General features: G+C 29.7%; 6 protein-coding genes and 1 long non-coding RNA gene across 18 annotated transcripts; 3 read left to right on the forward strand and 4 right to left on the reverse strand.

The window, feature by feature from the left end:
• Positions 1–323: 323 nt before the first annotated feature.
• On the reverse strand, positions 324–3,035 carry LOC143264341 (uncharacterized). Its single transcript, XR_013038052.1, has 2 exons — positions 2,814–3,035; positions 324–2,705 (listed from the first exon to the last, which is right to left on the reverse strand). It is a non-coding gene; the product is annotated as an uncharacterized LOC143264341 (long non-coding RNA).
• A 9,201-nt stretch (positions 3,036–12,236) lies between these two features.
• Positions 12,237–19,005, reverse strand: Fkbp12 (peptidyl-prolyl cis-trans isomerase Fkbp12). Of its 2 annotated transcripts, none has more exons than XM_076531167.1 (5): positions 18,857–19,005; positions 17,922–17,991; positions 16,922–16,969; positions 15,355–15,541; positions 12,237–12,834 (listed from the first exon to the last, which is right to left on the reverse strand). In XM_076531167.1, the coding sequence occupies exons 2-5, from the start codon at positions 17,956–17,958 to the stop codon at positions 12,777–12,779; spliced, it is 330 nt and encodes a 109-aa protein (XP_076387282.1). In that variant the 5' UTR covers positions 17,959–17,991; positions 18,857–19,005; the 3' UTR covers positions 12,237–12,776. The 2 variants fall into 2 exon arrangements, with proteins under 2 accessions (XP_076387282.1, XP_076387281.1); XM_076531166.1 differs by lacking the exon at positions 18,857–19,005 and adding an exon at positions 18,106–18,124.
• A 1,311-nt stretch (positions 19,006–20,316) lies between these two features.
• On the reverse strand, positions 20,317–22,854 carry LOC100874788 (DGAT1/2-independent enzyme synthesizing storage lipids). Of its 4 annotated transcripts, none has more exons than XM_076531162.1 (7): positions 22,590–22,854; positions 22,464–22,502; positions 22,037–22,175; positions 21,871–21,965; positions 20,968–21,329; positions 20,695–20,898; positions 20,317–20,627 (listed from the first exon to the last, which is right to left on the reverse strand). In XM_076531162.1, the coding sequence occupies exons 3-7, from the start codon at positions 22,126–22,128 to the stop codon at positions 20,520–20,522; spliced, it is 861 nt and encodes a 286-aa protein (XP_076387277.1). In that variant the 5' UTR covers positions 22,129–22,175; positions 22,464–22,502; positions 22,590–22,854; the 3' UTR covers positions 20,317–20,519. The 4 variants fall into 4 exon arrangements, with proteins under 4 accessions (XP_076387277.1, XP_076387276.1, XP_076387278.1 ...); XM_076531161.1 differs by having other exon boundaries at positions 22,656–22,677; XM_076531163.1 differs by lacking the exon at positions 22,037–22,175 and having other exon boundaries at positions 22,656–22,854.
• Positions 22,855–29,504: 6,650 nt separating this feature from the next.
• LOC100883745 (2-aminoethanethiol dioxygenase) lies at positions 29,505–32,324 on the forward strand. Of its 4 annotated transcripts, none has more exons than XM_012292311.2 (3): positions 29,505–29,650; positions 30,070–30,411; positions 31,229–32,324. In XM_012292311.2, exons 2-3 carry the CDS (start codon positions 30,112–30,114, stop codon positions 31,622–31,624), a joined length of 696 nt encoding a protein of 231 aa, XP_012147701.1. In that variant the 5' UTR covers positions 29,505–29,650; positions 30,070–30,111; the 3' UTR covers positions 31,625–32,324. The 4 variants fall into 4 exon arrangements, with proteins under 4 accessions (XP_012147701.1, XP_012147702.1, XP_012147700.1 ...); XM_012292312.2 differs by having other exon boundaries at positions 29,519–29,713; XM_012292310.2 differs by having other exon boundaries at positions 29,520–29,663.
• A 6,942-nt stretch (positions 32,325–39,266) lies between these two features.
• LOC100882126 (E3 ubiquitin-protein ligase MARCHF5) lies at positions 39,267–43,202 on the reverse strand. Of its 4 annotated transcripts, none has more exons than XM_012295168.2 (7): positions 42,981–43,202; positions 42,094–42,316; positions 41,420–41,582; positions 41,133–41,341; positions 40,707–41,025; positions 40,465–40,621; positions 39,267–40,390 (listed from the first exon to the last, which is right to left on the reverse strand). In XM_012295168.2, exons 2-7 carry the CDS (start codon positions 42,266–42,268, stop codon positions 40,235–40,237), a joined length of 1,179 nt encoding a protein of 392 aa, XP_012150558.2. In that variant the 5' UTR covers positions 42,269–42,316; positions 42,981–43,202; the 3' UTR covers positions 39,267–40,234. The 4 variants fall into 4 exon arrangements, with proteins under 4 accessions (XP_012150558.2, XP_012150559.2, XP_003707540.2 ...); XM_012295169.2 differs by having other exon boundaries at positions 40,465–40,630; positions 40,707–40,959; positions 42,981–43,201; XM_003707492.3 differs by having other exon boundaries at positions 40,465–40,630; positions 42,981–43,200.
• Positions 43,203–46,411: 3,209 nt separating this feature from the next.
• Positions 46,412–50,583, forward strand: LOC100882496 (uncharacterized protein C2orf42). 2 transcript variants are annotated; one of them, XM_076531425.1, is made up of 8 exons: positions 46,412–46,699; positions 47,131–47,519; positions 47,610–47,933; positions 48,016–48,235; positions 48,301–48,506; positions 48,606–48,717; positions 48,799–49,506; positions 50,409–50,583. In XM_076531425.1, exons 2-8 carry the CDS (start codon positions 47,133–47,135, stop codon positions 50,576–50,578), a joined length of 2,127 nt encoding a protein of 708 aa, XP_076387540.1. In that variant the 5' UTR covers positions 46,412–46,699; positions 47,131–47,132; the 3' UTR covers positions 50,579–50,583. The 2 variants fall into 2 exon arrangements, with proteins under 2 accessions (XP_076387540.1, XP_076387539.1); XM_076531424.1 differs by having other exon boundaries at positions 46,413–46,699; positions 48,606–49,506.
• A 1,358-nt stretch (positions 50,584–51,941) lies between these two features.
• bic (bicaudal) lies at positions 51,942–60,747 on the forward strand. The gene is made up of 4 exons (XM_003708189.3): positions 51,942–52,169; positions 55,590–55,961; positions 59,871–59,998; positions 60,086–60,747. Exons 1-3 carry the CDS (start codon positions 52,092–52,094, stop codon positions 59,979–59,981), a joined length of 561 nt encoding a protein of 186 aa, XP_003708237.1. The 5' UTR covers positions 51,942–52,091; the 3' UTR covers positions 59,982–59,998; positions 60,086–60,747.
• Positions 60,748–61,635: the final 888 nt, after the last annotated feature.

Genomic DNA, 61,635 nt, shown 5'->3' on the forward strand with positions numbered 1-61,635 from the left:
GTCTCCGACTGAGATAATTAATTATTTTACACTTACAATGTAATCAATATTTAAACTTTTTTAAAATTTAAAAGTTTAAAATTTAAATTGTAAAAATTGTGCACAGGAGTTATTTATAACATACAATATGTACAGAACATACCTACAAACCATGTATAAACAGGAATATAATAATACTATATTGCCTAATAAAATGTATAGACTAATAAGGATAAAAGATAGTCTAATAACGATAAAATATAAAAAGAATCCAGGAATATATATAGAATATATAAAAGAAGGCTTTATAAACATAAGGATCACTGGTCTGTTCACTTCGAATATCGATACAGGAATGTGTCTTTTATTTATAGGGTAGTATCGTCCTTGCTAAACCCTTCTTTACTGTATAGTATAAACAAGAAGTAAGCAATAGTTCGCTTAGAATTTTGTAACAACCACCGCAAGGTGGTGGACGATATATGCTGGTATATTGTTATGGACGCATAATTTTCAACGCTTTTAAAAGTATGTCCACCAAAAACGGATACGATATTTGTATTCAATATCCCAAATGTCGTATATCATGTGCTATAATTTGGGAGGGCAAGAATAAAGTCTTATCACCTCTCGCCATCAAATTTACAAAATATGTATTGCAGGACCAGTATTGCCGGTTATAAATACTAATATTTATACTCGACAAATTGATTTGATATACGAGGTGTGACACAAAAGTAACGAGACTAGTCCAATAAATCATTGTACCTGCAGAATCAGTTCTCCGTGACATTATCACCTTCAAAATAGTCCCCTTCAGCATTCACACACTTATGCATTCGGCGCTGCTATTGCTGGTAACAATTCTGGAACGAGGTTTTTGGAAGTCCTTTCGGACGATTCTCCGTTTTTGCCTGAACCTCTTCAACTGAGGTGAAATGGGTTCCCTTTAAGCAAAATTTAACTTTAGGAAATAAAAAAAAGTCGCATAAAGCCAAATCAGGCGAATAAGGAGGATTCCCTATCACAATAATAATTTTGCTGGTCAGAAACTGCTTGACAGATAGTGCCGTGTGAGCGGGTGCTTTGTCCCGGAGCAACAGCCATCCATCGCTTCACAACTGTGGCCTTTTTTTCCTAATTTTTTCACGAAGTCTTTTTAGTATTTCAATGTAATAGTGTTAGTTAACAGTCTGACCACTGGGAAACCACTCAATCATTACAATTCCATTAATGTCGAATTTTGATTTTGACATGCGTTCTTTTTTGGATTTTGGGAATCCTGAAGACTTCCATTGCATCGACTGGCGCTTACTTTGTGAGTCATAGGTAAAAATACATGTCTCATCACATGTTACAACAGATTTCAACAAATTTTACAAGAAACTTGATGTTTATTCGCTGTTCGGTTTTTACGATAGACATTTTTCCGGCAGAATGCAGTTGCACGTGTTCACTAAATAACGCAATATTTCCAAATGGTATGACCGATTCAATCGAAATTGGCAACATGGATAGAGGAGGTATGTGGGATGATGCCATAAAAACAATTGCTGCTAATTCCATTGTTTTTTCAAGCTACAGACCTAGTCTCGTTACTTTTGTGTCACACCTCGTACTATGTCCCTTGTTCTACAGTTTCCATATTATTAAGAAGAAATATATTTCATCCATATCATGTAAATTTATATGAATTAAGTCGCAATGATTTTAATCGCTATCTTTAATTTTATCAGTAAGCTCATCGTGCAATGTACGATAATGAGTGAAAATTATTCATAATATAATAACCTCCACAACATATTTCGAATAATTTCAAAATTAATATAAATTGTACGCACGTGTACAAGAAATATTTGATAGAAAAGTGTAGATTTGTTGTCTTTTATTGTCCTTAAATTCATTTGAAGCTTTTTTTTTTAATTTTTTAAATGTTCTTAACATTATTTTCCGCATTTCCGGCACTTTGAAAAACACGAACAATTACTGTATATATAAGCCTATATTCTATAAATTTATAACATAATTAGCTTCTACAGAATCAGCAAAAACGTTTCTAGAGACAAAGGTTTGTTTGTATAGGTATTCATTTATACTATTTTAACCCTGAATTCGACCTGTTAAATTGTATGACTATTTGCGTGGTCGTCTGATATATTCGATCGATATAGTTTGAGCGTAAATTGAATAGTGTTGTTAGTCTTGTTAGCGTTTCAAATAATAAAAGTTCATAAAATATAATGTTAATGACTCATTACCGTGAACCAGGTTGCATTTGATAATTTTTTTTTCTGCTAAGATAGTGACCGATGTAAAAAAGATATCAAATTAATTCAAATGCATGTTTCTCATACATATTTGGTCTAAATTTCCACCTTTTTACGTTGCTGAATTTAAAAATCCAAAATTTTCAAAATCCGAAGTTCCTCTACCCTCGAATCTCTAAATTTAAAAAATTGTAAGTTTCCAAATTTTCAAATGTTTAAAGCTTTTTAGAAAATCAGATTTTTTAGTGCATGTATATCGAATAAAGCTTTAAAGTTTCGAAAACAAGTTTCAACTCAAGAAATTTTACTCTATATTTCTGACTTGTCTTTTTAAATCGGAGAAGCCCTTATCTGGTTGTATCACTAGTTACATAACACACTGTATATAAACTATATTACTTATAGTGTAAATAATTTTTCTGGATCTTGAAGATTTCTGGTCATCCAGTCAGCTGTAATCTAGTTTGAATCAGATAAATAGAGTTTTATTGTATTGTACATACAGGGTTTGTCCAATAAGTATCCGGATTGATGTCCTAAAATGAAGTGCGTTGAAGATATACGTACATTGAGTTAATAATCTTCAAAGTATGCCCCTCTTGCATCAATACACCGTTGCCAGCGGGTTTTCCATTGTTTATACGCTTCCTGGAAGTCGGCAAGCGTAAGACTGTTCAGGCACTCCGTCGAAGCCGCTTGAACCGCCTCAATCGTCCCGAAACGATGTCCTTTAAGGCTTCTTTTAATGCGAGGGAACAGAACAAAATCAGAGGGTGCCATATCTGGACTGTAGGGTGGTTGGGGTAGTGTTGTGATGTTATGCTTCGTCAGTATCCGTCTCACAATTAACGACGTGTGACTCGGCGCGTTGTCGTGATGGTGCATTTGCAAATCGTCGCGTCGGTTACGATTGAACAAACAGTGGATTTCGCTAAATTTAATTCCTGTGCAATTAAACGAATGCTTAAACGGCGATCGGAATTCAAAATTTCCCGCACTTTGTCGACATTCGTATCGGATCGGGACGACGACGGTCGTCCAACGCGTTGCTCGTCTTCAACGTCTTCACGGCCATCTTTGAAATTTTTGTGCCACTCAAAAACACTCGTTCTGGACATGGAATCATCCTTGTAGGCCTGACGAATCATATTAAATGTCTCCGTAGCAGATTTATTTAGCTTAACGCAAAATTTAATCGCACAACGCTGCTCGATGTTTCGTTGCATTTTGATTCTCGACGCGAACGTTAAATACGCTTCCACTTCAAGCACGATATAAACGAAACAAATGGTGGAAAACAAATGAACCTAGATTTTTATTATACATAACAACTTTCCGCATCGATCTAGCTAATAGAGATTGCTCCCTGACCTACCAAACTAGCAGAAAAAAATCAGTCCGGATACTTATTGGGCAAACCCTGTACAGTGTCTTCAAAAAATTCAGACTCTTGTTACAATTAAAATTCGCGCGCGCCTGTCGCGCAAATTCGGAAACCGAGAGGCCCGGCGGGAGCCTTCCGCGAACAGTCGTGACGCAGCCACCGACAAATCGAGACGCGTGTTATCCGTACATCTATACCTGATTAATTATAATTACTATTGTATTATTCTCAATAAACTATATATATATATATATATAAAGAAAAGTGTAACAGAATCAGAAGTGGGATTACTAGAAACTCCCGTGTTTTAAACTAAAAGGTGAAAAGAGTGATAAAGTCGTTGTTGCAAAAACGTGGTCCCGTGAACGCGATAGTGTCGGCGAAGGAAGGCTGTGTTTGATGGAGATTGCGACTCGTGTGTCGATAGAGCACAAGTGCGGCAATTAGTTGCGAGAGGAGTGACTAATTGCAAAAGTGAATAGAAATTGTCGGTTACATTTCGCCATTGTACGTATGAATACCAGGAGCAAAGCAACGGAAGATACGGTTTTCGAACAGCTAGAAGAAAAGCGAAACAGAAAGGAAAGACAAAGAGAGAAGGAACCAGAAGGTCAGGACGGTGAAGAAAATAAACAAGCGTCTGAGAGCGAGGGTACGAGCGGTTTCAGCGAGAGAGACAGCACGTTTGAGGACGAAACAATAAATACAAGTAACGAAAGTCACATTACCGCTGTGAGTATTATACATAGAACTATCAATATGAATATTGACGATGAAGCGCGTAAATTGAAAGGTATACACGAACTTTTACCTACCTTTGATCCCGTAAATTCCACGATAGATATAGACGCATGGATTGACAAAATTGAAGAGTATGCGTCGCTGTATGAGTGGAATGATGTAGCGAAACGTCATTATACATTATCAAAATTAACCGGGGTTGCCCAAAAATGGAGGGATAGCTTACCTGTGCGAAGCGGTACGACGCGCACATGGGATCAACGGAAGGAATTATTAAGAGAAGCGTTTCCGCGAGACGAAAGTTGTGTAAAGAAACGATTAGACGCGCAAAATTATACTAGAAAACCAAATCAGAATATTACTGAATATTATTATGAAAAGCTTGCAAAGTGCAACCAAGCGGGGATGACTGACGCTGAGTCGATTGAATGGATAGTCCATGGATTAAATAATCTTCGTTTTCGTGATTATTTGGGACCGTTGCACCAATATGACAAACCGAGTAAATTGTTACCAACCTTAAAGGGTGCCACACATTTGTTGCAGGATCACGTGACACACCTTAAGGGTGAAAGGAGGCGACCTAACAATACCGACACACCGGTGAAGACAACGTGTTTCAATTGTAAAAGAGAAGGGCATACTGCGAAACAGTGCGACAAACCGAAGGGAAATCGCTGTTTCCGATGTGATGAAGTTGGACATTATGCCAAATATTGCAAGTCGGCTGCAGTTTCTGCTAAGCAGCATGTAAGCAAAGAACAAACGCCGGTAGCGAAAGGTAGCGTTTTGCATATACAACCAGGTCAGAATCACGCTAAATATTTTAAAGATGCATATATTAATGGTAATCACATGAGGTGTTATGTCGATTTGGGTAGCTCCTGTGTCGCTCTACGCGAAGATGTTGCCCAAGAGGCTGGTTTAACTTATCTAGAAGGCAGCTTTGGTCAGCTTACAGGCTATGGTGACGGAACGGTTACCCCAGTCGGGATGATGACGGCAAGAATTACAATCGATGGCGTAGAAGCGAGAGCCCAAATCCACGTGGTACCGAAGAAATGCCAAGTAATTCCACTGATCGTAGGTCACCCGTTTACAGAACAAGAGGACATAGAAATAATTAGTAGGCCAAATGAACTGATTATTAAAAAGGTTAATCGTCCGATCGAAGGTGTCGAGTCGGAGAGAAGTAAAACTCCATTGTGGAGTACCGAAGAGATGATTATTCCAAATAATTATTTGGGATGTATTGCGGCGCATACGGAGATCAACAATCAAGACATTTGCATTGAAGGAGGCGTGAGAAATGATGGACAGCTAATACTGAGGTGCATAATATCAACAGATTCGGAGGGAAGGTCTCTGATTCCCGTATTAAATATTTCGGGAGCCGATCTACACATAAAGGAAGGGACGGCATTTTCACGTGGAGAAGTGGTAGAAGAAGGCCACGAACCAGCGGACAGAGAGGTGAACGTGGAACCCATAAAATTGGATGAAGTCAACACGGATTTACCCAAAGAAGAAGCCGAGCACGTCGTGAGTATATTGAATGATTTCAAAGATCTAATTGCAAGAAATATCCGGCAGGTCGGTCATACAAATATGGCGGAGATGAAGATTTCACTGATGGACGCAACTCCTATAGCCCACCGTCCATATAGGGTGTCGCAGTACGAGCGACGGCAAATAAACGACATCGTTGCGGAACTGAAACAAGCGGACATCATAGAGGACAGTGATTCCCCGTTCTCAAGTCCTGTACTGTTGGTGCGAAAGAAGACTGGCGATGTGAGGATGTGTGTTGACTACCGGGCATTGAATCGTCAGACAATTAAACAATTACATCCGATTCCCCATATTGATGATAATTTGGATGGTTTGCAAGGTATGAGTTATTTTACAACTCTGGATCTTAGTAGCGGATATTATCAAGTACCGATGGTGGAGGACTCCAAAAAGTATACCGCGTTCAGTACCGTGGACGGGCATTATCAATTCAAACGAATGCCATTTGGATTGTGCAATGCACCGGCGGTATTCCAGCGTTTAATAAACACCCTAATTAATAAGTTAGATTATGCGACTGCAATGGCATATTTGGACGATATTATTATATCATCGCGAACTATCCAGGAAGGTATAAGAAAGTTGATAGTAATGCTGAGGGCTCTACGTCAAGCCAATTTAACCTTGCGCTTAGATAAATGTTACTTCTTAATGAATAAAATTGAATATTTGGGTTTTGAAATTAGCAAAGAGGGTATCTCACCAGGAAAAAGAAAGTTACAAGCGGTATTACAGTATCCGATTCCTTGTGATGTTAGGGGTGTCAGAAGTTTTATTGGACTGGCAAGCTATTTTAGAAGGTTTGTGAGACATTTTGCTATGATCGCCAAGCCTCTTACTGAACTATTGAAAAAGGATGCTAAGTTTAGCTGGGGAAAACCGCAAGAAAATGCAATACGCGAACTAAAGGCACGATTATGTAATTCTCCAATTCTTAAAATGTATAATCCAGAGGCTCGCACTGAAGTGCATACGGATGCGTGCGCTGATGGCGTAGGGGGCGTGTTATTGCAGGAAGATGGAGAGAAATGTTTACATCCGGTATCATATTTTAGTAGGAAAACAACAAGGGAAGAGTCTAATTACCACTCCTATGAATTAGAAGCGTTGGCGATTGTGACCACGCTTGAACGGTTTCGCGTATACCTTTTAGGCATTCATTTTACTATTAGGACGGATTGTAACAGCCTGAAACTGTTAGCATCAAAAAAATACATGTCTCCAAGAGTAGGTAGATGGTTTATAAGGTTAAGCGAATATAATTATACAATTGAGTATCACCGCGGCGAAAATAATCAGATAGCAGATGCGCTTAGTCGAAATCCGGTCGAAAATCCAAAGGAAACTGATTTAATAGGTTTACCAGTTTTGGGTATACATATCTCAACAGACTGGGTGGCAGCAATGCAGCGGGCGGATAAGGAAATAATGGGAATTCGTGATAAATTGGAACAAGGAGATCAAAATACCTTCGAAAAGTTTTCAATGCGAGACGCGCGAGTATACCGAGTTAAGAAGGGTTATTGGCGCTTATACGTACCAGAAAAGTTGCGATACGAGATTGTAGCGGAAACACACAAAAACTTAAATCACGTAGGAATAGACAAAACGTTAGGAGCGATAAAAGAAGCGTACTACTTTCCTCGAATGCGAGAATTTGTTACGGAATATATAAATAGATGCATAAACTGTTTGTATTATAAAAACCAAGGAGGAAAGCAACCGGGATTTTTGTACCCATTAGAGAAAGGAGATTCTTCGTTTTCGGTTATCCACATTGACCATATAGGCCCATTCGTAAAAACGGCGCACGGCAATATGTATATAATCGCGGCAATTTGCGGATTTAGTAAATATTGTATGTTAAAAGCAGTAGCGAACACTAGTAGTGAAGAAGCAATTATTTTCGTTCATGAATTCATATCTCACTACGGAAAACCGAAACGCATTATCACAGATAGGGGAACGGCGTTTACAGCGAATGATTTCGAAACACTGTGTGCAAAATACCATATCGAACATGTTAAAACCGCCACCGCAACGCCGCGAGCCAATGGGCAAATTGAAAGATTAAATAGGCTAATTTTAAGTTGTATGTCTACTGTATGTAACGAAGAAGGCAGTGATTGGAATAGTTATGTTGCACAAACACAATGGTCGATAAATAACACTATACATCACGTTACCAAGCGTACTCCATATGAGATTGTATTTCATAAAAAGGGGATAGGTGTTCGTTCAAATCCATTAGAACGCGAAATTATTGAATTGAATGAGAGCTTAGATGCGCCTGATGAAAGAGAACCAGTTTCTAATTTGTTAGCGAAAAATCGCGAGAAACAAAAACAATATTATGATGCACGGCGTAAGAAACCTATATTGTATAAAATTGGAGATTTAGTTATGATTCGACACGATGCACCGAGCACAGGTCAAAGTAGAAAACTAGAAATCAAATATAAGGGACCATATGAGATTGTTAAATCGATAGGTAATGACAGGTATCTCGTACAAGACATCGAAGGGGAACAGCAGAGCAGTAGGCTATATAAAGCTATAGTGGCAGTCGATAGAATTAAGCCAATTGGTAATAGAATGTAAGAAAAGGTATATATCTATATGTTAATGTTAGGTTCAAGACGTGTAAATTAGATTATGAGCCAACTGCTAAACGATAATTGTACTATCGGCGAGGGCGCCTCAAATGTCAGGAAGGGCCGAGTTGTTACAATTAAAATTCGCGCGCGCCTGTCGCGCAAATTCGGAAACCGAGAGGCCCGGCGGGAGCCTTCCGCGAACAGTCGTGACGCAGCCACCGACAAATCGAGACGCGTGTTATCCGTACATCTATACCTGATTAATTATAATTACTATTGTATTATTTTCAATAAACTATATATATATATATATAAAGAAAAGTGTAACACTCTTAAATATTTCAAATATGATACTTAATAATGATAAAAATTGAACTTTGTATAAAGTACAAAAAGTTGAATTATGACTTTAATAGTATTCCACGTTTCTCATTGTATATGTATACTTGTACATTACTTTAAGATCTTTCTAAACAATTATAATAATGCATTTTTTCTTTAAGCATATTTTAAATTACGAAAGTTGAAATATGGATTGAACAGAGACATATGGTTTGTCAATATTTTATGAATCCAAACCTTTTTTATTGTGAATATGTATTAGGGTGTCCCATAAGTTTCCTTCTCTTCGCGCTATAAGTGGTTTCATCTGGCTCTCCTTGTGTAAACATGCAGGCTCATCTATTAAACGTTTATATCATTGGTTTCAGTCATCCCAGAGCTCTTTTTCAGTACGTTTCGTTTATGCCACAGTATCTTTTAAAACCTTCAACCACGTTTTTAAACATGGGCAGCGGAAGGCGACATTTACGGTATGTCATGCTGCATTGTTTTAAAAAAGGTGATAGTGTAAAAAATATTGTTAACGAAATTTGTACTGTGTACGGGGATGGTGCTATTACTGTTACAACCGTTCGCAATTGGTTTAAGCGATTTAAAGAGGGAAATTTTAATCTCGAAGATGAGGACCGCAGCGGTCGCCCAAAAACGACGGATGCCGAACTTATCAAGGCCATGCTTGATGAAAATCCCAGATATAGTATACAGGTGATACTGAATGTCACTAGGATAACCAAAACAACTACACATAATCAACTAACCAAGATGGTTTATGTTAATCGCTGCGATGTTTGGGTGCTGCACCTACTGACCGAGACGACATATTGCATTACCGGTAAAAGAAAAGGTCTTAAAATTTAATTGGGATGTTTTACCGCATCCGGCATATTCTTCAGGTATTGCACCATCAGACTACTACCTATTGTTATCCTTAAAAAATTTTCTTCATGATAAGCGCTTTAAATCCATCAGCGAAATAAAAGTGCGTCTCAAGAATTGTTTCTCATCCAAAACACAACAATCTTGAATAGAGAGCATAATGAGGCTTCCTCAGAGATGGAGAAAGGTAACAGAGTAAAAGGGTTCTTATATAACAAAATAAATAATATCTTAAACAGGAAATATTGCGTATTCAATTCATATTAGAAAAAAGAAAGAAACTTATAGGACACCCTAATATACATATATTTTACGGTACTATTTTCCACTTTTCAATTAATTAAAAAGTGGACATAGATTCTTTTTGCTTTTTTTCAATTTCTAAAGTTTTCCATATGATCTAACAGGTCACTCGGTGAAACTTCTTTGTATCTTTCAAGCCTCGTAATTCGTGATGTATTTAACAAAAAATTCAATGTTATAGTAGTATAACAAACTTTTGAAATACATATACTACAAAAATATACAATGAAATATATTCCATTGCAAATATTCAAATTGACCTTCTTATGACTTCTTGTATCCCATTCAAAGTTAAATTCTTATTACAATTATGTATTTGTTACTATAGTTAATTTTCGAGATATTTAAGCATTTCCAAAATTGTTGAAAACCTCGTATAAACGCGTGTTTGTACAGTTGAATTCAATGTTAGACTGTCGCGCTTTTCGAATATTAATATCTCAATTGTACTGGTTCGTACAATTGAATCTGGGAATTTAGTTTATTTAAATAAATGGAATGCCGATAAACAGATTTTTACTGTAACCTGGGATCACTACTGTCATTTTCTTTTATTTAAATAATCTTTTTCCATCCTTTTTCCAATTTTGATCAGGGTACTGACGACTAATTAAAAACGCAAGTACGGCTTCTGATCACTTCTTCAGGTTCACTATAGGAGCAAAATCTTTCGAATATATTGTGTTAGCAATTATTTCTTTGTGATAGTATACGCACTTCTTCAACAGTTAATCTCATAACATTCGAACAGTAAATAATTATTAAGGGTTTAGTACTTATATAAGAAGCAATGACTCTTCACCTCTTTCGAAGAGTGAAGAGTGGTAATCAACATTGCAGTCCTTCCTGTGGTCATTACTGGGAACACCGAACAAAACACCGTTTTGACACACTGCGCGAGCGTTGTATTACACATGAATACAGTTTACATTTTTTTTGAACCTCTATATAAATTATTCCTTCTATCATTGTTACATTTACCACATTAGTACTTAGGCCCGCAATTTAACTTTTCAACAGTCTAGATGACCATATTCTCTGCAGGCGCAGGATTCTCTCCACAAGTGAGAAAAAGATCTTTACCGTAAAAGTAAAAATTTTCTCTCCGCTAATAGAGGGATCCATTTGCATACTTATGCAAACAAAGAAAAGATTGCAATTTTCTTATTTCTTATTATTTTTTCATTAAACCTTTACCATCGTATTCGTCTCGTTTTTCTGACTAAAATGGCACCAAACACAATACAATTACGATCATAATTACTTCTGTAACAAACCATAAAAGTTTCGGACGTAACATTTGCAGTAGAGATACAAATTCCTCCCAATGTGTTGCTACACAAGTAATTGTAATTATAATTATATCATGTTTGGTGTCATTTTAATAAGAAAAGGGAGACAAATACGATGGTAAAAGTTCATTGGCGAGAAACTAAAAATAAAGAATTCTGATTTTTTAAATTAAAAGGCTACATTCGCATATGACCTTTCATGTTTGCCGGAAGTTTCGAACCTCAGTCTCTCTTTGCTTTTGTGTTGCTATCCTTTTTTATGTTCAGTACGCTACAAAGAATGTAGTATTTATTTTATAAATGTGAAACTCCAGATTGAAAGTTTTCACACTTATGGAGAAAATACTGTATAACAAATAGAGGACCTCTGCCAACGGAACTAAGAAACAACGGCGCCTCTTGTTTCTTGTGGAAAAAGATAAGAATAGGAACAATTTCGCTAATATAAAATTTTTAAGCGACTGAGCGATATTTTCTCATACATTCTTTCTCAAAATATCTGTTGCATAATTATGCAAATTGGTAGAGTCTAATCCTGCAACTCAGCCCTTAAAATTTTATAAAAGTTTTAACTTTATCAAATTATATAAAAGTTATTTTTTAAAACGATGTGAAAGACAAGTTACTCGACAGAGCTCTGCACCGATCTACATAATTATACAAAGAATATCTTGAAAAAAGGAGTATAAAAAAATATTGCTTTTTTGTTTTAACATTTTATATTAGCGAAATTGATGTTGTCCTTGCTTTTCCTCGATAGAACCATATACCAGAAGCAAGGATCGGCCTCTTTGTCAGTTCTATGACATGATACTCTCAAAATCAATTCTAGAATTATCCGTCGTTTCAACAGTTCCCTTACATGGAAATAAATATATCTATATTTGGAGACAAGACAATATTTTTTATTGAATTTTTCCATGTAAAGATTCATACAATTACAGTATTAGTACAATTGTTCTGTTTTGCATTATCGAAAGATTTTTTACAAAATATCCAGGTAATTGTATACAAAGTACAGATTAAGTAATTGGAATGAACACAGATATCAGATTATATGTTAAATATTTTAAGATTTACTTTTTAATTCAATTACTCATAATAGGAATGCGATAGATCAGCCTCACAATGAGCAGTGTAAAGGTTAATCTAATTATGACGCAAAAGTGTGTAAAATGTGTCCTGACGTTTTACGTTAACTAGTCATTGGACATTTCTGTACAATTGTAATTTATAATATTGTATACTTGTGCAATAGTGGAACACGGAATTAATGTCTTAAATTTTTTGTTCTTATGAGCAATCAAATTAAGTATGTGACATACCACTCATGCAATAACTACTTAACATAATGTAATTTGAAGCGTTTAGTTATCAGTGATTCTGATGTGTGTAGTCAATTTGGTATACCCTGGAAAACTCTTCAAGGCTCCACCTTCAATAATTCCACATCGAAGATAAGAACTGCATTTGGAGGAATAGTGTGTCTTTGTCAAGGATAATATGGTAGAATATTAATAAATTCTACTTATATTATTAGATATAATATAATATAAGTTGCATTGCATTGTACGTAAATTTAGAATTTTTAAACATATCCATATATAAATATGTTCTTAAAATATGTGGTCAATCCAAAATATATACTTCTCTTAAGAATTCAATAAAAGTTATATAAATAATTATATCATGTCACAATATTCTTTCATTGTTAAAAACATTTTATACTACTTAAACAGGCAAACAGGTTACAGTAAGGTATGGCCCAACCATCATACTGATGCGAAATTTTATAGGAATGAGAAGAAGAGACTTTAAATATAAAATTTTAACTCGGATATTAATTAATTTCTAAAATATGAGTAAAACGCTTTCAGTATAATACATTCAATTGTCTATACAGACGTTACTAATCAATCGTTTTCGCTGTTGCAATCGTCAACTATTGAATAGTCGATGATGTAACAGCGACATCGACCTCAGTATCTATGTATAGAATAACAATAACGGAGTAGTCTTCACTATTCCCAGACGATGTATATGGACAAATGCATTCCCAATAACTCATTCAATTGTTTGCCATACAGCTTCATCCGTATTGGGACAAGTATAAGTTAACCACTTTAATCCGGCTGTCGTGAGGCGGTTACCAAACAATTACCTGTGAAATGTCAGTCAAATTTCGTTGATGTCGGATTATACGTGGGATATTCAATAAATACTGATGTCAAAATTATTATTACACCACCAGCTATTCGACAGAATTTAATATTTCCAACTAATACAGCCAGGACGGTTTTATTAACAATGTCTGTATAGGCAGAATGTAATGTGCTATAGTAAAAGTTCCTCATTAACATTATAGAAACTTATAAATACCAAAGACTAAAATTTTATATAGTAAAAACTATGGAGATACCGTTGCCCTCCAAACTTTTAGCATATATTATGCACCATTCTAGTCATTTTTATGTGTTGAATATGAGTGTCGTACTAAAAAGTTTAGAAAGATAATTTCGTATCAAGACTTAAACATTTCGATATGGCACACTATAGGAAAAAAAAATCAAAACTACTTTTTCGGCATATTTTGGCCAAAAGCATGTCTTAATAATTGCAAGCTATCCACTTTCTTTTTAAAATGCATATGTTTTATGATTTTTTATATTTTTGGTTTAGGTAGGATAAGATATAAACGATAAAAATTAAATTAATTACGAGAATTTATATTTATATTTCTTAATTTATGAAGTATTAACGATTCATTGATGATTTATTCAACGTAGTCAAGTAAAAAAATCTGTAAAAGTTAGAGGATAATAGTCATGGTAATATTCTTTCAATGTAAAAGGAAGAAAGTGGTTGCATTTAAGTTTCGGTACGAAATCTGTATCTTTGACGATTTATTTACAGTTTTACATTTTTTGCATCTGGAATTTGCAACAAAACTCTCAAAAAATTCTCTAATATACCTTGCCATATCTATGTGTATTTGAATTTTTTTTTAATTTTTGTATGTCTCTAAATACGGAAAATAGGGCGAAACCCCATAATCACAATTTCATTTGTAATTACCCTTCTGATTGAAATACAGAGTTTAAACTTGGTGTACGATATTGATTTATGATAAGTTATCGAACGATACAATATAAAATAAAATCTATTCAAAAGATGCTTTTTGTCACATTATCTTGCTAGATCCTTTTTAACAATGTCCATTTCATCAATTACGATGATTTCTAAATATATTATTCGGGATAACATTATAAATAACTTTTTTTCTATATATATAACCTCTGTTCAGCCTAAGTTTTAAAGATATTTTAAAAATGTTCGATTTCTGCCGTTTGCTGGTGACATGACAATACGGCTCAACCGATATCATACATTTTTCTAAGTACATATTGAAAAAACAGATAAAGTAAATATACTGCTCATAAATGTCGATTATGCTTATGACTGTGTTTCAAATACACATATGACAGGATTAAATGAGACAATAATGACAGTTTTTATATTTTAAAAGCTCAGAAAATCTGATTGTTACATGTGTAGGAATAAGTTGTTAAAAATGTTGACTTTTACAACATTTATTATTGAATCATTGAAACTAAAAACTTGCTTTTACAATAAATAGCATGTATCGCTTTCGCAATTTTTTGCATTGTTAGTATATGTTCGTTACTTTTACTAAAAACAGGTGCAATATAAATATTCAGCACACTAATATCAGTGAAGCAGTGTGCATAATGTACAAAATGTTTGGAAGGGCAATACTAAAATTTAATCTTTTACAACTCAGGATACTTCTCTTCTCCACCAACCCTAAAAATTTTGTTAAATTGTAATAGTTAAGTCATACTGAACTACATACAGAAAAGATTTATACATTCTATCTGAACTCTTAAAATAATGGAAAAACTTGGTCATTTATTTTAAAAATACTCTGTATATGATGTAATAAGTAAAGCTATAAATAATCATTTTGTATTAAAGGATATACTCCAGGATGTCCTCGACTACCATAGGCAAAATCTGGAGAACAAGTTAGCCTAGCACGCTCTCCAACACACATTTGAGCAACTCCTAGGTCCCAACCTTTAATAACTTCTCCTTTACCTATTTTGAATTTAAATGGCACTCCACGGTCCCTGCTAGAGTCAAATTTTTTCCCGTTTTCAAGAATACCTGTTGGAAATTTTCAAGGTTTGTAATACAATTTCAAAATATCAAAACTGAATGCATAAACCCATAATAATAATAATGAACGATTTTATTCGTAATTTACTCAAACAATGATGCATAAAATATCTTGAGTATACATATTTTAAACAATAACATTACTTTCTGATTGACAGAAGTTTATAATAAAATGAAATGAATAAAAATAAAATTTTAGATGAAAGTAAATAAGTCAGTAAAAATTGTTATTGATACATATCATCAATCTTTATATTTTCAAGACACTTTAAAATTGTTTAGAAAAAACATACCTCAATATTTAAGGGGTAAGTGGATAATAATAAAACAATCTTAATTCATGTATGCATGTTCTTAGCAAAATTACTTGTAATTTATTTACTTTACAGTAACTTTATAAATTAAAATATTTTTAATTTAGTTTTAAAATATTTTTCTATTGAGAGATAAAGAAAAACATGTTTTTAACTATTTAATCAACTGATTATTACTTTAACCATAATTTTATTTTTAAGATTAATCGATTGTTTTACTGTTACTTGCCAATCAAAATAAAAAGGAAACTTTTATCTGCTGATTCAATTTATTCTTACAATTTTAAAAGAAAACTTAAGATAAATTCAAAAAGGAAACTTAATAACATGCAAGTTTTTTTTAAAAAAAAGAATATTAAGTTTAATTATATATGGACTGTGGATATTTATGCATTTATGTTATATCAATGTATAAATAAATCAATTAATCTATGAGAACCAGTATATAGATTTATGATTTATGTTTACTTTGTAGATTGTAATATATCATAAACATATAAATATCTGTCCTTTAGTCGTAAAAAAAATCATATTACAACATAATAAACAGATCAAAAACCCAGGTTCGGAAACATTTAATGTTGTAACAATATTTGTCTTTTGACCTAAGAAAATTTTATATATAGAAGTGTTTCTATTTAACATTTTAGTAGTATTGTAATATACAATTGAAAGTTCACATATTATATTGAAAAGATTATTATTTATTTATTTTGAAAGAAATAATGCACAGTGAAATTAGGTTAACTGTCTACATCCTGGAACTATATTAGAATTATTATCTAAAGAAGCAGACAAAATCAAAAAATTAAATGAACAAGAAAGAAAGAAGGTATATGAATGAGGTATCAACATTTGGCATCAGAGCCCATCTTGAATTAGCAGGTTGTAAAAATAAATATACTAAGTCTTGTAATCTCTTTAATGAAATAACATATTCCACCAAATTGGTTGCAACAAGTGAGGAAGATGGTGATAGTTAATTAATCTGACCAAAATCCAGGATACAAAACCCAACTCCACTGTAATTGAAAATGGTTATAAAAGTATTTACCTGTATAATGAACAACTACAGTTTGTCCAGTTTTTGGGTACGTTTGACCTGCATACATATAGCAAACACTATTAAAGAAAATATATTACAAATTAAAAGTAGACGAAACAAGAGCAAAGTAAAATTTTTATTTGTTTCATTATCTGTAGTATTGCATAATATTAATTATAGTATATTTATCAGAAAATTAAACTATTAACACTTTCAAGATTGTTTAATTATAGGGCAAATTGCCTAAAAAATTTACATAGAAATTAAATTGTTTATACATAACTGTAATTTTTGGAGTCATATAAGTAATGTCAAGTTTTAATCCTTTGTACTTAACTGTCTTTTCAGAAGACATATTTTAAATGCTCAACCAAAATCTAAGGGCTCGAAAAGTTAATTTTCACATAGTAAAAACTAATTTAACTAACACAACATCAAAAATATATTTGGTGGTAAAATAAAAATGGCAAAGTGAAATTGAAATGAATTACTTGTACTCATAACAGAAAGAATATGATTTGCTTACAATATGACATCAAAAACATACAAATAAAAAGGACCACAATTATTACATAATATATTTATATTATTTTACATATTTTTAGATTATTGACAATGCTTGTTTTCTGGTAGTATTTTAAACTAATGGAAACATACTTTTTAAAATAAAAAAATGCGCTCGTTTCTATTATTAAATCTTAAATGTCTCACTTTGCTTTGGTTTCACCTACTAAATAATAAAATTTCAGATATTAATCGAATGTATTAACTAATAATCAAAATCGTCTTTTTGAGGAGAAAGTATCGACCAAGCATGCTTCTCATTGATTTAAAGGTTGTAAATAAATTTTGTCAATGAATCTTTTTGAAATATTTCTAATGAAATATAGCTCACGATTTCTAATCAAAATCTAATAAAAATAAAATAAGTCAGACACAACATAAGAAAAAAGCGGCAAACGAAAACCAAAGGTGAAAGATCATAAAATATTGTGTACAGAATAATTACCATCTCCAAGAGAAAGAACTTTCACATCCACGCCCATGATTACGTATTTTCGGTTGCACAAAACTAGATTCTTGACAAAGAAATAATTAAATCTTATGATATGAAATTTAACGATCTGTATCGGTAAGCAGAATTCACATAAACGTGACCGTTGTAGCTACAAAAAACGATAGCAGTCCAATACCATTCGCTGAATATAATAAGGTATCTGAAGATACCCTTGGGGAAAGAAGTTTTAACTGGAAAAGCCGCCGTTAGGTTCGCTGCTATTTCAAATCTTCCGGTTAACATTCGACGATCAATGTCAACATTTCCGAGCGCGGTAAATTTAAAGCATAAATTATTTATTTCATTATATGAATTCGTTTCATAGAAAATTTAAAACGTAAGTGTTACAAAATGACACTACCTTGTTAAGTACCTTTTATTTAAAATAACAAGTCATAACTAATGTAAATAAGTACTTACAAAATATTATCAATAAATCACAATAGTACCATAAAAATACTAAAATATTTACAAATTATTTATGTTAATAACTTTTCATAGTAAAAATTTGTAATGATTATAAGTTAAATTAAAGTCTCGTTTATACAAAATTATAAATATCGAAATATGTATATCTCTACCCATGGATCAAACTAACCTAGTTCCATTTATTTCTTTTTCTCATTTAATCGAAATTTGTTTAAAAAGATATAATTTGTTTTTTCTGCTTTTTTTTAAATAATCAAAGTCGACTTAGGTTAGTCTGGTTATCAGGTACAGACGTTACAGTGATATACGTATAAAAAATTGTATTAAAATTGAAATAGATTTAAAATAAAATTTGTAAAAAAAACAGCGCAACAACTTAATTTAGTAAATAGATAAGTCGTAGCTTTAAAAATTAAATAATAACTTTTTTAACGCAATATTAATGTTTTTTGACTTACCAGTATACGTTTTAATTTAACAGTACCTTATTACAATATTAACACATTCACTACCAATGTTACATTTGTGATACTTTATATTTCTCATATAAATTTTAATCCTTTTGTTTTATATGGTTCACAGCAGATGAAAATCAAAGTCTATCATGTAATCTACAACTGTAATGTATAACTGTGATTTTAGAGACACGGTACACGGACGACGGACATGCGAATAACGTATTCTTGTAGGTATTTGTAAATACAATAAATTCTAGTTATACTGCCTCACTGTAATAGTAGTAGGGGAAAATCTTGGAATTGGCAATGTAAGAAAGAAATCCTTCATGTAATATTTGGAAATCTACAAATTTCTAAGCCCATAAATTTTAAGGATTCTGAAAACTTTAAAAATTTCTAAATTTGGAAATATGATAATTTCAAAGTTAGTAAATTTGAAAAATTAAAAATTTGGAACCTTCACATATCTTCGTGTGTTATATAGATGGAATGCGATTTGTCTATATAAAAGTTCATGTGAAAAACAATATGTTTAACCAACAATATAAGAAGAGTCTATAACAGCCTGTCGGTGCTGTATTTGTTTAACTGTAAGAGGTGGAAAAATAGAAATTGTATCAATCTCTGTATTTTATACACTTTATCGCTGCATGCGCCGTTTACGTTGTTAATGACTGTTAATTCTTTGGCAGGTATTCGATCTGCTCATCACTGATCTAAAAGATAGTGTAATATATGTATACAGGGTGTTCAGAGATTTACTAGCGAGCGTTTTTCTCGTAAACGACTGGTACGAGAAAAAAATTAAAGAGGAAAAAGTGTTTTTTACAATCAACATAACGAAGTATATAAATTTTTTATGTTTATACTATTTTTTGAGAAGTGAAGGTAACCAGTTTTTTAAGTGGAATGGTATATATTTTTTTACGATACATATCATGACCTTGAGACCCATTCAGAGTCACAAACAAACGAAATATTTCAAATATTTCGTATTACTGTATTTACCGGTATTTCTTACTGATATGTTTACATTTCGTATTCAATGCGGTTTCCATTATCATAACACCATTATCATGACCTAATCATAACATAATCATAACATAAAACCACCAAAAGTGCTTTCTAGCTAATGCAAACCACATTGAACACGAAATGTAAACATATCAGTAAGAAATACCGGTAAATACAGTAATACGAAATATTTGAAATATTTCGTTTGTTTTTGATTCTGAATGGGTCTCAAGAATTCGTTTCGATACGCCCTTTCATATGATATAAAAAAATATATATTATTCCACTTGAAAAACTGAATGCTACCTTCACTTTTCAAAAAATTGTATAAACACGAAAAATTTATATACTTCGTTATGTTGATTGTAAAAAACACTATCATTTTTTCCTCTTTCATTTTTTTCTCGTATCAGTCGTTTACGAGAAAAACGCTGGCTAGTAAATCTCTAAACACCCTGTATATGGATGTTCTATTTTCTAATTATATTTAATTTTTTCATATTATTAAAGACAGAAGCAATATCTAATTGATAATGAACGTGTTAATATAAACTAATGAGAAGAATACATATATTGGAAGTATAAATTTCGGAAATGTTGTAATACTTAATTTCAGAAATTTTTATAATACTCAAGCACATGCTAAAAGTTATGGTTTCTTTTTTTCTATATTATATATTCTTTCTAATAAAGCCAATGATATACTTCCAGGTATTCTTTGATGTTCATTTATTAAATTTTTTAGTGCACCTGCAACCTAAAAGCAAAAATAATGTGTTAAATGTTATTAAAAATTGTAAAAGTTATGTTTGCATTATTATTACCTTTAATTGCAACTCTTCTGGTGTAAGACTTCCATCATATGGAATTGGTTTACCAACATATGTTGTTAACTTTACTGGAAAACCTCCATAAATTGGTACAAAAGGAAATCTAGTTGCAGCATATATTCTTAACCATATTCTTCTACCCCAACTTACTGTTCTAAATGCTTCTCTAACATTTTTTGTAAAGAAAGGTATTATGCACTGTTACAAAAACATTAGTGTTTCAAAATAATCTAAATATAAAAAAATGCTCACAATAAAATAACATACCACTTTGGCATCCAGTGCAGCTTTTGCAAAACCAACTCTTTTTTTCCACAGTAGATGATAATAAGAATCTCCAAATTGAGCTTCGTACACACCTCCAGGTGAAATAGCAAGCATGTTTCCTTCTTTTAAAATAGCAGAACATGTTTGTACAGTACCAGGTATGACTTTCAATACATCAGAAATTATAGACCATCCAGGACATTTAAAAAGAAATCTATCTGCTACTGTATGAATTAGTTTTGAATTCAGAAGTAATACTTTGGATATAAAATAATAAAGATCTATAGGAATAGCTCCATGATAATATACAAAAAGCACTGGTTCATTTTCCGGTATATTTTCTAATCCAACTACTTCGTATCCTGTAAAAAACAAAAGTATTTAGTCAAATTATCGATGATGGATGTCCTTTTCAATTTCAATGATAATAAAATATGTTTTCTAGGTCAATGTACTCAATAACTATGCTTCTATATATATTATTACCACTTTTCCTAGTTACTATAGCATATATGAAATACCTCAGTTAATTTGTTTAGAATACAGGTACTTGTGACAACATCAATAACATACTGTAGCATCACACATCCAAGCATATGTGATATATGATATATGTGATATATAGCATATGTGATATATGTATTACCAAAATACATTATATTTTATTTCAAATAGGTGTATTATAATAATAGGAATATTCATTAAAAAATAAGAATAAGTCAATCATATACAGAACATGTAATCATAATATAAACATTATTGAAGATTTTTGTAAATATCTTTTAAACTAATGATAACTACCTATTTTATGTACATATATATCTTATGTCGATAACTTCACTAAATAAATATTTGGTTCACATCAAAGAATGTTTGAAATAAAATTAATATCATTTGACGTACCATACCAAATCCAACCATGTGCATCCCAAACAGCAGCTACTACATTTCTAGCTGCATTCCTCCAATCAGTTCCATATGCATTTCTTAGCCTAACTCTATTAAAGTAAAATAATATGACAGTTACAAATTTTATTTACTATTTACATTTAAATTAATAAAAACATACCTGTGTAACTTATATACATATAATATTAATGCAGTTAAATATAACAATACCACAATTAGAAGGGGAAGTAAAAATGTTATTAACAATGGCATTAAAAGCCATGACAACCAAAGTGTAAAATCCACATCGATGTATTCAACTTAAAAGAAGATTTCATTAATTAGCTATTATTATATAAGTTTTATACTATAAATTAAGTAAATGACAAATACATAAAAAATGATAAATAATTTAAGAAAGATACACACAAATTTTCTTTAAATCGTAAAAAAACAAAACTTAGTACACAAACAGCAAATACTAACTTCTATATTTAAACATATTTATAACATTGTAGTATTTTATTTGTAAGTAACCAATGCCAACATTTTTTACGTTTAAAGATAATATTGTACATATAATATATAAAATAAAATAATATTTTTACCTGTAACATCTTTTAAAACTTTTCGCAAATTTAGTATCACTGAAAACATGTTTAAATTACAAAAAAGGGGACGATATAAGCGTATTATTACAATATTAAAAATATTGATATTTGTTCATAAAACACCTGCATATTCAGCAATACTAATGCAAATAAGAGTTTTTGTGATGTCTAACTCTTTTTATTTTGTACCTATCATTTATGTAGTTAAATAAATGCATCCACTAACTAAATCACACTAATAAAAATTCAATATAATTGTTTATATTTTATTGCACTATACTTTTATTAACAACTCGTTACACTTTATGATACAATTATGTATAGTTTTAACGTAATATTAATAATTTATTTGTTTATTTCACTACAACTTTTTAATTTAAAAAGCAATATATTTAAAAACTGTAATTATTGATTGTATTTATAAAAGACTTCCGTGTAAACAATTATAAGTTCAATAATATAATAGGAAGAATATGTATATAAATACGTGTATACTCTATTTCATGCATAGACTGTACAACATCTAAATCGCGCCACCTGAATATTTCCCATAGTCAGCACTAAGGGCAAAGACTGATTGGAACATAGACATTCCATGGAACGAAAAATGTTCTGACATAAATCAAAATGTCAGCTTGATAGTGATAAATTTCAAGTTTATTGTAAATATATTTGAATTTTTGCCGCCATTTGAGATCACTTTTGCCCTCTTCTTCTAATCAAATAATCTTCCTTTTTCTTTGTTCCAGATTTGATCAGTTTAGCAGAGACCGATGAAAGCCTTCTGGAAAATTAATAAATTATATGTATCGTCAAAGATTCCGGACAGCACTTTTAATGCTTGTCGATGGTCTGTCTCTTTAAATTGGATGTATTGGCAAGCGGGAAATTTAAGTTAACTTGAATTTGATTTCATGCCAATTCCTAATAATTTGGAATCTATTTATGTCATAATGTTTTTGTCTTATTAATAGTGGTTTTCGAAATATTTACATTAATTTTACAAGATTGAAAAGCTGGTATAGAATAAATATACTACAGTGATACCTCTGGATAATAGAAATAACAAACTATTTATTACAAATTACAATTGAATTACCACAACATATATTGGAAACTTATTACAAGCATAAGAATATAGTGTCGCATAAATGTATTAATTATATTAACTCAATAAATGCTAATGATACATAATTTTGTCATTTTAATATCCTACCAGTTTTTAGATGTTAAATCTTAATTACTGGAAGTTTAATAACTTGAAAATTAAAAAAAAAATTGAATTTTACAGAAATGTACTTTGTGTGAAGTCAATAGTAGCAATATTCTTCGTTTCGGCAGTAAAAGAATTCTAGAAGTGAAAGTACTTTCACAAGGTAATAGTGAGTTTTCATATTGTAGTGAATATTTACGAAAACATACAAAATCCAAAAAGAAGTTAAAAGTTGCATATCTTTTTATATGCCACATAATAATGGTAAAGGATTTTGGAAAAACATGTGATTTTTCACCATTTTATTCCCACCATTTTTTAGTATTTTACTTTTGAATGACTTGCAGATAAATAGTCTATTATGAATTAATTATAACTATGTACACGAGTTGTATTTTTTAACGAACAAAGTCAATCCTTCATGCTGAAGAATTTACTTCACGTCTACATAAAAACGAACATTACGACTATCGAATGAAGGTGTGATCAAAATCCTACTAGACGAGCAAAGGATACAAGAACATTATCCATGAAATAACAATTGTAATAATTGTTTAGGCAATAATTTGACTTAACGATAATTTTATATTTTTCTGTAGTTTTATCTCTTTTTTCAAAACTAGAATGTAATCTTATTCTATATCTTTTATTTTGTCACGCGGTTAATTGCTCACAATACAAGATATTTTATATTTTTACTATTCAATGTTATTTTTGTATTATTATTATTTTGTATTGTCAATATGATTTTTACACCCATCAAAGAAAAGAATACTTGACGCTTTTTCATTAAATCAACGGCCAATAAAACAACTATGAATAATGTTCATTCATTCTTTGCAAATAAAAAATAAAATATCAAAAATTTTGCCATTTGTTGCAAAGTCGGGAAACAACAAATTTACATATTTTAAAGGATAAATTACGTTTTTATTCAACAAAAAAGATTTTAAATCTAATAAATAACAAGTGTATTAATTTCTGCCTATGTTAAATTTGAAGAATGTACAAATAATATAACTAAAACGCACTTATTGTTCCATAAATAATCCTTTGACGGATTCCAATCCTGTTTTGACGAAAATGGGTTATTCTTTCTAGGTCGCCAATCCTGACCATCCAAAGGAATAACATACACCGCACAACAGTCAATGGCACAACCGAATCAGTGAACTCATTTCATTTCACTGTTACTTTTCACTGATTGTCTTATATAATAACTGCAAGTAAATAAGCCGAACGAAAACACGTGAACAATTGTCCATAAATAACTTTAATAATTTTGTATTTCCTATTTGATGTTGCATTTGGAACATTTTTTTTGATCTACCGGAGAATTAACTTTTGCAACGCGATATAGAAGTTAACACGTTCTTTAATTTTCTGTGTACGACATTATTTGCGCTGCAATCAGTACTTAAGAATAAAATGTTCGAAGTCCAATTAGAGAGGGAAAAGGAATCATTGAAGTTATTTATGGATAATCATTCGCGAGTTTTTTTGGCTTATGTATTCACTGCCATTATATTAAATAATTAGTGAAAAGTAACAATAATTTTTTATATTTTGTTCCGTATTCTTCCAAATAATGAATACAAGTATTGAACAAATTCAATTTACTTGGTTTGCATAAATAATAAATAGTTAATTTATGTCTTATTTATGAATAATGGACAACTGAATATTACTCTTAATATGCCATTATTTGATTTGACTATGATATAAGGATTTTTTATTACAGAATTACAATGACACGGTGCAAACTCATCATGTTTGAACCCATCGCTTTTGAAGCTAATCAAGCGCTTTAATTCGTCGATGTTAAAAAAAAAATTTACCCAAAATTGTTTCAATAATCGCTCCTTTCCGGATATTACACATTTTATGAAATATATGCATAAGAAAACATATTTACAACGTTGTTGAAAAATCATTAAAATCGATTAAATCGATGCTAATTAAAATTTTGTTTTTACATATTTCATTGCTGCCAAAAATGAACATTCACATTGAGTAAGTCAAAATGATTAAAGTAAGTTGAAATAAATGTATGTAATATATGCTAAAAGCTGTCAACGCTAAAGTTTCATCATTGTTTTCTCCAATGCTATTAATGTATTAGTTAATCTATTCAACGAATTTTTCAGTAGTTCGACATCTTTCCTTAATATTATTAATCGTTTTCGAAGATCCTGTTTGAAATTTTATTATCTTATACGATAAAAGCATATACCTACGCTTTCTTGAAATTTCATGCCTGCCATCGTACTACTTTAAATTTTAAATGATGAAGAAGTTGAGTTGTTTCTTTGCTTCTAGGACTTACCTTCGCGATCTACTCACATCTACGTTAGTAATGAAAATTAGGGGGAAAGCGAATGAAAACATAAGTATTTGGATATTATAACACAATATTATATTTATTGGCATAGATTATATAACAAATAATAGAAACATTTTTATAATAATATTAGATATTTATTTATATTTAACAGAAAAAATAAAAATAAAAAATATTGCTACTTTAATGACACAAAATTGAATATACGCATAACAGATTTTTTAAATTGCGTAGTCTGCATGAATCAAGTAGTTAATGCTACGGGTAAGTAATCCGGGGAAGTACTTTTCTTGAAACATTATTGCTAAGCAACTGAACAAAATTCTTCATAACTAATTATTTAATGTTAATAGCAAAATGGCTATCGAAAGAAGAGAAATAGATATCTGTTAAAAATTTTGTGATAGGCGAACTTTTGAGGCAGATAGTGAAATCACACATTGTTGTGAACTTTTTTTCTTGCTTTAGCTGCACAAAAATCAAGGACTTTTGTTAAATAAATCTTTTTGAATATATTTTGTTTAATAGTCAATATTGTTTTTTAATCATATTGCGGGTTTTATGACGTACAAGGGATACATACCACCGATTGTAATAAAGTCGGTCATTTTAATGTCATTAATTTGAAATTCTTTTAAATTCTTTAAAGCACAGCAAGTTCTCGTGAGAATAAGCAAAAATTGCAAGTTTCAGATACCAGTATTCTTTAAACAAATTTGAAATTGGCAAACTAATAACTTAATACTCCCTCCTTACCAATTTGCCGTATACTATAATCTATTTCGACTAGAATAAAATTTATGACGTTGACGTATAAAAGTGATTGATTTGATGTGAAATCACCCAAATGTATGACTTTAAGTGATCACCGCGTTTTATACATATTATTAAAATTAGTTTGTCATCAGTTTGTCATAAATATTCAACAAAATTCCGCCTTTTTTGACATAGTAGCAAGTATTGATATAGAATATTATAGTGTTTGTTACAAAGCTGTCACGTTCACCCAAGGACATTATCTAATTGTTACAAATACTCACTTTGAGGTGGTGAAAATGACCCTTAAAGTTGGGGTTGAAAAAGCTATTTTCACAAATATCTCAAGAACTGTTAAACCTAGATAAAAAATTAAAAATACAAATTTTTCCGGTTTGGAAGGGCAATAATACGGCGTAAGTGGATTTTTGAAAAATTTGTTTGTCTAAAAAATATTTTAATAATTAACATTATTGTGCAAATTTTTTAAATGAAACGTCGAACTATTTTGGTCAAATGAGATCTTCCGTGCGTCGAATACTGCCACTAGTACGCGCCTATAACGCGGAACAAGTAGGATATCTGCTCGGGCCCCATATTTTTATAGAGGCACCTATGGACCCTTAAGTTTTTTTTTTTTAAATAAACTCGTATAAAAAATGTAATATAATACAATTTCCAGAATACTATGTACAGGAATCAGTCGTGCACCGAACGGAAGGTATAAAATGTACGTACTACATAGTGTGTTCCGAAAGTAATGCGAATGATTTTTTTTTAAGGAATTTATTGAACCAATTCTTACAAATACTCAAAATTCTTCAAAGTACTGCCCTTGGGCTTCTACATATTTTTGCCAGCTACTCTGCCATAAACGGTACGCATCCTGGAAGCATATTTAAATATTTACAATGTAATAACAATTCATATAGTTTTATTCAGGAAAATTCACAGATTCTTCTCGTGTAAAAAGCCACTGAATAGCTGCTACGGTAAAAGCACAAAAAATTTCCAAAGTTGAAAAATTGCAATTTTTTTCAAATTAATTTTCTCAAAAATTGTACGTCTTAGAGAAAAACGGATTTCAGATTCGTATTTAGCTTGCAAAAATCTATAAGAATTTCATAGTAGCCGTTACGAAATCAATTGGCTGTTGTACAGTGTTATTAAATAAAAAAAAAGATTTATTGTTGCAAGTTTCAGAAAGGTCTTGTTTATGTTTCGCCCGGTAGACTTACGACGACTCTCAGGCGTCTTATTCATGTTTGGCTCGATAGACTTAGGACGCCTCTGATGCGTCATTGTAAGCTAAGGGGTTAATTTTTTGCCTAGGCCTAATAGTTCCCGAGATATTTGAGAAAATAGTTTTTTCAACCCCAACTTTAAGGGTTATTTTCACCCCTTCAGAGTGGATGTTTGCCGATAAAAAAAATACGTATCAAATATTTTTTCGAGTTTTATAATGTATAACAATTTCATAAAAATCGGCGTGTAATAATTGGGTGATGTCCCTTATCAGTTTAATTTTTCATCAAAATTAAAAAGACACAATGTATGATTTTTACTAACCAGCACTGTACAAAAAAAAATAATAGGACTGCATTATGCCTCCTTCGAAATTAAGTACGTTTGATTTTATATATTCTTTATTACTATAAACTACACGTAAGTTACTCTTAGTATCCGCGTAATATGTTTCACTTTGTATACACACATGTATACTCGTTTGTATGTAGATACATTTTTCGCATCACTGAAAACGAAGTTATTCTGCGCAACTCGATTGAACTCAGAAGGTTTTCCCACTTGTACTGCTTCAATATGACTTATTTTTTACTTCAACGGTTATATACACGGTAGACAAAGTATATGAATAATGGGAAAAAGTAGAGGTATTGATAAATTGTTGCCAAGGTGTCCTACTTTGTTAGTGACAGAGTTAGGAACTGCTCTAAGTTATATCATAACGCATGGAACTTTAAATTAATTTGTATGTTTATACCAAGTGCACATGATATCAAGCAAAGCTAATCAAGTACAAACAGGATTAAAATATTAAAGAATTGTATTAGTTAAAATTGTCAGTTTGACAACTGCAATGTGGATAATTAATCAATGATAATGATCTCAAACAAAGAATAAACTACTTATTTATTCTCGATTTAAACGGCCTCCACAATTCAGATACCGTATGTTGGTTTTGAGTGTATACGCGTATTTACGGGATCAGAAATGTAAAAAAACTGTTAAATGAAGAATTATATTTATATAATTATATTGTAGAATTATATTTGTTAAATTAGAATTATATTTGTATTACTTTTATCCATTTAACGTAACGATCACTTTGTAAAGTATTGTGGAGGACATACATAAATTTGGAAATGGGATAGCATATTTTCTTTTACAGGGATATATTCTTCGGAGTATTCTGTATAAAAAAAGTACTAAAGTATTATGCAAAAACAAATCAGTATTGTACACAGTTCATGAAATATTGTAATTTAAAAAATGCAATATTTTATTCAAAAGATAAAAATATCTGACGAGTTGTTAACGTTTTTAAGAATATATTTTAATAGTTTTGTACGCATGAAGATTTTGACTATGAAGTATTTTAGAACCAATCAGAGTCGATATGCCCAGAATGAACGAAAATTGGTCGTTCATAATTCCGTTCTCTTGGTATATCAACAATACACAAGTATCTATGTTGATATATATATACACCACATATAAATTCATGCATACGTACATTTCTCCATCATTTACCTTAGCATTGCTTAGCATCAAATCACATATCACAGCCATGTTTAGTAAAGTTCATATCAACAAATGTGAAGTATTTGTGGATATCGAAAACTCGTAAAAAGGGTGACATATATATGTATATATATATATATATACATGTTATTTTTCTATATTGATGTATTAGAAGTAATTGAGAAAATATTATGAAGTACATTTTAACATATAGCAAGATGAAAATAGTTTAATACGCTTAACCTCTAAATATGTGAAACAACTTTTAATTATATTGCGCATTCTTATTTAGTACAATTTATGAAAAAGCTTAGACACAAAATTTGGGTGTAATAATTAAGTGGTATTTATTAAAATATTTATTTACTTTAAATTAATAACATTTAAGTTCTTTTATCTGTAATTAATTATTGCGTGTTATATTTTTTAAGGTTATTTAGATATTTTTTTTATGAAATTTCGTACATATTTTCTTGTATATCAGTGTTTTAAATACTACGTTAATAATGTGTTAACATTATTTGTAAAAGGTGAATTCATGAAGATTTTGTTGTAAATTGTAATAAGTAAACATGACGGCAGCAATAAAAACATTGTGGAAACAAGCATTAAATACATTTGAGGAACGAAGCAATGCTGGGTTTAAACTTTGTCAACAAAATTTTGACAAACTACGATATTTAATGAATAAAATTACAGCTGAAGATGTAAATTTGAATCAGCAGGTTCTTGATTTTATTCAAGTACAACATGCACCAATGTGGGTTATTGACATATTTGAAAATAAGGACTTTGCTATTTCAATTTTTATATTGAAACATGGATTTACAATGCCAATACATGATCACCCTGGAATGTATGGCTTTTTAAAGGTATGAAAAATTTATATTTTCTTCTTAATATATATCAATACTTCATAGATTGTTATTAATCCATAATCACAGATATGAAAGCAGCAATTGACTATATATGTTTTGAATTGTATTTTGTTAATGTACCAATCTTATATTATTTTATAAAAACATTCTTTACCTTGTTTCTAATTTTGCTAATAATATAAATGTATTAATTGCATTTAAATAACAAGTCACTTTATATCCATGTTGGTTATGTTTGCATACTGATAAATCTTTCAAAAAGTTAAAATGATCTGTAACTTTGTGTGATGCTTCGAAATATTTAAAAATAAACAAACCATATAAAAATTACATATTTCGTTAGTTTTATTAATACTAGATTAATGGACATTTGATGGTCACTTATATTCAAATTTGAACTGAAGTAAAAAAATAAATAAATTGAGGATGATATGTAAACTGTCTAAAACAATGATACTTTAGCTTGCCAAAAGTTGACATACATTTTTACAAAAATTCCTGAAAAAATTTTGTCATTTTGTGTATTTATTCTTTTTCACGCTTGAAAAACTATCAATGTGCCTCTGTCCTACTAAATGATGACAATTATTTACAGTTGATGATTCGATTCATTAATTACAGTAATAATGTTTTCAAACTAGTTATAACTATTATTACTTCAGCATATCTTATTATAGGATAGAATAAAAAAATAACTTTGTACCTTTTACATGTTTTACAGATCATTTGTTTGTGATTATGGGTTTACAATATTAAGATATTTATTCATTTTAAAATATAAATAAAATTCTATTTTATTTTTTAAATACAGGTAATTTCTGGGGAAGTTCAAGTGAATAATTATACTTTGAAAACAAATGAAGATTATACAAGTAAAGTGAATAAGGAAGTAATGGCATTTAGACATAAACCAATATCTTTACACAGTAATTCTCCTGCTTGTACTCTTACACCACGGGACAGAAACTTACATGAAATTACCTGTATTGAAGGGCCAGCTGCATTTTTAGATATTCTCAGTCCACCTTATGATGTAGATGATTCAGGAAAAGGACCAAGACCATGTACATTTTTCAAAACTGTTGGTAGTTCTAAGTCGTGTACAGATTTATCAGATATAATTGAAGAAGTTAAGTTATTGGTTATTGAAGGTCCACCAGATTTCTATTCTGGAAGCCTTAAATACACAGGACCACCCTTAATGTGACCTGAATTATTAAAATATATTTATATTCTGTGTTTTATTTGTTAAATAATTTTACATTTTATTGTATTAATTTGCACTTATATTTGTATTATAAACTCTTATGAATGTTGAAATGATAATTTTAATTGATTGTACATTATTTGTTTATTTTTGCTCATGAATATAAGATTTAATAAGATGAACAGTATCCATATACATCAGTAACCAGACATAAGACAATTTACTTTGTAAAACTAAAGTGAAATCGTTGAAAAAGATTTTTCCATTAATAATTTGATTGTTAAAGAAAATTAGTTTGAAAATTGTTCAGGTATGCATGCACTTGTTAAATTTTTTACGAATCGATCATATCAGATACTAGTAACTGTACACATAAGTATAGATTTATGTTAATGCAATCTTATATGTATATTTGTTCGCGGTATACAATACCTTTGGGGCACATAAGTTCTTTGTTAAATTTAAAAATGAAAATCAAGTGTATGCAAATCTGGAAAAATTTTAAATTTAATTTTTTCGAAATGACATGTCACACGAAGGAAGTGTTTTAAGTTTTTTTTTTATTTATTTTTACTCAAAATGCACGGTATTATTATCCACCTGTCACACTAACGTATATATACATTAAGTAAATTTTATACACTACCGAAAAAACATACATTGTAATTTGACTTCTGAAAAAATTATATTTTATAATGATTGCATTAAACTTATTATTCTGTTGGTATATGTATAAAGTAAGAATGTGAAGGATGAATGTATCATAAGACACTTTATACGTAACACATGATAAAAAAGCATATGACAATTATTGAATAAAAACAAAATTTTTATTTACATAAAACATGTGATAATTACTTATATATATATGTATATCTTTATTTTTTACACGTTATGTGATATATATGCATATGTATACATATACATTATGTATATATAGATATCATACATCTAAAAAATAAAGATGATATCTTAATAAAATCATGTAATGTTTCATGGTACATAAATTAAAAGAAATTTTTTCAGTTACTTTATGTAATACTTATAGATTAAGAAAAATTATTGTACTTAAACAAAATAATTTACTTTATATTATGATGATGAATAAATTTATAAAATTTATTTTTAAATATTTCTTTTCTTTTATGTATTTTAATTACATGGAATGAATTGTATAAGAAAAAAATTTAAAACAATTTGTTTTTTTTTATTAATGACACATAAAAATGGCTTATATATTCCAAAGTGGCCCTTATTTACTCTTGATGAAAATTCGCTTAAAATTTTTTTTCGCGTTACACTATTTCTAAGTAATACAAAATCAATTTACCTTAAATGTTTAATGTAACTATATTAATATATTTAAAATAATAATATTAATTATTATAATACTAATTAGGGGGCTCTGCCCCCTGGCCGCTTCGCGGCCCAACCCCCCAATGCACTTCGCGCCTATTTCGTGTGAATGCGATTCCAAAGTGATATGGTGGGTGGACCGTGGACTGTGGAATGCAGAGGGTAGCGTTAGGCGTGACAACATTACGCTATGATTTTATACTATAGAGTATGGTATAAGCGATGTAGCGTTACGCGTGACACAGTTACGATATGATTTTGTACTGTAGAGTGCGGAATAAGCCTCAGAGTGTTACACGTGGCACCATTATGTTATGATTTTATACTATAGAGTATAATATCATTCTTTATCATTCTCTATAGTATATTCTATAGTATAAAATCATAACGTAACGGTGTCACGCGTAACGCTGTCACGGTTATATTATACTCTATCATACTCTCTATAGAATGAAATCATAACGTAACGGTGTCACACATAAAGCTGTCACGGTTAGGTTAGGTTAGGTTAGGTTAGTAAGTATGATAGTGTTACGCGTGACACAGTTACGTTATGATTTTATACTATAGAGTACAGTATGACCGTGACAGATGTAACCTAACCTAACCTTGGCAGCCTCACGCGTGACACCGTTACGTTATGATTTTGTACTATAGTGAGTATGATAGAGAGTAATAGAATACAATATAACCGTGACAGTGTTACGCGTTACGCGTTACGTTACGATTTGATATTATAGAGTATGATTTTTGCGAGCTGAATACGAATCTCAAATCCGTTTTTCTCTAGGACGTACAGTTTTGGAGAAAATTAATTTTAAGAAAAATTGCAAATTTTTTGTGCTTTTACCGTAGCAGCTATTCAGTGACTTTTTACACGAAAAGAATCTGTGAATTATCCTGAATAAAACTATATAAATTGTTATTACATTGTAAATATTTAAATACGTTTAAATGATGATCAAAGTAAGAAAAACACCAAGAACGCACCAATTTTTCGTGATATTTTTCAATTTATTTAAAAAACTATGGGTCTAGGCGAAAATCTAACCATCGCACATGACAGAGCAGACATTTCTGCAGAAGAAGGCATCAAGCGAAGTTACAAAATCACCTTTGCTTTCTTTTTATAAAAAAAATAGTTCAGCATAAAATAATTTTAAGAAAAAAAATACACCGACTTCGAAATGCACTAAAAAGTATAAAATAATTTCTATTTCATTCAATCATACAATTACGTCACAGATATGAATGAAACCTATTTACTCGTTAGGTAGTGTATTAAATACATTTCAACCTTTTCGGAGGCGGCGCAAAATTAAAAGATTTTCTTGAACATGTCAACCTTTGCACAGCCGAACATAGGCAAAGCTTGTATAGCTATTTTTTTTTCTATACATATAACTCGACAGCACGCCGCGAAGTAGGTGTTAATGCGTATAGAATGGAACTATGGTCTATCTAGATTCATAGAGTATGCGACGAAAAGACTCGATCGCCGCATATACTATAAAGATAGAGCCCATCTGCCGCAAATTTGGTAATTCCCGCGTTGTGGGCTCCGTTTATAGGTTCTTAGATCCATGGCTTCCACATGCGAACGAAGTCGATTCAATTTCATTTATATCAGAAACGTTGCGAAATGAAGATGCAGTCGTTACATTTATGTATATTACCAGATATATCTATAATGGTTCGTATTCTTTTTCAGGATTTATTAATTTCCAATACGCCATACCACAGTCAACTGGTTATTGGCAGCAACGTTTACTGAGGTATTTTTAATTTTGCGCCGCCTCCGAAAAGGTTGAAATGTATTTAATACACTACCTAACGAGTAAATAGGTTTCATTCATATCTGTGACGTAATTGTATGATTGAATGAAATAGAAATTATTTTATACTTTTTAGTGCATTTCGAAGTCGGTGTATTTTTTTTCTTAAAATTATTTTATTTCACGCTTTTTAGTGGAATGGGGAGAATTTTATAGGATACTGTGAGATAGTTCTTCCGGGCTTTTTTTTTGTCCGCGTAAATGCCATGAACATAATTAAGTAAAAGACAACATGGATATTCGTTTTTCAATTTTTTTTTTTTATTAATTGTAAAATTGGTAAATATAATCGGCGATTGCATGTTGACTCATACACCACCAGAGGCACGGAGGCATACGTAGAATTCAATATACAGTATTCACTCCATAAATGTTAAAAAGATCTCTACCGTAAATGTTAAAATTGTATCCCCACTACTGGGGGATCCCCCTCGAAATCAGTCAAGAATGAAACAGGATCGGTCGCCGAAACGACGAGGATTGAATATCGGTGAGACACATACTAATGCAAGCAAAGGAAAAGATTGTAACTTTCTTATTTCTTACTATTTTTTTTTTCATGAAACTTTTACTCTTGTATTTGTCTAGATTTCCTGATTAAAATGACACCAAACATGATATAATTACGTTAACAATTGTGTGTGTAACGAGTGATTAAAGTTTTTAACATAAAAGAGGACGGCGAATAGAAAAGAGAGAGAAGCAGAAAGTTGACGCGTTCGGCAAACATGAAACACTCGTGCGTCTTCTGTCTTTTAAATTCAAAAATCAAAATTCTTTATTTTTGGGGTTTATCAATGAAGCTTTGATTATCGTATTCGTCTCGTTTTTCTGATTAAAATGGTACCAAACACGGTATAATTAAAATCATAATTACTTGTATAGCAAGCCTTTAGAAGGAATTCGCACCTCTACCGTAAATGTTACATCCCAAACTTTTATGGCTTGTTACATAAGTAATTACGATCGTAATCATATCGTGTTTGGTGTCATTTTAATCAGAAAAACGAGACAAATACGATGGTAAAAGTTCCATTGACGAAAAACCAAAAATAAAGAATTTTAATTTTTAAATTTAAAAGACACAACACGCACGAGTCTTTCATGTTTGCCGAACGCTCGAAACTCTATCCCTCTTTGTCTTTTGTATGGCTGTCTCTTTCTACGTTCGGCACACTACAAAGAATGTAGGACCTCTACCGTAAATGTACAATCGAGACCGGCAAAAGTAACATTTACGGAGTGAATACTGTATTAGTAACAATAGTTTTTCGCTAATAACTCGAAAACTAAAGCTTCCCCTTAATTGCGGATAAGGAAAAAGTTGTTCAGAATCGTGCACCTGATAACATATTAAAAGGACATTAAAATCGTCCAAAGTTGATTTCAAAACTTTTCAACAATTTTTCGCTAATATCTCGAAAACTAAAGCTTTCCGCGAAATTTTTATATGAACAAAATTGTTCAGAATCATGTCCGTGATAAGATATTAAAAGCGCACTAAAATCTAGAGAAGTTTATTTCAAAAGTTGCCGGTTTTTTTGCAATAACAACACTTTGCAATTGAAAAATGAAAAATTTTTTGATAATGGTACCAACGGGGAGTCAGAACCTACCAGATGCAAAAGGTTTCGTTCCGATCGGTGCATCCAGCTAGGCGTAATAGGCGGGCACACATAGAAAATAAAAATAATAATAAAAAAAAAAAAAAAAAAAAAAAAAAATATACTGATCGAATTGAGTAACCTCCTCCTTTTTCGAAGTCGGTTAAAAAACACGCGCCGCTGTCAGTGGTACTCAATGTTGGCGCGGCGCGGGAGTCGCGAAATAATTATTTCGTTACTCCAAGACAATAGGCAGGGCCGACTGCCGCGCCGCGCCAACTTTGAGTATCACTGACAGCGGTGCGTGTTTTGCTGAACTATTTTTTTTATAAAAAGAAAGCAAAGGTGATTTTGTAACTTCGCTTGATGCCTTCTTCTGCAGAAATGTCTGCTCTGTCATGTGCGATGGTTAGATTTTCGCCTAGACCCATAGTTTTTTAAATAAATTGAAAAATATCAGAAAAAATTGGTGCGTTTTTGGTGTCTTTCTTATTTTGATCATCATTTAAACGTATTTAAATATGTACAATGTAATAACAATTTATATAGTTTTATTCAGGATAATTCACAGATTCTTCTCGTGTAAAAAGCCTCTGAATAGCTGCTACGGTAAAAGCACAAAAAATTTCCAAAGTTGAAAATTTGCAATTTTTCTTGAAATTAATTTTCTCCAAAACTGGTGCGTCCTAGAGAAAAACGGATTTGAGATTCGTATTCAGCTCGCAAAAATCTATAAGAATTTCATAGTAGCCCTCACGAAATCAGTTGGCTTTTGTACAGTGGAATTAAATACTTTTTAAATAGGTTGTTCTAAATAATTTCTAAACTACTGATTACATAAAAAATGTGTCAAATAAAAGTATGTAGATCTAGATAGAACGCACCTTTTTTACGATATTTTTTCGTACTGTGAACTGTTTTCGAAAAAAAAAAAAAAAAATGGAAAAAACATTTTTTTTTTTATTTTATATTTGTCTTTAAAGCATAATATGTTCCACTTACTGTTATTCAGTAAGAAGTAGTATAAAATAGATTTTCTGCTTTAGACTCTAAATAACTATTTTCCAAAAATTAAAATACTTCTTTCGAAAAAATGGAAAATTCTTGAAAATGATTAAATATAATAAATTCGGAAGAACCAAATAACAGGACTGGATAACAGGATTTTACCTATCGGACGAAATTGAAGCGATTTGTTTTGAATTAAATGGAACAGACAGGAAGAAAACATTTGTGAATAGACAGAATTAACAAATAACAAAATTAATAAACGATTTATTTTTCATTCAACATTTTTATCTCTTATTACAGATAATATGCATATAAACTTCTTTTGCAAAATAAAAAATAAATATTTTTTAAATCTTTTCTTATAAGAAATCAGAATACATCTTAAGTTTCAAAAGTGAAGAAAAATTTTAAAAATTCTCCCGGCCATTTTCACTTGTTATTTTTCATGTATTAAAGAAGAAAGTAATACAATGTAAAAGATGTGTTGTATCTAGGTCTACAACATTTATCAGTCACATTTTTTGGTACAATCAGTAGTTTAGTAGTTAATCGACAGAAGTGACTGCAAAAAAATTTAAAGAGTTGTTTTAATATTAAAGATTACAGGGGACGTTTCCCTATTATCTAGTCAAGTTTAACTTTTGTAAACATTGTCTTTTTATTAATTAGAGTCATCCTAGGAAATACCGAAAAAAAATTTAGAAGTTGGAAATAGTTGCCATCTTAATATGTACTATTAAGTAATTACCTTATTAAATAAAGATATGTTAAATGTAAAAATTAGACTTTGAAATTTAGAGTACTTAATACGTATTCTAATGTCTCGTTTTAATGTTCTAATGTTTCTTAATACGTATTCTGATCATTCTAATGTTTTAATATTCAAATAAGTATGTCATCTTACCCCATTTCCCGAAGGGAATCAGATGTGGTAATAAAAAAATCATTATCTGTGTAAAAATCTGTTTTTCTTTTTAATATTTCTATTATAATTCAAATAAAAAGTTATTAATTACAATCAATTAATTACCGGTAACTTGTATTTGTAGCAACCATGTATGAATTATAAATTACAAACAAACATGTTACTTAACAGACACTGAAGTTAATTTATTACCCAATTCAAACAATATTTTTCCTTGACATCGATTAACATGCGAATTTTTCTAACAATTTCGGACTTTTAGTAAATTAAAACTGATAAAAATCCATTTACATTCTACTGTATTGTAAAGAAAGTGAAAATCACTTTCAATTCTTGACAAGTTTGCTGCAACTCAATGAAGATAAAAATTCATCAGTATATTATATGTACTGTTAGGAAGTTATTCATCTAGGTTCGTTTAATTACGGAAAACACAATATATTGATTTAAATTGATATTCACTTATTTTGTATGATTACCACGAATAAAGTATTTATGTAAAACAAAACCTTTCTTCTAAAATTTTTTTATTGAATATATATTTTAATATAGAGGTCATCTCTAATTTAAATGTTAAAATTTCAGGAATGTATAAAAGACGAGTCAGTTAAAGGACTTTTAGAAGTTTAGTGGAATTTATTCTATTTAAAAAAATATTCCAGAAAAAAAAAACAAGGAAGATTGCTCATTTTTACACTTATTTAAAATGTTAATTTTTGCAACAATGCAGATATTACATATCACACTTAATCACTTCTTAATTGCATCTAAATATAACTTTGCTGATATTAGTGAACTATATTAATATTTTTTTATTTTGTCTTTTAACCCAAAATTATTGAAATATTTTATCAGGACAATCAAAGAAGGATGGATTTTATCTTTAAATAAAAATAATTTGTTCTAAAAAATTATCTTTTCTATAAGTAAATTTATTTATTAAAACATTGCTTATGTGTTAATAAATGTTGAGTTTTTATTTATCTTTTTTCTGTATAGCATCCCAATGTATATAACATTTTCTGTCACCGCCACTAATTGTGACCGATTAAATTTTTTCTTTCAAAGTTTCTCGCATTGTGACCAGAGTGGTTAAAATACCATTCCTCCGCGTCGAATTCAAGAGAGCAACTGAGACTGCATCGCAACTGTAATGTACAAAATATTACCAGAATAAATTCTAACATTAATTTTTGAAATTTTCTGCAAAATGAAGTAATCAAACAACTTTTTTTTAGTTTGCCAGTTCCTTTTACACACTATCGAAGTTTTTACCTTTAAACTGTAGATACCCTGTATACATTTAATATTTATTCCAAGACTTACCAATGACAGAAATAAATTTTTATAAACATCATATTCCAATTTACAAGAAGTTAAAATATGAATAATTACTACAAAAGACACTTCTACTTATTTTCCAAAGCATTAGAAATTTGTAATTTTATTATAATAAATATAATCCTTCCGTTATAGATATATTAAATTTGAAACAGATAAATTTAAAGCATGGTAAAGAAATATCATTTTTACACAATACTTAATTACTATTTAAGTAAGGATTTATGGACATTATTGTTATTCAGTTAGTACATTTAAGATGTACAATGCCTTTTACTTAAATGTTTCACATTGAGCACAATTTATTATTGAATTTATATATATAATGACAATGTTCCATGTATATACATATGGAAAACACATAAATTACGTATCCTTTAAACCTGATTATAGTACCCACGCTTATATTGTTAAAAGTAGATGGTATATTGAAAATTCGTATTTATGATAGAAGTATTCTAATAAGTTTAATAACACTAAATCTGAAACGATATACTGTCCTTTGATAATATCTTCTCGAAGGATGGTTTATATGCATTTAACTTGTCTGAGTCTCAGAATTCTGTTGCCTTCTATACAGTGTAACATTATTCTCTGTATAATCCAGTATCCGACGTTGGCATTGTCTTACATATTGCTGTTGTTTATAATAAATTTTGAATGCACCTTTTATTGTTATAAATGCTATACCTCCCTACAAAATTTCACACAAAATGTTCAAAAATATATGTAATAACCAGTTTCTTGTCAAATATATTTTATACGTACAAGCAATGTCCTTTGAAAATTGGAGTGTATACTTTCAAAAAATATTTTACCGCATATGCTGGCAATACTTGGTAGTAGGAGTGCACCACAAAGAATACGTGTTGCAGATACTGGGTCACTCATAGGTGGAACTTCTTCAGATTGTGCTCTGTCATCACTAGAATAACTATAATAATAGACACATAATTTCAAATTAATTATATATTTATTTCAAACTTTTAAATCTACTTTTGAACACACACCTGCTGGGTAAAAAATGCCTTAAAATAGGAACTTTACATGCATGTCGCCTCAGAAGAAGAAGTGCCTGATCTTCCCATCTCAGCATTTTACCCAATACTAACAGTATTGGAATAGTTGGTAAACCAACTAACAACACCCAAGGATCACCTTGTTCCAATATAGCTAGGCCATCTTTAGGACCAACTACTTGCATAACAGTTACAGCTCCATATGTTACAGCAGTCCAATATATAGATGCAGAAACTATGGTAGCTGCCATAAAAGGGCAGATTCGAAAAATTATTCCATCAATTGTATCTAGTACTACAACTAACGGCCCTAAAATAATTACTTACAATATATAAATTATCTAGCTAGTACTAATATTAATAATGAGTATTATCATTATTTAATTCAAAATTTGTGCTAAAATTAAAAGAACCAACCCATATTTGGATATACAATAATATATTCTGTGTTACATTGTGGACATGCTACATGTGCACCTGCACGTCCTTTTTGTTTTTCATCAACCCATCTTTGTATACATCCCTGATGAACCCATTTTGTAGTACCACGACAATGACATGGTTTTACCCATGAAGCTGTTGCATCATCTTCATCCGTGGCGAAACACACCCAACAATATCTTTTACTATATCGAATAAAAACAGATAGTCAGTAAAATGTATAGAATACATTTAATTAACTTAACCAAAAGAAAAACACATACTCATCCTCTGAATTTACTGTTGATGCATTAATTTCTGGTTGATTTGGTGAAGATGCACCATCAGTTACATCACTTTGTTGTGCATTCTCCATAGACTTAGATAATGTCACTGCTGAAGGTTCCTCATTAGGTGCAACTATTACAGCTTGAACATCATGCACCTCTTCAATAAGAAATATTAATTATTATTTCAAATTTAAGTATATAAATAATAATTTGTAGTTAAGACACCAAATTTCTTTTAAAACTAAAATTTATTACTAATCAAAGTGTAGCCTATACTCATACTCTATAGATTCATTCACTGATTTATATTTTCTAGTGACAAATTTTTCCATACAATTAACCCCATGACTGCAAAAAATGGACATATATATATTCTTATGCATTCATTAGTATATACAAAAGTTAAAATGTATGTATATATCCAATATGTACATTTATTATTTTACAAAATACATATAGACATATAGTTACATACATGTTGTATAGCAATAAATACCAAAAATTATTTTAATGTTTCCTTATTCTTAACAATAAATGTAAATTTATAATATATAATTTACATTATATTGTATCATAAAATACTAGATAGCTTCCTTAAAGATTTTTCCACAGTGAAAGAGTCAAGTTAAGAGTTGTTAATTGTCATATAAATATTTGTAATAATTTACCATTATTTGATTCATTAATCTGCCATTCTGGCCTTAGATTTGTACCAAGTCTTCTTAAGGTCTCTTCTATAGTTGAAATACGACTAATATTAGATCTGATCTCAGATTCTATGCGTACAATACTACCAGGAGGATCACGTCCATATGAAATATGTGGTAAATTGTTATCCGACATTTTGTTTTATAAAAACAGGGCCTTTAGTATTTCATCACTACGTTACGCCTGCAAAAGTAAATTGTACTTTTCATAAAGGTATACAATTCATTAATTTAAGTTAATAATGATTTGAATCGAATAAAATAAAATTCACTAAAATTTTAGTGAAATAGGTATATATATATTAAAACATCTATTAATGTAAGTTAGCCTCAGATACTTATTAATATCTTACATTATACATAAAATTTCAAGGACATTGCATAAGACCATATAAATACACACATATACATAATTTAATATATATCATCTACATTAATTGAACGAAAATTTATCTCCCTAGACATGTTTTTATTTATATCATACTATGTATTGTTATATTTACCATAAAATTGTAAAACTAAACATCTAAAGGAAATGTACCCAGCTATTTCATTAAATTTAACAATCATCTAAGTTTGTTTAAAAATAATATAATGATTCTATACAGCAGCCTCGTTACAACTGGTACATCAGTATGAAGTTGATCATTTACTAGTTATTGAGAATTACATTAGAATAATGTACTGCAACATATTGCAAAGTTCATTTTTCATAAAAAAGTTAATCAATCAAATACAAATGTAATAAATTATAAGAGAAAACCAGATTAATAGTATCATATGTTAGCAATAAGATGAGTGTATGAACAAAAATACATAACTGAAATTGAAATTTCATCAATTTTTACCTGAAATAGTATTCATAAACAATTCATTGTTACACATTTAGGACGAAATCATGTACCCACGCATAGTTTTTTAGGATATCATGTCAAAAAACACAATTATTTTTAAAAATTTACAATTTTTGTAACTCACTTTAAAAATACATTTATTACTTTTTTCTTTTATTATTATTATTAGTAATGATTAAAAGTTACGTGAAATTGCTGCCCATATTGGCCAACATGCTAATGTAAAAATTTACTAACACATACCACTGTTGTGTGCTGGCATTCGTTGCCAACTTAATTCTGTATGAACATAGAAGAAGCGAAACATAACGTAAAAGCGGCTCCATCTCGTGATGAAATATGTAACTTCTAAACGCGCAAAATTTAGATTGTAAAAAGATTCAGTTGAAGAAGAACACAGGGTGTATTTGATAAATTGTAAACTGAAATCATAGACAACTTGTAAATACTCTTATCTAATAAGTGAAGGATGATAAGGCAGCCAATTAACGACACTTTAATTATAAATATTAATTTTATTGGAGAAAATGAAACAAATTGTAAAACAAATTCATAATTATCCTTGATTTTCAATTAGAAATCTGATTTCATTAAATTTAATTCTCAGAGCTAGAAAGTAACGCACGTATTCTTCACTTAGTAGAGCAATATATTAAAATTCGTTTTGTTAATTCAGTTTCATTTTATTAGTTTAAAGGTTAATCCTTGTTAAAGTTTATTAAAGAAGTTCAAAAGTTTAATTTAGTTGTTTAGTTCATTTAATTCATTTCAAAGTTTCAATTAGTTTATTTATTTTTCCTTTTTGTTGTTTGATTAATTATGATCTTTAGTGTTCCGCTGACTTACCTTAGCGGAAATTTAAAAATGTCAATACAATTTTTGCAATTATTCATATTAAGTCTTCATACATTGACTACGTTTCCATCGAGGGTCCAAATCGGGTCAGAGTCGGGTTAGAGTCGGGTTGGGGTCAGCGCTCGTACGGTGGAAACGCCAAAGGTTTAGTTGAACTCTACCCTACAAAATTTTAGGGTAGTGTTCAATTGGGTTCGGTGGAAACGATAAGAGTCGAGTTCGTGTTGCCAACATAACAAATCCAAATTGCATTGTGTATCACGTGCTGTATTAATCGGTGTAGAAGAGGTTATTATTACTTTTTGTCGGTGATCTTGTAATCTGAGAAATAATTTTTGTATGTTATTTTGATATTGTAAAATTAATATTGGTCTCCTTTACATGTCAGAATATGGTAGTTGACTTTGTGCAGTTGGTAATGTTCAACCCTAACGCAACTCCAACCCGCGACTCAAACCCCACTCTAACCCGACTCTGACCCGATTTGAACCCTCGATGGAAACGTAGTGATTTATATGCTGTGCATATTTATATTCTGTCCAACAAATTTTAATTTTTTTTCGACGTTTCGATTTTCGTTCAGTGATTCTTATAGCTTTTTTTTGCGCTGATTACGAATCTGCAACCTGTTTTTCTCCAGCACGTGCAGTTTTTGAGAAATTTGAGTTTGAAAAAAAACACATTTTGAAAATTTGAACCAATTTTGTGGGGTAACTATAAAAGATACTAAGATTCTGTTTGTATTGTTGCGTTTACCGTTCGCGGTCTAGGGATTTTAGGATGTGGATAAGTTAACCCGTGGAGCGCTGAGCGCTCTGCTCGCGGTGTGTAGAAATGATTCGAAACAGATTTAAGATGGAAAACGACTAAGTCCAACTATTTATTCCGATAATTGACAAAGTACTTATTTTTACAAGAGCAACTCGAGCGTGTGAAATACAAAATTAGTCTGATCGTTCTGCGCTTGGCGGAGGAGATCTTCAGGTGATGCGGATCGATGCCCCTTCCTCGCTGGATCCTGGATCCTCCCTCAGGATCATCCCTTGTCCAATAGTGGAGGAGTCCACCCCCGTCCGATGTGGGCCCCTTCTCCTGGCTGTGGTCCACCCTCAGCCGCGTGGTGGTGGAGGCTCCGCCAAGACGCGGGAACGTAACATTGAACGTGTGCGTAGAGAAAGCGTGAGACCCAGAGAACGCGAAAACAAAGTCCTTGTACTAGGCGAAAATTTACGACCCTCTTCGAGTGCATGAAAAGACAGGATATTCGTAGGAGATCTTGAAACTTTCAAGAACTGTACGCGACTTAGTCGAAAACAACGAATTCGATACGGTCCCTAATAAATTAATCCCTACAAACATTCGAAATGAAGCTATGTTTATTCTCTGGATTCCCAAACTTTCCCAAGCATGAACACCCACGTCGAGTGGTTTTAACAATATAAGCTTTGTCTATTGTACATGATTGCACGCTCAGATAGTTTAAATTTCGCTCTTAATTTATGGTCATCGATATAACAAAGTACAGACGCGCTCTGTAAATATTCTCACGGTCGTGTCGCCATACTTCACTGACTATATTCAGGATGATAACAAGTACGCTCGCGTTACAGTATCAAAAGATTCTATAGATTTTCCTAAATACAAAGATATCTGCTTTTTATGCATTCTGAATGTTTACACATGTTTAAATGGTCATTGAACGTCGGGAGACATGGATTTTGCACCAATTTTTACGTATATTTTTCAATTTATCTCAAAAAGTGAGGGTCTAGTGGAAAATTGAATTATACCACGCGATAGAGCAGATTTTTAGTTGCACCCTTAGAAAGTTGCAACGTCGTTTTTTTTTTTACGATGACAAAAAGCAAAATAGCAACGCGCGAGATGAAGTAAGGACAGTGGTGCTCTGCGTCAGAGCGACTGTTCCGTATCGCATCTATATATTAACCCGATGACGCTCTGACACTCTAATTCCGCATTAGACTGCAAATTTTCATTCATTCTGCGCATGTGAACTGAGTTTAATTCTACACATTCTATAATCTATGCTTATACGCAAGTGCATTTTATATATATATATATAACATATATACCTAGCGGACATAAAGTTTTGTAATTTTATATTCTCGTTGATCCTAGAATGTCCCGCTTACTGCATGAAAAATTTCTTTTCAATTTTCAAAAAATTCCTCAAACAAAAATTTAGTTTAACTATCATTTATATATTTTACGAATAGTAATTGATCAGGTCTATATATTTCACAGAACGAGTGAAAGCAGTTCCGATCGACATAACATATATGTACATATGTCTAAACTTTTTATGACAGGAAAGAGTTATATAATTTTAATTCACAATTTTAATTTAATATGAATTTTTATATTGATAAAATTGAGTAAATATTATTTTGATTTTATATATTTGTTACATTATTATTTGTTCTTACTATTTCTTAATTTTTTCCCATCGTGTATATGATCACAAAGGTAGAAATAGACTGTAGAAGGGCATCACTCTCATGATAGAAACTTCCTAGCTGCGTAAAACGCTGTCTAGTTAGTTTCTGCTCTCGTAGAACAGAGTATATGTGTAGTTATTACATTAATAGTTATTACCAGCGAGCGTTCACCAATGAATATAGCGGAAGTGCTGGGAAGTGTCTGTTGGTGCTTGTCTAATAAAGTAGCAAGACGAACACTGACGTATGTTCGTTTGTGCTCGCTCGCAAATGCTCGCTCAGTCTATGAAATGAACCTTGTTTATTTACTACCCAAAGCGAACTTTTCTGCAATATAATTGCAGGTGAAAGACATATCAATTTATTCTTTTACTAAAATCATTGTTGTCACTGCAAAAGGTAAGAATAGCAAGGGCTATATCTTTGATATATGTATCAATTACAGTTCATAGAATATGTTAAACAAAAAAAATGTAATTTGTAAAAAAAACTTGACCAACACTTCGAATACGAAAACATCAATTTTATATATATTATTTTTATTATTTATGTAATGATTTTTAATCGAATTTTAGTTCAATATACACAATTTATTGTTGTTTACATTGATGTTCTTAAAACCAAAATGACTATGAAATAGACAATTATAGTTTGTTTCACTTTTATATTTTCATTAGTATTAGAGCATTTATAATGTATAATATTCAACAGAAAATTTAATAGAATATAACAACAATCAACTTGAATATGTATCATTCATTTGTATTTAAATATTTACACATATTAAGTCAAATACTATTATATATTACAACAAATATAATATTTGATAGCTATGTCTAATGAAGATCGCCTACGGAAACTTTTATCAGACTTAGGAAAAGCAACATTACGTGGAGTTCGTAAATGTCCAAAATGTGGAACTTACAATGGATCCAGAGGCTTATGTTGTAAAAATAAATATTGTGATGCAGTATTTAAAGAACCTGGTGAAAAAAGGAAACTATCAACTGAAGCTTGTAAACTTATCACAGGCACAACTGCTCAAGTTTTTTCTGTTCGCGTACGTGATAAAGGCCCAGATTATCGTGGATTTGTTCAGTTGCCACTAATAAATACAACAATTTCTAATGAAATGACAACACTTATTTCACAATCTACGGCACTCTGTTTTGTCGATAGCTGTGAAAGAAGTTTTGACACTAGTGTTCTTAAATGTCACGTAAGTTTTACCAATAATAAAAGAAATATTTTTATGATATCAAAGTTTAGAACATTTATATTTTATTGAAAGATATGATTATTCTTGTAGGAAAAGAATTCATCTGATGTGCCTGTTTCTTCCTGTCAACATATACAAGCAGCCTTAAGATGTTATGCAGAAGCACAGCCATTAACATTAAGAAACTCTATTTTATCATCTTTAAATGTAAATAATGAAATGAAACAAGAAATTTGGTTATTAGCTACTGAAACTTCTGGTCCTTTAGTCCAGCGTGTGTCTAAAAATATTATGGCAGTCAAGTGCAAAGCTTCACCTAAACATCCATTAGGCTATCTTCATTTTTCGTTGTTTGTAACTAAATTAAAAGATAGAATTGAACATCGCTACTTCTGTTCTTGTTCTACTTTTAAAGTAAGTAGAAATAATATTAGTCAAATTGTATTAATATTATGTATGTTCAATAACATTTTAAAATGATGAAAAATTAATGTAGGGAGTACCAAGGACAGGAGAAGATAAAACAGATATAGCTCAATCTTCCCAAAATAAACGCTGTGTACATTTTTATGCATGTATTTGTGCATTTGCTAGTGATACAAAATTAGCAGAAGAATTTAGTTATTATATTAATTTAGATCAAAACGATTTAAGTATACCAAAACCATTATCAACAGTATTGCAGAATAATGAACAAGATAGGATAGTAGGCATTGGTAAGAGGATTCTTAATAAAATATTAAATATAAAATAATGAAGTATTTACATTAAAAAATTGTAGATCTTGATGGTTTAACTACACATGATACAGATACACATCTTTTAATATTTCGTGATGATACATTGACAGTGCAAAGTTTAGATGGAAATAGATTAGATTTAGATTCAATGAATTTGGATTCTACAATTCTACCACATAACATTGTTGAAAATCTTGAAGTAGAATGTGATCGCTCATTATTAGAAGATAATAATATAATACCACAGGTAAGAATTTATTAAGTTTGATTTTGCACATGTACGCGATTATATGTACATAAGTTGTGTTACGCAAAAATTAAATATTAACGCTGTTTCGAAATTTAGGTGCACAGTTTAGAAGTAATTAATCAAGGTGGTGTACAAGTTAGTGGAAATTCAGTTAAAATAATAGATAACCATGCAAGCATAGATTCTAAATATAATATGCTTAACAACAGTCAGTATATCTTAAATGACAATAACATAAAAATACTGAATACTGGAACTTTAAAAATCCTTGATACAAATACTATTTTAGATGTGCATAATATGAAATTAATTGATACCAATCATGTAAAAATGGTAGATAAGAATGTGTTGGTATCATATGATACTGGAAATATAACAACCACAGAAAATAATACTTCACAGCAGCCAATTTCAACAAAACGAAAAAGAAATGATAAACCAACAAGTACAAATATTATAAATTTGAATAATCTGAATTCAATAGAACCAAGAAAAGCTAAAACAAAATTACATGTTGTTAAAAAATATCAAAATCCTTGTGAAGATTTAGATGAAGCTAATATAAACTTACCTTTTATTAAATGGCTTGCATCAATAACTGAAAGAATAAATCAGACTATGCATTTTCAATTTGATGGAAAACCAGATCCATTAGTTTTTCATGTACCACAGATATTCTTTGATTGTTTGCGAGAAAGAATATCTTGTGGTGGTAAAAAAAAACGTTTGCCAAATTCAACAACAGCATTTGTTAGAAAAGATGGTGTACCTTTAGGTACATTTACTAAATATACATGGCAAATTACAAACATTTTACATGTAAAGAGTATTTTTGAAACTCCTCTTATACCTTTAGAAATTACAAGAAGTTTCGTACAAAATGCAGATGGCACATACGAATTGTACAAACGAGAAGAAACGGAAATAGATCGATATAAAAAAACAAATAATAATGCATTGATTAAGCCTCTAGAATTAAAAACGTATTTGAAAGTCGGTAAGGATTAAAATTATATTTATTAAATGTTAAGAGGTTGTTCTACTTTAACAAGAAGAAGATTAAAGTATTGTTAGGAAGTTTTTCTCTAAATAAAACATAATAAATAATATTAAACAGTTTTTAAAAGATTTTATTATATTATGTTTTATAATATTTCTTAACAAAAAAGTGGCATGTTGAAAATAAAAGTTAGTTTTATAGTGTAGGTAATTTTGATGTACAAACTTATTTAAAACAATATTATCGAATTAAAATAAATTTTAATTAGTGTGATTAATTATTTTATAGGTAGCATAATAATAATTTATCTTAAAGAATATCAAAATGGAGCAGGTATAATAAAAAGTTTAAAAGATATACTTTTAGTCATCTTATTATTTGAAATGTATAGTAAATTAAATATATAAATATCATTCTGCTGTCTGCAAACTAATTAAATATTTTTATGAGCATTTTCTTTAAGATGCAAGAGAAAAAGTTAAAACAAAATACAGTTAAATTACTTTAATAATTTCTTGATATTATATATAAGCACATAAATATATACTAAAAAATTGATTTTAACATATGATGTATTTACTGGGAAAAGATTGTATAAATTTTTTTGTTATTGCTAACGCATACATCGAGCTTTATCAATTATTTTTACAATATCGGTTACAGGAATTCCGACGTATCTGTTTCTTGTAGAAACATCGAAATAGTAATAGGTATTCAGTACACACTAGATTACAATGCGTGCGTCAATAGTAGTAGCGAAAGTGTTAATTTTTTAACATTAAAGTAGAATAACCCTTTGAATATCAACTTTACTTAAAGATTTTAATTTAATACATATTTAGTATATAAATAAATGTATACTTTTAACATAATTTATCAGATATTTGTATACTTTACAGGAAATACTTCACCAAATCAAGTTGAACCAACACCATTTCTAATTGAATGGATACCAGATATTTTACCAATATCAAAAATTGGTGAGCTTAGAATTAGATTTGAATTTGGTCACGTAAAAAATGAGACGAATCAAAAATGGAGAAAAATAGCATTATTAAAGAATTATTGAATGAATAGTATTTTCTTCTTTCTTATGAAATTCTCATTTCCTTACCGTTTGAGAGAAAAGTATCATTAGCAGAAAAACAAATGATTTAATATATAATTTACTGATATGTTCAATATATTTAAAATAATACGCAATTTAATGTTTTATTGGAAAAATAATGAAGAAATTGTGAAGTTTTAAGAAACAATGTTGAAACAAGCAAATAGTTATTGTTTTAAAATAATTTCTAAATTCTTATTGTAAAAGATTTAAGACTGATCTAATTTTACGTTTTTTGTAAAAAATAGATATAACAAATAACAAATTTGTTTAATACAAATTATGTACTCATTTTATAATATCAGTAATCATATTACATTGTATTGTAAGATTAGTATATCTACTGTTCATTAGATAAATTCACAGTAATAGTATATTCTTTAGTTAATTTATTACAAATATATGTATTACCAATTATGTTAATATTATTACAAAAAGTGTGCTAAATTATACATATTACCATTTTATAAAAATGTGATATATTGTAAATACATACATATAATAGATTAGATGTTATGTAAAAAAAAGATATGTTTACATCATTTAATAAACATTCAGTTTCATTTTATATACTGAAAATAATGGTGAAATTATAAATAGTAAATTATAAATTAAAAAATATTAATAATTGAAACTTTTTTTAATATTTTTGTAAAATTATTTTGTGCCTATGTATACAATTATAACTTATTACTATAATATTATATTTCTATTTATGATTACAACTAGCTTCATATGACAAGTGTATATAAAATAAAGATATAAAAATTTATATAAATACAAACAATAGGTATAAACCATAATTTTATTTTTCCTTACATTTGTCTAAGAAGATAAAAAATTAACAACTAAATTGCAATAGCATGAGTTATGCTCAAATATGAATTGAAAACTTTACTCAAATTTCATATTCAAAAAATCTAAATTATTTATCTTTATTACATAAAGTGTTTTATTATTTACAAGTTATTATATTTTCTTTCTTATGAATTCATGATACAATCATTTTGAATTTTATTGTAAAAACACTTCTGTATAATACATACATCAAGTTTTTTTCAAGTCTTTTTTACATAATGGATTCCATAACCTCCATGTTCATTTGACCTGTTGTAAAAATTAATAATTTTTTAACTCAAAAAATGTTTTAACTTAGTTAAATATTTTGTAATAAATTTTGTTTTATTATGCATATTTATAGTTATTTTGAATATTTACAATGTTGGGGACAATTAAACAGTGCAGTGTTTTGAACGGAAGTGTTCCTCACCGGAAGCTATCTCTGACGTAGAGAGCTAAAGAAGCGTATACTTCCATTTTCTCGACCTTTTCGCCGAACAGAGAGCACGTGTTTGCTCGCCGGTTGCATTTAACTTATTTTATCGTGAAAAATTTTACGTCAGATTTGTTGCAACCTGTTCGAATTCGGTGATTGAAGATCAGAAGTTAGTGATCATTGTGAGAGCAGGTTAACATGAATCCTGAAAAGTTGAAGAAGCTTCAAGCTCAAGTGCGAATTGGTGGTAAGGGAACACCACGACGCAAGAAGAAGGTATTTAGATTTATTTCGAAAGTTAACATAAAGTTATAAAATATTCTTACAATGTTCAGTATGTAAGAGTTTATGAATGTATATATTTTGAACACTAGTCAAATGATCTGTGGTTTATCTAAAGAATATTTCTAAGTTTACGAACATTTTTGCATGACATTAAAACTTCGAGCCCATAAAACACGTGTTAATTGTTTCAGTAAATTGTTCATATGTATTTTATATTTGTAATGCTATTTTTGTACTTTTGATGTTTTATTTTTAATTCTTTAACAGTGCAATATAATTATAAGGGATGTTGAAAAATGATATATTTTTATCTTTTAAAATACTATATACATCCAATTAATTAGATATTAAGCAGAAAATATTACAGATTTCAAAAACGAAAATAACTATAATAATATTGTTATTTGCAACAATGGAATTAGATATATATAAAATGGATTAAATAGTTTATATGTATCATCATATTCGAGCCTTACTCATTGTAAATTATTAATGGTTAATGTGTGTAAGTATGTTATGTGTACATAAAATTCATTCAGTAGAGCATTTTTAGTAAAATTTTTATTTTAACAGTACTATCATAAAATATGTTGTAAGTTAACGTTAGTCCTTTGTGGTCCATAATTCGTAGGCACAAATAGGCAAACTAGTTATTAAACTTTCTAATACATACCGCAGTTGAATAAATAATATAGAGCAACATAAGAAAAGGGGTAGTACCAGACATAATTTTTTAACATAAACCGATATGTTCATACTTTAATATCTTAAATATTCATTTATAGTATGCATGACATGCATAGCCTAGTTTTTTATCAGAATAATAAATCTGTTACGCTAGGTAATTCCTAATTTCCAATAATTAGGAATTAGTAATTATCTAACTTTTGCAAGAAAACAGTTTTTTAAGTATACATGTTATGTATTCACATTGAACACATGAAGATATTGTCCACACATGATATCTTGTGATGTCTTTTTTTTTTAGCGTGAGTTGCTTTTAATCACATTTAGCCAACATCATTGGATCAACTTTTACAATGAACATTTAGATGTCCTACAAAATTGCACACTTGGGATTGTTTTTTGAAATAACATTTTGGGATTTTATTATTATTTACAGGTATGAATAATTAGAAGGCAATCAGAAGGATAAGAATTTTATCAGAAAGGTTTGTTATGATCAATTGAAAAATGATTTAAAAAAAAAAGTCAAACTTTGATATTGTAAGAGGATAATATAAAATAATTATACATGGTTAAGTGCATAGATAACTTTCTCAAAACTTAATTACATATAATATATTATTGATTACAAGCTTTACTTTGCTAATTATGTTTATATGTTCTTATTGTATTTTTACAATAAAATATGTTGGAGAAAAGGAAATGTTTTTAAGGAAATTATAAAAGCAAATATGTAGATACATATGTCTCAGTTTATACATAAATTATTCGCACATATGTATATTTGTAGATATATAATTATAAATTATGATAATAATATATACATATATATTAATTTATTTATTACATAGAAGTTTATTACTTATTTAGTTTGTTACAAAGTCATGGTTTATTATATGGACTATTTAATATCGTTTTGTGGAAATTTCTATATAAAAATATATAAGGAAAAAATCTTCATCAAAAAGAATGTCACATATAATCAACTTCATATTGTTTAAGAGTCAATTGCACTGCATCTTGCCATAGTGGAAAATTGCAGAAAGTATTCATCTGTCTCCACAAACAATTCATTTAAAATATCTTGAAATATATAAGATTTTTTTTCTTTTTTTTTTTTTTTAAATGCAAACAATGCATGTAATTCTTCATGTGTGTGGATGGGTATATGTGTACATACATATATTATTCTATTTTCCTGACTGAATGAACCATAGTGGAATTAAAAACTCAACATAAAGTACAATTATGTATTAATTTAAAATACGCTGACAATGAAAGATAATATACAGCATTGATTTAAGAAGCTTTGAAGGTTTAGAGTATTAGTAGTTTGTCACAATCTAAAGCAGGACAGTTAAAATAAATACAATACAGTATTCACGCAATTGGCATAAAAGTTTTTCAACCACATTGGGTCCCCTTTTCCAGACACTGTAATAAAAGATCAGTTCTTAGATCTTGTACTGATTTTTTATACTCTTTTATAAATAATAGGTCTCATTAAATGTTTACACAGAACTTCTTTTAAATTCTTCTACAAACATAAGATACACTCCTTCGTTTTATTAGAAAGCATAATAAAGTTGCTAAATTTGTGCACATTATTAATAATTTTTTAATTTTACTAATATTTTGTTTATTTTTTGTTAAAGTTAGAGTTTAAACATATTTTAAATTAAAAATATCAATTACAAACTTATTATTATGCATTATATGTATATAGTTTATGAACATAAATATACAGTTTCTGTGTCACTCTTAGAATTGTGCAAATGGTATATTTGTTTTTGGTTCCAATCTTAAATTTTTAATTCCAATTTTTTACATTCACAAACTTCCACTGGGAACTAAAACCTTCAAACTTGCAAATTCCAAATTTAAAAATTTTTTTTGCTTTATTTTACAAATCACCAATTTTCAAATCAAAATGTTTAGAAATTTTAAAAATCATAAATTCCCAAATTTAGGAACTTAGAAATTAAAAAATTTTTATACATACAAATATATAAACTTTCACAGTTTCCAACTTAATATTTCCAATATCACATACTCTTAAAACATACAAATTCAAAATTTAGATATTTTCAAATTAACAAATTTTTGAAATTAGAAATTCTAAAATTTACAAATATAACAATTTAAAAACTTAAATTTTTTAAATTTAAACTTTAAAATTTAAACTTTCAAATGTTGCATGACTTTCTGTATTACAAACTTCTCTATCTTCATCCATAATATTGAGAATGGAGACAGTTAACCGTATTTATTATTGTCCATCACTGATTTGGCCAGCATACAGCAACATGAAAAATAATGTCAGTTTTTGTTGCAAGCCCTGCAGCTTCTAAGGTGGCTTTACTTAAAAAAATCGACAATAAATTTTATTTTTTCAATATTTAACAATATTAAAAACATATACTAAGTATCTTATAAACTATCACTCATTTATACATAGAACCATACATAAAATAATTCATAACTTGTTATGAAAAATTAAATCAGATATGTTAAATCACATATGACTTATGAACTTGTAAAACTGTGTTAAAATTTGGGGGGTATTCCCAGGGTGTTTTTTGTAAGATTCAATTGTTAGCTTTTAAATAATTATGAATCACTGTTCATTTTTTAAAAGCTAATACACAAAAAAATATAATTTGCATAAGAAATATTTATAACATGTAATTTTCTTCCTATTTCTTACATTTATTATGTTTTCAGGTTGTACATGCAACGGCTGCTACAGATGATAAAAAACTGCAAAGTTGTTTGAAAAAGTTGTCTGTGAATACAATTCCTGGCATAGAGGAAGTTAATATGATTAAGGATGATGGTACTGTTATACATTTTAATAATCCAAAAGCTCAGGCTAGCCTGTCTGCAAATACATTTGCCATTACGGGTCATGGCGAAAACAAACAAATAACTGATATGTTACCGGGAATAATAAGTCAGTTGGGTCCTGAAGGTGTCACACAATTAAAACGACTAGCAAGTACAGTTTCTGGTAGTACAGTTGGTAAAGTAACTCTGGAAGAAGATGATGAGGTTCCTGATTTAGTGGAAAACTTTGATGAAGCTAGTAAAGAGGAGGTAACAAGTTAATATGAATAATAATAATTTAGAATTATACATGTTATATAAGAAATTGTGAAATGTGCATAAAATGTAGTGCATGTAAATATTGTTATTACAGATATAAAATTCATTTGTAATAAAAATTGATTCCAATGAATTCAGAAATATAAAATTTATGTTTAGGATATTATGCTGGTCTAAAACTTTTTAATAATTTTGTAATTTTCATTTAGTTTTTTGGTATGAAATAGGAAATAATTTAAATTTTATGATTTTTTTTAAATATTATGTATAGTACAAATATTATATTATAGTAATTACAGGAAAAATATGCATGTTAACTACTGATGAAATTTTTACTACTATAATTGTAAAGTTTTACTGATTCAAATGAGACCAAATCATGTTTGCTTATTTAATAAGTAATAACGTATTTTTTTTGCAAACAAAATAAATAAATGCGATTCAAAGTTTTGTGTCTTATTTTAATTAGAGAAATTTTATAAATATATCAACAATAGTTTTATTAAACAAAAGAATCAGAAATAACAAAATTTGATTGTTGAAGTAATATTGTTTCACCAATATTCAAATTCAAATTTATTCATTGAGCTTCAAGCTTTGTCACGAGGGATTCTTCCAAGTTCGTTTGTTGCCTTTTTCTACATTCATTAAAGTCGTCAATCAAATCAATTATTTTCTAATGGAATAATTTTCTGTGTCTTCACTGCTCATTACGCGGCCTTTTTCCATCTAAAAATGTAGGATTTTTAGGTCGCTTAATAAACAGCCAAACTAAATTTCAAACGTTTTATATTTTGCCAATAATTGTTAAATAGATGTAGAAAAGGGCAACAAGCGAAGAAAGAATATTCACAAGCCCAATCAATGTAAATGAATTTTACAATATTGTGTTTGGTTCTTCTTTAGATCAAAACTTCAAATTCTATTGACAAAAGATTGAAAATAAAGTGCTTTTTTATGGCATTATTGACATCTCACTGATAAGTAGGCTATATGTTTTTTTACTGAATTTTTAAGATATCAAAGATGAACAAAGTATTGCGTCATAATGCTATAAGAATTGATTTATATATATAAAAGTACATATAATACATCTATAGGGTGCCTCAGAATTCATGATAAAAGGTAAAAAACTTGTCCAGAAATGTACTTTTTAGTTATACATCCCTGCTTTTCCAAAATTTTATCAATAGACTTGAATTTCTGTATATTATATATAAACGAGGTTCAAATTTTACCAAAATTGGTGTACATGTACATATACTTGGTTATTTTATTCAATTCTATTTTCAAAAAGTGTCTAACAAAATCATGTAAAGTATTTTAATACTTTAATACCGAAGGCTATAGATTTATCGCTATAAAACGCAACGTAGATATTGGCAATATAGATATGCTTTTATGCAGACTAGAATCACGGCAAGCACATAGGATAGGTTTCAAAAAATTATCCTCACATCAATGTGCTAAGAGAATTTTATATATCAGTGTAATAGAATTTATATGTCGGTGCAGTGAATTTGAAATATTTGGGCATTTTATAATAGAAAATAAAAAATAAACACTTTCTGGCTGCGATTTTGTCACATAACAAACTGTTTTAGGTATATTAAAATAAGAATAAAAATGTCAACCGATGTCCCTAAAGTTTTGTTCGAGCTATGAAATTCGTGTGCAGAAGAGATTGATTATGTTAATAACCGATAAATAATTCATCGGTTGTAAAAATTATACTTATTTTTTTATTTAGTGTCATAAAATGTTAGTGTATTATAAATTTATTGCATTATCATATAAGCTTTGTCACATTGATATGTATCTTTAAATTTGAACAATTTTATGACAAGTGTCATATACGCATAACTTCGATTATTGGCAGTTCCTGAAGGACCTTAAGTATGTACAACTTCGACTGCTAAACTTCAACTTTTGGCAGGAGTTAGACTAGTATAAGATATCAAATGTTACCAGTAAGTGGTAAATACATTTCTTCCCTATCATACGATGATACTACAACATTTTGTTAATAATTACTGCGCAATTCGTGCATTATAAATCAATTATTGACGTCTGAACAATGAAACCTGCGATTAAGGCGCCGTGTCTAACTAAAGAATTGAGGAATTAGTAATCAAAAAGTGTAAGAGCTGCTTCATAAACTCTTTTAAAATATTGGCAAATAATAAATACACTTCCGAACATTTCCCCTGAAATTCTCGCGTTCTGTAATGATCACTGATGTTTTGGCTTGGAAAATTTGAAATTAAAAATGCGGAAAGATTTATTTAGCGTAGTAAATTATAGAAGAGTGAACAAAGCATTTTGTATTTTTATCATATATTTCTGTGTTCTATTCATAAAGAAGCGGTTTATTAATAAAGAATATTTTTGAAAAATCGCAATTTCATATTCAAGCTACTGACATTTTGTCTTTTGTAGTTAATGTTTCAAAAAACTAGATAATATAGTATATTTAATAAATCTTTTGAAGTTCTCAATTTTAAATTTTAAAGACTTTGAACTCCAATGATAACCACAAACCGCGTTTATATGTTCCAGAAGAAATACCACAACTTTATCGCTTGTTAAAGCTTGTAAGAAATATCATCAATATTTGAAAATATGTTTTAAATGGAAACTTTTTTTCAGAAATATCTTCCAATTTTTGAAGAAAAAATTCTAAATAATTACTGTTTTTTCAATCTTATGATTAGATATCTCTTTTTAATGAAAGTTCCGGATTTGAATTGAAGTCATATAAGTATCAAAAACCCGTTCGAAGTTGTGTCAAATAATGTCAGCACTATACCCGAATAAAACTCACAAGAATATGTATAGAGTGTTAAAAAAGAAATTATTTAATACTTATACAGTATATAGGATACACTGTATTGAGTAAAAATACTTTAGTAAACAAGTCGAATGGTCTGAAGTATAAGCAATTTTATATGTTAGCGTCATGATTAACTGACTATTGGGTTTATTGTATACATACATAGATAGTATTTCATACGTCCACCTTTCATTTTCCTGAACGCTTGACACCTTCTGACAGAGTCCAAAACTTTTTCGAAAGTTTTATACCTCTGTCAAACTATTTGACAAGCGTGGTAGTTTCGGTTACATAATTCTTTTGAGTTATTTATCGGCGAAGAGTATACTGTGCTTTTTAAATATTACCATAAAAATATTTCAAACAGTTTAAATCAGAGGAAGGGGGAGTTTGTACAACTATATTCAATTCACCTTTGACTGAATACCATGTTTAAGTGTTCTTTTACATTGCACAGAAAATAAGTTGTAATTATATAACGTATACACTGCATTTATAATCACTATGCCAAATGTATATTGTTAAAGTTCTGGGCTAATATTATATCAAGGAATTGACGTAAACAACACTGGAATAATACTTATCTAAACAATTAATGAAAAACGATGATTTGTTTTCATAGATGCACAAAAATTCTCTTCTGTAAATGCAACTTTATTAAATTTAGTAAATAAGAGGAAATTCTCTAATTTAGACATTTATCTTATGTAAAAACGTACAATTAAAGCACTCGATTAGTATTATAATTGTGTTGTAGATATATATTTTTTTAAACATTAATTCTGAGACATTCTTGTATAGCATAAAATTTATTTTTTTTTACCCATTTAGCAAATATAAATTATGGAAATATAATTAATTTAACTATTAATAAATTTATTGTTTTATTTTAAACAAGGTTATTTTGTTATTTTTAATTTTTTTTTAATAACAGTTTCTTATAAATTATTTTTGTTTATGTATTATTTGCACTGTGTATAAAATTATTTTAGTTAAAATAATTACAACACAGTGTATTGGTGGAATGTCCGTGTAATATTGTTCAATTTACATGTACTAAATTTAAGGTTGCTCCAAAAAAAGAAGTGGATGAAAATGATAAAGCAGTTGGTGATAAAAAAGAAGCCGTTGTAATTGATGAAAAGAAGGAAGCTCCCTTAGCTACACCTGAGGCTTAAAAGTGTTCAGTAAAAAGGTAATTTTACAACGCGAATTCACATAAATCGAATTGTGAATTGAAAAAGGGAAAGAGATAAATTGTATCTTACTGTTTCTTTTACAGCTATTTCATGCAACTAACAGTTGTAATTGACAAGTCACGTAATACGAGTTGCAAAAGCAATGCATAAATGAAGTATCACTATACATACATTATAAATATTTGACAAACCTTATAATAATGCTAAATGAGTAAGTTATTAAGAAATAAAAGGAAAGCTGTTATAGAAATCAAAAATTTCTACAGATAAAGTTTTTTACTTTGTTGCGTTTGCTAACAGGTAGAGTTTACTTTAAAACGGCTAAAATAATCTTATTCTTTTATTAACATTGCGTAACAGTAATTGTGTACAAGATATAGTATTGGAAATATGACATAGTATATTAATAACACAGTTTTCATTGTCCTATTATGTTCGCATATTTTTACTTAACAGAAATAAATTCAATGAATTTATATAGATATTGATTAGTAAAATAATATGAAGTTTTTGGTAAGAGATAGTACTTTTCCACCTATTCACAGTGTTTTTATATAGGGGAAAGAAATTTGTAAGCAGTATAGAAAAAGTCAAAAATAGGCAAAATGTCAAGGCATCTCTATTTTAATCAATGGAGTTGATAACGGATTAAAATAGTTTCTTGCAACAGCGTTTCCCAGCGTGGAGTAAATGGGATGTAATATTTTGTAACGTAATCTATGGAATAAATTCATTTTGCTGGAAATGCGGTTTTCTACTTAAAATTTCATGTTTTTCTCAACAACTACAGTTGTTATTTGCTAATATCTATATCTTTATTCATAGAATAAATTTGTAATAGCAGTGTAATTATAAAAATATAAGTATATCTGTATATTAATATTTATTTTTAATACTTTCCATTTATAGTTATGGTTAAAGTTTTATTTACAGGTTTGAGCATAGAACTTGTATTTTTATCATATAACCGATGTTCTTTTAATTATGTAGAAAAATGTAGTGACAAACTAGCATAAACGAGAAACCAATGTTATTTTAACACCCAAATGACGGAGATAGTTTAGTAGTGGTGCTTTCTCATTCGCACATCATAGAAATATCGAAAGTACTCTTGTTTGTTTTTTCTCTCTTATGTTGAATTCAATGCCTTTCATGTATGGATATAGGAATATATGAATGGACTAAACTACAAGGCCTAAGTGTGCATCAGTGAGGAGAAAACATGATACTGTGTCTGTATACGGCAACGGGCGACTGGTGATTTGCTAATGAATTTTGTTATGTTATTAAATCATACATGAAGATAACTTGCCAGTTCGACAATTTGAACATCTATACATTTCGTCTTTCGACATTATAGATTATTGCATTATCAGTAATTATTAATTTTTTTAATTTCAATTAGATTATGACACATTTTAAGGATTCATATTAAGTTTTATTTCATGAAAGTAATATACAGTTCCAATTATTATAAACCATAGTGCATGCGTACTACTCCGCCAATTGCAAATTATTGTTTATCACGATTTCTCTGCTATAGACAGATTGATTCGTACTCCTTGTGTAAGATGGAGCTTTGTAATCGGACATTTTAAATCCTAGGTCCATGCTGTCACAGATCGCGCAATAT

This window comes from Megachile rotundata, chromosome 4, assembly GCF_050947335.1.
Source record: "Megachile rotundata isolate GNS110a chromosome 4, iyMegRotu1, whole genome shotgun sequence".
Classification (NCBI taxonomy): domain Eukaryota; kingdom Metazoa; phylum Arthropoda; class Insecta; order Hymenoptera; family Megachilidae; genus Megachile; species Megachile rotundata.

What these genes read in the sequence shown, in the direction of transcription:
- LOC100882126 (XM_003707492.3), bottom strand. Translation starts at nt 42,268, where the DNA reads ATGTCGGATAACAATTTACCACATATTTCATATGGACGTGATCCTCCT. An exon ending in ACAGTAAATTCAGAGGATGA is followed by an intron (nt 41,342 to 41,419) that starts GTATGTGTTTTT and finishes TATTCGATATAG; the next exon opens with TAAAAGATATTGTTGGGTGT. An exon ending in TATTGTATATCCAAATATGG is followed by an intron (nt 41,026 to 41,132) that starts GTTGGTTCTTTT and finishes TAATTATTTTAG; the next exon opens with GGCCGTTAGTTGTAGTACTA.
- LOC100883745 (XM_012292311.2), top strand. Translation starts at nt 30,112, where the DNA reads ATGACGGCAGCAATAAAAACATTGTGGAAACAAGCATTAAATACATTT. An exon ending in GAATGTATGGCTTTTTAAAG is followed by an intron (nt 30,412 to 31,228) that starts GTATGAAAAATT and finishes TTTTAAATACAG; the next exon opens with GTAATTTCTGGGGAAGTTCA.
- bic (XM_003708189.3), top strand. Translation starts at nt 52,092, where the DNA reads ATGAATCCTGAAAAGTTGAAGAAGCTTCAAGCTCAAGTGCGAATTGGT. An exon ending in CACCACGACGCAAGAAGAAG is followed by an intron (nt 52,170 to 55,589) that starts GTATTTAGATTT and finishes TTATGTTTTCAG; the next exon opens with GTTGTACATGCAACGGCTGC. An exon ending in ATGAAGCTAGTAAAGAGGAG is followed by an intron (nt 55,962 to 59,870) that starts GTAACAAGTTAA and finishes ACTAAATTTAAG; the next exon opens with GTTGCTCCAAAAAAAGAAGT.
- LOC100882496 (XM_076531424.1), top strand. Translation starts at nt 47,133, where the DNA reads ATGTCTAATGAAGATCGCCTACGGAAACTTTTATCAGACTTAGGAAAA. An exon ending in AGATAGGATAGTAGGCATTG is followed by an intron (nt 48,236 to 48,300) that starts GTAAGAGGATTC and finishes AAAAAATTGTAG; the next exon opens with ATCTTGATGGTTTAACTACA. An exon ending in ATAATAATATAATACCACAG is followed by an intron (nt 48,507 to 48,605) that starts GTAAGAATTTAT and finishes TTCGAAATTTAG; the next exon opens with GTGCACAGTTTAGAAGTAAT.
- Fkbp12 (XM_076531166.1), bottom strand. An exon ending in TGTAGTTGTTCATTATACAG is followed by an intron (nt 15,542 to 16,921) that starts GTAAATACTTTT and finishes AATTTCCAACAG; the next exon opens with GTATTCTTGAAAACGGGAAA. An exon ending in AGTCGAGGACATCCTGGAGT is followed by an intron (nt 12,835 to 15,354) that starts ATATCCTTTAAT and finishes ACAAAGACACAC; the next exon opens with TATTCCTCCAAATGCAGTTC.
- LOC100874788 (XM_076531160.1), bottom strand. Translation starts at nt 22,512, where the DNA reads ATGTTTTCAGTGATACTAAATTTGCGAAAAGTTTTAAAAGATGTTACA. An exon ending in CTGCACTGGATGCCAAAGTG is followed by an intron (nt 20,899 to 20,967) that starts GTATGTTATTTT and finishes TTTTTGTAACAG; the next exon opens with TGCATAATACCTTTCTTTAC. An exon ending in CAGAAGAGTTGCAATTAAAG is followed by an intron (nt 20,628 to 20,694) that starts GTAATAATAATG and finishes TTTTGCTTTTAG; the next exon opens with GTTGCAGGTGCACTAAAAAA.